Source organism: Mus caroli, unplaced genomic scaffold (assembly GCF_978045245.1).
Source record: "Mus caroli unplaced genomic scaffold, Mus_caroli_1 scaffold_10, whole genome shotgun sequence".
NCBI classification, from domain to species: domain Eukaryota; kingdom Metazoa; phylum Chordata; class Mammalia; order Rodentia; family Muridae; genus Mus; species Mus caroli.
Genome location: NW_028227265.1, coordinates 125,358,872 through 125,429,275, shown reverse-complemented (window position 1 = coordinate 125,429,275; position 70,404 = coordinate 125,358,872). Strand labels below are relative to the sequence as shown.

Genomic DNA, 70,404 nt, shown 5'->3' with positions numbered 1-70,404 from the left:
TGAACACAATTTTTTCTGTTTACAAGAGACAGGATACAGGGGGCAGGAGAATGAGCCTTTCTCCCACCCAGGAGGCAGGCAAAGGCTGAAAACAAATCCTTTGACGTGAAGAGCCCAGCGCCCGAGTCTCCGCTGCGCACCGGAATGCGGAATGCGGCGTAAACTTCTGGGAGTGGCAAACAAACGCTGGCAGGCAGAGGTGCCCCCTCCAATTTAACTATTTAACTACCTGATAGATTCCTGGTGCTCTCTGCACTGTCTTTGGGGAGGGAGCACGCAGCCGGCCGGCACAAGGGAGTGCGGGTAGACTCTGGGGGGGGGGGGACCAAAAGAGGGACGCTGTAGTCGGCCCCTCCCCAGCTGTGGCAAGCTTCACGGCCACTCCGGGACTGGCAGGCGGGGGCCGGCAGGCCGCTGCACTCACTATCAGCATTTTACAACTCAGGGCACAGACAGCCTCTGCTTCTGCCGTGCCTGCAGAAGCCAGAACCTCAGCGCCACTGCTGCTATCAAAGCCCTAACTGCGCCACCAAAGCCGGAAATCTTTAGCCCAGCTCTGCATTTCAGAGCTCTTTTGAGCAGCCTGGGACTCACCAGCACTGAGTTTTTTTCCCTTTTTTTTTTTTTTCTTTTTTAAAACTATTGCTGACAAATTTTGTCCTGACGCCAGTCCAAGTCTACAGTCGACAAAGGGTTAACACACACACACACACACAGTCTGTCATGTGGCCACAAACAAGCACACTCGTCCACGCCTGGACTTACACAACCAGCCAAACACTATTTTCTGACGGGGTCGGATTCCACATTGACTCCTTTTCCTGATAGGGGTGGGATTCCACATCCACTCCCGCCCTGGCAGAGAGTACACTCTCTCTCTCCTTCACTCTGCCAGGCAACAGCCAGGTCTTTTTAACTGTTCTGTACCCTGGGCACTCCTTCCAGGGTCTCCCTTGGAACATCCCTTTGGGGTGAGGCCATAGACAGTCGTCCTCTCACAGCCACTGCCAGAATAAACCCACAATCTCAGAATACACAAATGCAGCAGTTCCACACCTACACACCCAGCAGATTGTCCCATTTCTAGAATAATAGCAGACACGACAAAAGCAGACACGAGACTGAGATAAAAAGAAAAAAACCAAAGCACGAGGTGGGACTCGAACCCACGATCTCGCAACCAGAAGCACGAGGTGGGACTCGAACCCACGATCTCGCACCCTGAAGCACGAGGTGGGACTCGAACCCACGATCTCGCAACCAGAAGCACGAGGTGGGACTCGAACCCACGATCTCGCAACCAGAAGCACGAGGTGGGACTCGAACCCACGATCTCGCACAGAGGGGTCCACTAAGCGTCCTTAGTCCTCCCCTTGTCCTCCTGGGACGTCTCCCAGGGCGCACAGACGGTGGACACCTGGACACGTCTGTCTGTCCACACCCTACGCTCCTACCTGGAGCGCGGTCTCACTGTGCACATTGCACACTGAGCGTCTGCAAAACCGAAACTGCGATCGCACCAGATACAGAACAGCCTATCTGGCCTCTCAGAGACAAACAAAACACAGACACCAGACCAAAACAGAACAGCAGAATAGTAAATCTTACTTCTGAGTGGGTCCAGGACTTCTGGGTAAACGCGCTGATTCCCGGCCAATGCACCAAATGAAAGACTCCAAAACTCCCAAAGGGAGGCACTTACTCAAGCCTCGGGTCAGCCGCGCACCCAAGAAGACACTGAGACCGGTACTTAAGATGTATAGATAGCAAGATTTAATACAGCAACGACAAGAAAGCAGACAAAACAAACAAAAAGCACATATATACCAGATATCTGGGGCCGGACCTCATGCAGCCTACAAGGTGCAGAGGAGATCCGGCGATTAGCCCAAACTTTTCACAGGTTTTTATAAGAAAAGGGCAAGGGGGGAGGAGGGCAGGGAAAATACAGTTTTTACGTCACTAAGTGATTCAAACAAGGGTTTTTCCAAAGTGCTTTTGCAACTGCGTCCCACACTTTGGTCATGTACTTGATTCATTGGAACTGTGGTTTTTACTCACACCCTTTATCTCAAAAATGTCCCTGGCACAGTCCTTAGTTGGGAGGGGTAGGACTGGGTTCGTTCCAGGAAACCCTTATCTCAGAAATGTCCCTGGAACAGTTTTCATTTGAGAGGGGGTCTGACTCTGGTGTGAGAGTTCAGAATGTACTCTGGGGTGAGAAGTTCTGGTGGTCAGTAATTTTCCTCTTTCAGTTTAGTCCCTGGGAGCTCTGGAGGATCTGGCTGGTTGATATTATTGTTCTTCCTATGGGGTTGCTCTATCAGAGCCATACCAGATGCAGATGCTTGCAGACAACCTCAATCAGACAGAGCATGGTGTCCCTAATGGAGGAGTGAGGGTAAGGACTGGAGAAGCTAAAGGGGTTTGCAACCCAATAGGAAGAAAAAACAATAAAATCGCTTTTCGAAGTGTCCCTTTTTCTTCCTGTGACGTTAACTAGCAGGCTGGAAGTCAGAACTTCACAGTTCCTGCAGAGATAGATAGAGCAAAGACTACTTTACTCAAGCCTTCGCTGTTTTAATATGAGGTGCTAAACACAAGAGAATGCAGTTTTCTGGCCTCAGAGGAACTCAGAGAAACAGATCAGCTACTGTGGCCAAATAACTTAGACTTAAGACAGGTAAACATTTTATTATTAAACAGCAACCCTAAATTTATCTCACAAGACCAAGTCTTGCCCCCACTGATACTCTCCCCATCAGTGACCTTCAAGAGAGAACCAGAAAGAAGATCAGCTTGGGCTGGCCCCAGCAGGAGGAGGAGGAGGAAAAGGAAGAAGGACAAAAGGAAGAAGGGAGAGAGAGGGAGGGAGGGAGGGAGGGAGGGAGGGAGGGAGGGAGGGCGAGCTAGAGAGAGAGATTGTTTCTGAGCACTGGTGGATGGTAGAAAGGAACAGAGATAGGCTATGAGAAAAGTCTGAGAGGAGCTTAGGGAGAGAGGTAGGGGAGATCCAATCTACACCAAGTGGCAAGCTCCCTAGGGAGTTAAGGAGTTGGTAGGCTGCAGGAGGACTGGAGAGACAGGGATGAAAGGCTAGGAGGACCCTGGATCTGTATGAAAGAGTGGAGTCTCCTGTGGATGGAGTTGGGATGGTAGTGGTGGCAATTGTAAGCAGGGCTGGGCATGAAACAGGAGAACTCATAAATGGAGGATCCTCTCAGGATCCTCTCCCTGAGTTCTAGCCCTGTGTGGAGGGACCCTTAGAAAGTGTTTCTTTGTGGCTGACACAAAGCAATGGCGATGAGATAGAAGGAAAGGGTCCACAGGAGAGAGCTAAGATAGGTTGGCTGGATTCTATCTCAACATTGCAAGGCTTCATATGACAAACCTATGGCCAAATTATACTAGATGAGGGGAAATTGGAAACATAGTCCCTAAAACCAGGAGCAGCTTTCCACTCTTTTTACTCTTACTCAAAACAGTGCTTTAAATCTCAGCCAAAACAATAGGAGAAGAAAAGAAAAGGTTCACAAATAGGAAAGAAAGAACTCAAAAAATTCTTATTACATACTCCTAAAGGACTTCATAAGAAAACTCTTGGAATGATCATGCTCTTCAAAGTGACAGAATACAAACCTAACATACAAAAATCAGTTACCTTTCTTTATTGCCTATAAAAACCATGCTTAGAAATAAATCAGGAAAATAAACCCAATCACAATTGCCTCAAAAAATGAAGCCAAAAAACTTGGAATAAATCTAACCAAGGAAATGAAATGCCTCTATAATGAACTCTAAAACAGGGAAGAAAGAAACTGAAGCAGGCAGAAGGACCTTTTCATCTCATGGCTCTGTAGAACTACTCCTGTGAAAACAGCTGTACCAAAGCAATCTATAGATTCAGTGTTCGTCTCATTAAAACGTCAAAGGCATTCTTCGTGAAAATATTTTAAATAGTGCTAATATGAATATGAAAGCAAAACAGAGAGCAGATACCCAGGCATTTCTGAATGAAAAGAATAATGCTAGAGTTATCACCATTCCTGATTTCAAGCAATTAGTTATAGTAGCAAAATCATGGTGCTGGCACCAACATAAGACACATAGATCAATGGAATAGAAAAGAGGACTCGGTGGGCAGTAGGTAAAGGCCGTTACTGTCAAGCCTAATGACCCAAGTTTAATCTCTGGGACCTACATGGTGGTCCTATCCAGAGATCAGGAGAGAATCAATTTCTACAAGATGTTCTGTGGCCTCCACACATGTTTTAGTGCCTGCCCATACACATAAACACAAAATAAATCTAATAAAACAATTTTAAGAGGGCCTAAATTTAAATGTACACAGCTACAGGTACCTGGTTTTTTTATTTACCAAGATACCAAAATCATGTATTGAAGAAGAGACATTTTCAACAAACAATACTTGGAAAACTAGATGACTTCACATAGAAAACTGAAAAGTGAACCCTATCTCTTTTCCTTTCTGTACAAAAATCAACTTTACATGGTCGACAGATTTTTTAAATAATTATTCTATTTATTTTGTGAGTATGAGTATTCTGCCTATGGGTATGAATGTGCACCACATGCTTGTCTGGTGGCCACAGAGGTCAGAAGAAGGCATTGGATCCCCTGAAACTGGAGTTATAGTCATGAGCTACCATGTGGATGCTGGGAACTGAACCTGGGTCCTCTGCAGGTGTTCTCAGCTTCTGAACTATCTCTCCATCCTCAATACATCAAAGATTTTAACGTAAGATCATAAACTCTGAATTATTCAAGGGAAAGTAAGCAACACACTTCCAGATATGGGCACAGGAAAGACTTTATGAACAGAACTCCAGTTGCTCGGGAAAATTGACAAATAAGACATCATGCAATTGAAGAGTTCTTAAACAGAAAAAAAAAAGTGAAGACATAGTTATTTAGTAGGAGAAACCCTTTAATCATTGTCCATCTAACAAAGGATTAAGATCTTGAACATATAAAGAACTCAAAAAACTAGAGCCAGGCAGTAGCGCCATACATCTTTAATATCAGCACTCAGGAGGTTGAGGCAGGTGGATCTTTTGAGTTTGTGGCCAGCCTGGTCTACACAGAGAAACCCTTCCTCAAAAAAGAAACAAAGAAGAACAAATAAATGAACAAAACAAAACCTCTAGATAACAAGAAATTTAACAGCTCAGTCAAGAAACATGGGCTTTTGGTAGTATATGCCTTTAACCCTAGTACTTGGGAGGCAGCTCTCCATTCGTTTCAGGTCAGCCAGAGCTAGATGGTGAGGCCCTGTCTGAAAAGAAGCAGAGGAAGTGCTGACATGTCAGTCATCATCTCACAGCAGGTATAAGTCTGACTTGCCAATAGTCAGTCACTGATGGGAGAGGACCCTGAGAGGGTCCTGCCTATCCCTGTTGACCTTTGTGCTGTTCACAGATTCTGGGAGAACTGGTTCAGTTATACACTCATGGGGAGCTCATTCAGACTGCCCTGGATAAGCTCTACAGTCACACACACACACAAAGTGAACATGGGAAATGTATCTGTAGGGGTGGGGGATGGAGGTGGCAAGAGTTTAAACAGAGTGGGGGTGAGAATAATCAGAATGTATTGTGTACATACTTGAGATTGTCAAATGGCAAATTTAGTTACTTTTAAGTGAGCTAATAAAATGAGCAGATAATTCTCAAAAACAGAAATACAATGTTTAATTTTTTTAAAAATGAGGAGTGGAGATATGGTTCAGTAAGTAAGAACAATTCCTGTTCTCACAGAGGACAAGTTTGATTCCCAGAACCTACACTGTGGCTCACAACTGTCTAACTCTAGTTCCAGGGGATCTGACTCCCTCTTCTTGCCTCTATGAGCACTGCACGCATATGGGCACATGCACACATAAAATTAAAAAAAATAATAATAACTGAGTGGTGGTGGCACACACCATTAATCCCAGCACTCAGGAAGCAGAATCAAACAGATCTCCAAATTTGAGCCCAGCCTGGTCTACAGAGTGAGTTCCAGGCCAGTCAGGGCTAAATATAGGTATAGGTATAGGTACATAAAATTATGTATGGAATGTATTAGTCAGGGGTCTTTACAGAAACAGAACTGATAGAATGAATATATAGTAAAAGGGCTCTGGAGCTAGAGAAATGTCTCAAAAGTTAAGAGTGCTTGCTATTCTTACTGAGGACTCAAGTTTGTTTCCCAGCTCACAACCACCTATACCTCTAGCTCCAGGGGATCTGAACCTCTATGGGCACTAGGCGTGCACTTGCCTACAGTTACATAAACATATACACATGAGTAAAAAGTAAAAATATAAATAATTCAATGAGAAGGTCTTTTAGGTTAGCTTACATGAGATAGTCTGGGTAGCTCAATAATAACTATATTACACTGAAAAGACTCACTATGCCAGGCTGAGTGCTTCATCCATCTCAGCCTGGTGCTGAAGGCAGGAGGATTCCTGTAGAGCCTCTGTCTTCAGTTCATGTTGGAAGCCCAAAACTGGGTCTTAACATCAGTAAAATATTTTAAGAGGCAAAAACAGGATAAACGAACTTACCAACAAAAGTAAGGCATGAAGGGCAAGAAGAAGTGTGGCCTCCCTTCCCCCCAGCCTGGAACCTGCCTGCTCAAGGGTGGAGCTACCGGCTCATTCGTCCTGCCACGCCCACTGCTGGAACCTGCCCTTGCTGCCTGGAGTCACACACGTGTTCGTCCTGCTACTGGACCCTGAGTTACTTGGCGGGAAATTGGGTTCCCTCCCCCTTCCTTTATAAACTGAGTGTCTGGAATTAGTAAAATTGAGTCTTGATCAGAATGTTTGTTGTCTTGACTCCATTGTTTCTTCCGCCCCGTCTAGTTTCCTCTCTTTCAGCCTGAACTGCCATTTTCAGTTGAACCGTTAGTGTTGTGGACCGCGGGCGGGGCGCAACAAAGAAGCAAAAACTTTCTCCTTCTGGGACCTCTCTCTAGGCTACAACCAAACTTTCCCACCCACATTTACTGTGGATCTTCCCACTTAAAACAATCTGATCAATAAAAATCCTCACAAAAATTCTATTGGCTTCCCTTTAGTTGATTCCAGATCTAGTCATAGTGACCACCAAGACCAACTAGCATAGTCTATACAACATGAAAACAGAAGAAAAGCTGCTTAGGCTGCAAAGGGGCCTAACTGGAAGGGTATTGGGTATGCAAGGTGAGGGATAGGGTATGAGCTTTTCATAGAGGTTTGAGCATATGCCAGCATGAAAAATGTCCTTGTAAAACCTAGAACAGAATATACACCAGAAACAAACAAACAAACAAGCAAACAAACAAACTACAAAATACTAAAAGCAGGTGGGCAGGGTTGCTCACATCTAGAGGCTTTGGCAAGCAGATCTCTTTTGAATTTGAGGCCAGCCATGTCTAGATAGAGAATTCCAGCCCAGGCAGGGCTACACAGTAAGATCCTGTAAGGTTGGGCTGGAGAGATGGTTCAGTGGTTAAGAGCACTGATTGCTCTTCCAAAGATCCTGAGTTCAAATCCTAGCAACCACATGGTGGCTTACAACCATCCATAATGAGATCTGACACCATCTGAAGACAGCTACAGTGTACTTAGATATAATAATAATAATAAAAAGACCCTGTGAGGTGGAAACTTGAGGGTTCTTTGGAAAATAAGTTGGATGATGTTTTGCTGGGGCAAACATGTGAAGGACAGGTTAGCTGAAGTGGGTACAGTGAAAGACTAAGGCAGACTCATGAAGGAACGTTTCACTGAAGCAGACACAGAAGAGAGGATGTTCTGTTAAAGCAAGCTCGTGAAAGGACATGCGATGATGGATTCTTTGCTAATGATATGCATGTATTGGTACACCTTACATTGAAGAGTTCAGTTCCATAGAAAGAAACACCAAAAAACTTCTGGTGGTGTGCTACAGTCTCTTGCTGCTTCCACAGACTTGGGCTGATTGGCAGAGTGATGTCAGCTGAGGCAAGACATATGTTGAGACAAGACCTGTGGAGGACATGTGCTGTTTGGAGAGTATAAATAGGACTCTCCGGATAAGTGACAGAGGCTAAACTAGGCTTGCTTGTAGAATTTGCTGTGCAACACTTGTGGGTCTCTTCACACATCTTTGCTTCCCTGAGAGAGGCATAGCCAAGAATTTCTCCTGGCATCCCTCTGGTCCCACCTGCTGACTTGCAGCAAGGCTGAGGCCTGGCTGACTCTGCTAGGTCATGTCACTGCTGTTGCTAACTTGACTCTACTGAACTGGACTGCTGATGTATCTGTGAAGTGTTTTCAGACAACTCAGAGGTGCTCCAAACAACCTTTCTAAACAGGTACACTTTCTCCTTATCCTTTCTTTCCCACCACCTCTGCTGGGTGGTGGGCTAAAAAAGGAGGTTAAAGCATTTAAGAACCATCATTAAAAATAGACGTTAAAAATTTTTCAAGGGCTGGTGAGATGGCTCAGTGGGTAAGAGCACCCGACTGCTCTTCTGAAGGTCCAGAGTTCAAATCCCAGCAACCACATGGTGGCTCACAACCATCCGCAACGAGATCTGGCGCCCTCTTCTGGAGTGTCTGAAGACAGCTACAGTGTACTTACATATAATCAATAAATAAATCTTAAAAAAAAAAAAAATTTCAAAATTAAAGTTACAAACCTGTCACAAAAAAAATTTTTTTTTAACTAAAAAAAAATTTTTAGTAGGGTTCACCACAATGCCTTAGTGAGTAAAGGTGCTTACTACTAAGTCTGGGGACCTGAGTTCAATCCCACAATCCACATGCTAGAAATAGAAAACTACTAAAAGGTGTCCTACAACCTAAACACACACACACACACACACACACACACACACACACACACACTGCACACAGAGACATTCTGCTTTTCCAGAAGACCCAAATTTATTTCCCAACACTCACAGGTCAGCTCATCTGTACACCCAGTTCCAAAGAATCCAGTGCTTTCTTGTGGCCGCTCTGGGTACCAGGTACACACAAGGTGCATATACATGCAGACAAAACACCCATACACATGAAATAAAAATAAAAACCAAACAACAAAGAGCATGGGGATCTTAGTGAGTGAATGGTACGAAGATGGTACAGGGCCTGAGAGTATAGAAATAATCCCCTTGTTACACAGCCATTTCCACCCTCCAGGAAAGAGGAAGGAGGTTTTCGAGACTCAGGAAGTAAGAAAGTCTGGGAAAGGTGAAATCGAACAAGTTTCACCAGGGTCCCTCCTCCAAGGTCACTATAATACCTGCTGCTGCAGAGGGAGAATAGTGCTCTGACCCACTTATAGCACTGCCTACAAGTCCTGCAGAGAGCTCTCAGGTGGCAGCTTCCTAGAGTCCTCAGCCATACTGGGGTGTTGCTCTGGTGACACAGCTGCCTCTGAGTCGTCCTGGCTCCTGTAAGTAACCCCAATAAAACCTCAATGGTTCACCAAGCTGACTTGAGTCAAATTGTTACTTTGGTCTGTTGTGGATTCCCTATTTGGGGTGAGTCAAGTCAGGAAAGGCCTCAGTGTGGATGCAAAGATCTGCTAGGAGAAAACAGTGTTCCTGATACAAGTGACTATGTACATGGAGAGCACCATGACACATGCCTAAAGCTCCTGCTGTTTGGAAGGCTGAACCCAAAGGATTTCCTGAGCCCTGGAGTTTCAGGCCAGCCTGAGGAACATAGACACCCGCCCCCCCATCTCAAAACAATAAAAATTAATTGGGCTGGGGGTGTGGTTTAGTTGGTATAGTGCTTGCCTAGCATGCATGAAGCTGTGAGTTCAAGCCCAGCACCATATAAAACCTAACTGGTGGCACTGCCTGTATTTAAAGCTCTTAAGAGGTAGACGTGGGAGAATCAGAAGTTCAAAGGTATCCTTGGCTACTGAGTGTATGACCACCCTGAGCTAAATGAGGTCTTGTCCCAAAAGGGGGAAAAAAAACTTTTTTGTGGCACTGGGGATGAAAGTTTTGGTCTCATATATGCTTAGCAAGTTTTCAACTATTGAGCTACATCCTCAGATTTCCCAAAATTTCTTTTTAGCAATTAAAGAGGTGTCTCAGTGATTAAGAGTCCTTGCTGTTATTCCACAGACCCTGTTTGCTTCACAGCCTTCAGGTAGGGTAGCTCACAGCAGCTTGTCCAACTGCAGAGGAGCCAATTACTTCTTCTGGCCTCTTCAGGTGACATGAAGACAAACTGAACTCATTTTTAAATTTTTTTTTAAAAAGTAAAAGCTGGATTGTGGTGATGCATTTGTTTAATCACATCACTTGGGAGGCAGAGTCAGGCAGATCTCTGTGAGTTCAAGCCCAGCCTGGTATATAGAAAAAGCTTCAGGACAGCCTGGGCTACATAGTGAGACCCTGTCTCAAAAAAAAAAAAAAATAGATAGATAGATAGATAGATAGATAGATACAAACAGATAGATAAGAAATTTTTAAATTTTTTCAAAATAATTTCACTGTACTAAGAGGCCAAAAGAGGCATAAGACATCCTAGAACTGGAGTTACAGGTAGCTGTAAGCCACCAGATGTGGGTGCTGTAAAGTGAACTCAGGTCCTCTGTAAGAGCAATTATCAATCTTAACTCCTGACTGAACTGTTCAGGTGCCTATCCCTCCTCTTTTGAGACATGCTTCCATGTAACCTAGGCTGGCCTCAGAGTCACTGTGTAGCTGAGAACGGCCTCAAATTTGTCTTCCTGCCTTCACCTCCCTGAGTTGGGGACTACAGGTGTTTACTACTATATCTTTTTTTACCAAAGTGCTAGGATCAAACCTGGGGCTTCGTGCATGTTAGGTAGGCACTCTACCAACTGAGCTGCATCCTCCGCAGGAGGTGATTTCAACTTGATGCTGTTAAATAGCACAGCACACAAACGGGCTGTAGAAGAACTTTTTTTTTAGATGAGGGAAAGAAGTACAGAAATGTGGATGGAATGAGGTTTTCAATCACCTGAGTATTTAGTAATAGTCTAGTTTTTCTTAACAGCTTCAGAATTTTAATGGGGCAATATAGATAAAAGAGGGAGAGTGTATGAGATCAGCACCATAATACACATCCATGCACTCTGGAAACTAAGGTAGGAAAATTCTGAGTTTGACACCAGTCTAAAATGCGCTGCGAGTTGGAAGCCAGCTTGAGCTGTGGTGAGACCCTATCTCAAAAATAAAGAAATTTTTAAAAATTTAAAATCCATGTGAATGTCAACTGTTAGTATCAAATAGAAGCCCTGACTATACAAAAGGTTAAGATCTCAAACCTTAGAAATCCTGACAGTCCCTATTCTGAATAGACTCCTCTGTTTCCCCTCATGTCCCCCAATCGTCAGCCATCATGCTGAATTTTTTTGTAGCCTTTTGTGAATCAGGCTGTACTCCAGTACTCATCGTCTCCTCCAGAGGGGAACCACTACCCCTGCTGAACCTATGATCTCACTTTCCTTCTATGACACATCCTTCCCTGCCCCACCCTGTCCAAGGCCCATACCCACATCCTGGAGTAATCCACTTCTCAAGTCTTGCTAGCTGTCAATGATGGGTCATACATGCTCTCTGCCCTCACTTACTTATTAAAAGAATCTAGGATCCGGCCAAGGTGGTGAGTGGAAGGTGAAAAGTGGGAGGGTCTGGAGTTCAAAGTCACCCTCTGCTACACAGAAAATTTTGAGGCCATCGTAAGTCTACAAAAGACTCTGTCTCAAAAATTAAAATAAAAAATAAAAAATAAAAAAAGCACAAAGTGGAAGGAGAAAGGGGAGGAGAAAAACGAGGACGAGGGGGAGTCGGCAAAAGAGCCACGGTCCCATTCATTCATTCATTCATTCTTCAAGCATTTAAAGCAGCTCTCACGTGCGCGGCTCTGGACCCAAAGGAGACCTGACACCCCCTCCGCCACTCTATACCCCATCCCCGCCCCGCCCCGCCCCGCCCCAGGAGAGATGATGGTTGGGGCAGGTGAAGGATGCAATCGGCGTTTTGAAGCCAGATTCACCCAGCAAGGGTAGGACCTGACCTAACCACCGGGCCACCACAGAGATGCTGGCTCTGAAGAGAGGCCTTCTGCATACGCCGGTTCTAAAACCCAAGCCAGGAGCCCGGCCCTTGTCTGGTCCCGCCTATCCTTGCACCGAGACACGCCTCCTCATTAACTCCTCCATTTCATTCAGCCCATGGTCTTAAGTCCTACCGCCCAGGACGCCAACCTCATTCCCAGTCTCACGACTCCATTGGTCAAATACAAGAGCCCGCCTTCCATCAGTGTCGCTGACGGCTTAGAAGTCAATCTCTTTCACAGCACACCCCTCCCATCTCAACAGTTACCAGGGACGAGGTTTGAAGAGCAGATAGTAATGGACGGCTCAGAACCTCTCATGATTGGGTAGAATTCCAGCTCTGGGCGGGGCTTAGTGCCTCAGCTAAGGGTTGCTCAAGGCCTCAGCTTTCCTTCCGAGGCACACCTCTCGCCCATCACTATTAGTAGCTTAGGTGTCGATCAATATTATTATTTATTTTGATAGGTAAAATTAGACGTCCATCACAGATTCTCTCATTTCAATTCGCTCCTCTCCTCAGAGAACCGTAGCCAGGGTCCGCCTCACGGGGTGGCTATGGATTGGTCAGGTCTTATGTCATTCTTCTACAGTGGGCGGAGCCAAGGGCCTAAGGGGGCGGTGAATTGGTTGACTGGGCTGGGGGGCGGGGGGCGGGGCAGCGGCTCCTGTCAGCGGGTGAAATGGCAGTGGCGGAGCCAGCGACGGCCGCGGTCCCCGGGGGTGGCTGATTGAAAGGGGCCGGGCCGCGGGGTTTGCGGGACCCTCGAGCAGACGTGACCGTGGGTCGGGGCATCGGACGACGCAGCGCAGGGACAGCGAGGCTCGGCGCGGCGATGGCGGCGCTCTCGGCGCAGGTAGGGCGGCCCGAATCGGGCCTCTTCTCCTGGGGGCGTCAGTGCTGCGGGGCCCCGCGGTGAAGCCAAACCAGGAGCGTGACCTGGGGTCGCCTCGCCTCCAGAATCCACGCTGGGAGCCTTGGCATTCCCAGCCTCGGACCCTGGAACTCCGGCCTCCGCCCACCCTCCTTCCCGATCCCCTCAGGATCCCTCCCAGGGCTCCTAAGAGCCAGTGTGTCTTCGCGACGTCCCCCACAGGCTCAGGACCTCTGTACATCTTTCCCAAGACTCCTCTGTAAGAATTTGTCCAGGGCTTTCCCATCCCCCAGAGTGCAGACCTGCCCCCCCCACACACACACACCGTGAGCGTCCCCCTTCCAGTCCACAACACCCCCCCCCGAGTCCCAGGACCCCTCCCATCTGCACATCTCTTGCCTTTACATCCCCCTAAACATCCCACTTGGCTTCCTGTCTTCTGTGTCTGGCCTACACCCTCATCCTCTCCAAGGAGACCAAGATCAGAGCCCTATACTCTTTCTTTCTGACTCCACAGAAACCCATGCCTCACCTCTTAAATGGAAAGATTCCCAACTTAATCCAGAGACATCAGCTCAGCCTGCTCACTTGGCACCCCTCCTGTTCAAGGGCTCCAATAAAAAAAAATCACTTCTAGTCTTCTGAGAAGACTATACACTGTTGCTGATCTTGAGCCATCTAGATGGCATCTTCCTGAAGAAATGAACACTCAGGACTTCCCAAAAGACCAAAAGATCGTGCTGAATCCCATCCCCCATTGACACACCCTCCCCATCCATCTTTCTGATACAGAGTGGGGTCATTTAGATACCCCTAAATATACAGGAACCTAGGGGCCCAACCCAGACCCAGGCCCATGAGTGCGCTCTCTCTCTCTCTCTCTCACACACACACACACACAAGAACTTCTATACACCTTCTTGAGCCCAGTATCCTCAACAGACCTCCTAACTCCGACAAAAGACAGAAGATTGTGAGGTGGCAAGCTCTGTCCCCAGCACCTAGCCTATCCCTTCCACCCCATTCTCTTTGAGATGGGACTACATTGGGACTCCAGGGCGTGTCAGGGCCTAGGATCTACCTACCACAAATCTTTCCCCCTCTCTGTCTCTCTCTTTCTTATCCTTTTTAATAGGAAGGACATTCTTTCCTACACCAGTGTCTCAAAAGGAACCAGTGCCCATCTCCAAATCAATGGCACCCCCCTATACATACCATGGGGAGTGAGATCTTCCAGCCGCTCCTGGCCCCAATCCTAAAGTCTGACCAGACTGGTAGGACCAGCATCCCTGAGCCTATGGCATCTGTTGGCCTCAGATGATATAGACAGTGCTACCATCTAAGGTGCTCATCAAGGCCAGTTTCTGAGAGCCCTGTGAGTTCTTTTACCCACCACCAATGTTTGGTCAAAATAAAACAGCTTCCTCCTAGCATGTGGGATCTGCTCAGACTGGGTCAGACCTGCCAAAAGCAAGCACCTCTTTAAGGAATATTTTCAGAAGGGGTAAAATGTGAAGAAGACTCGGGGGGGGGGGGGCGGGGGGGGGGTTGAAAGGATGAGTGCTTTGATTGACAACCCCCTCTGCTTGACACTCCCACTCCCACATACACCACTCCCAGCCAGTCTGTCATTGAGCCAGACTCCCCACATCCCTCACTCTTCATGGTTGTATTATATTGGTTCTCCCCACCAATTCTGCCCCACAGCTCCCATCCTAGGGTCCCACCTGTGGGTTCCCTCTGGATTCCTGCGGTTGGCTGTGGTGGTTTGGAAGGGATCACAGGTAGCTTGGCTCCAGCACAAGAACTAAGGCATAAGACAGAGAGGAAAGAAGAGATTGCAGAACTGGCTGTAGTTTGTAGAACTAGGGAGTGTAAAGGAGAATCCAGAACAAACCAGCTCCTAACAAGCATTTGGTTATGCCTGGAAAGACCCAGATAAAAAGCCTAGGTTTCCTTGTAGAATATTTACAAACAAATTCTGGACAGATTTGAATTAAAAAAAAAAAAACTCATCTTGGCTTAGAACTTCAACTTCTCCATCTGGAAAATGGGGGTTGGGGGAAAAAAAACCCTTAGAATAGTAGTATTCTGCTGCAGTCAAGCCAGTTAGATTAGGGTGTGGCCTAACGTGTTTCCTGGGAGCAGTGAGGTTTAGCAGAACAGTGGGGTTTAGCAGAATAGACCCCACACACACCTAGCAAAGTTGGTATTGTCACTGGCCCTGATGATCCCTGTCTTCAGTGCATAGTAGCCATATCTGAAGGACTTAGCCATCTTGCAGGAAGCTGGCTTAAATCAGGGCTGAAAGAATGAAGAAAAAAGATGATCTGTTGTGGGACTTGTAGTCATGCAGGCATCTTCTGGAAGGACTGAGGACTTGGGGAACTAACTACTGGCAGCCCTCCTGATGGACATGAGATAGAAGTTTATCATGTCCATTTGAAAGCAAGAGTGCATGAAAAGACTTGAAGGTCATGTGGCACATGAGAAGCTGCAAGACCTCCCCCCACTCTCCAGGGGACTTTGCACAGATGGACACAGCGGGTTAGAAAGGGCCCCTGGGATAGACTGTGAACTCTGTAGAAAGTACAAAAAGGCTTTAAGTCTTTGAGTAGAGCCAACACAGCTTTGCTGTAGCCTGGGGATATAGATACATTGTCTTTTGTGTCTATGCTTTGATAGGTACTAGTAGATCAGAAACAAGTCTTGTAGAATGTCAAGTCAGTGTTTATGGGTGATAACCCCACTGTGCCCAAGGAATTGACTCAGATGGCCTGTATCTAAAGCCTGCACAGCCAGCTTGAGGAAGAGTTAGACCCAGAAGCACACATTGATTGAGCTCTTGTCTTGTGTTCACTGTGCCAAACATCATTTGCATATCATCTCATTTAATCCTCTGAGCGACAGACTGAAAGGAGCCAGTGTTCCAGTGTGTGCCTTTGCTATCACATGCTGCTGCTGCTGCTGCTGCTGCAGTAGGAATGCAGGAGACAGAGTTACTTACACTGCGCTGCTGTAAGAGCTCTGAGAAAGGACGTCCAGGAAGGTGTGACAGGGATGACTTATGGATGCAGTCACCAGGCAGGCGTGGCAGGTTAGGGTGTCCCAGAAGTACTTGGACAGGGGCTGGGCACCAGCATAGTTCTTTCATGGGATGCATGAGTGACTTCTGGGGATGGACAGATGGATAGATGAGCTTTACCCTTCAGGCCAGAGTATACCAAATGTGATCCATATGACAGTACACACCATCAGGCACTCATGGTCAAAAAGGGATCTGAGATTGGGAAAATTGGGAGAAGGTACAAACCATACCATCTCCAGGAAAGCCAAAGTCAAGCTCTAGAAAGAAGGAAGTTGTTGAGAGCTAACATGCTCCCTGTGTCCACACCCCAGTTGGAGAAGATACCCATCCCTTAGAGGAACGTTTCCAATGCCCCTTTGGCGTATTTTGCCTGCACTTTAATGTCTGTTCTTAACATGTATCCATATGCTTGTGAAACATTTTGTTTGTAGGTGACATGGTGGGTGTACGTGTAAATGTTTCACATATGAGTGAACGGAAGTGTGTGCGTGTACATTGGAGTCCAGGGGTCAGCCGTGAATGTGTTTTAAGCTGTCATGTAGATATTGGGAATCGAGCCCTGGTTCTCTGCAAGAGCTGCCAGTGCTTTTAACTACTGAGCCATCTCTCCAGACACTGTCCACTTGTTTTTTGAAAGAGGTCTCTCAGCTGGGTGGTGGTTGGTGCATGCTGGTTTGTCCCAGAACTCAGGAAGCAGAGGCAGGAGTTCAACGCCAGCCTGTTCTACAGAGCCAGTTTAAGGACACCCAGGGCTACATAGAGAAACCCTCTCTTGGCTGGGGCAAGGGGGGGTTTAAAAAAAGAAATGAGTCTCTCACTAGGCCCCAGGGACCCTCTTGCCCCTGCTTCCCTGGCACTGGTATTACAAGCATATACCACTGTGCATGACTTTTTACATGGATGCTAGGCCTCGAACTCAAGTCCTCATGCTTTCATGGAAAGTACTGGCCTACCTCCCTGGCCCTATGAAATAATATTAAGTAGTTGGTTTTTGCCTGTGTGTATGTATGATGTACTTGTATGTTCTGTACATGTGCACAAGTGTCTGTGAAGATGCACTTCCCTGTGGAGGGCAGAGTGTCTTCTTCTATTGATCTCCACTTTTATCTACTAGCACAGGATCTCTTGCTGATCCTGCAGCTCTCCAGTTTGTCTAGTTAGCCAGCTTGCCTAGAGATCTCCAGTCTCTGTCTCCCCAATATTGAATTACAGATGACTACCATCCCTTCTCTGCTTTTTTATTTTTAATAATTTTTATGTGTATCCCTGTTTGACCTACATGTATGTCTATGCATTTTGTGCAATGCCCACAGCTAAAAGAGGACATTAGACCCTCTGAAATTAGAGTTACAGACAGTTGTGAGTCTCAGTGTGGCTGCTGGGAATTGAACCTGAGATCTGTGCAAGAGCACCTGTGATCTTAACTACTGAACCATTTCTGCAGCCCCTCCTGCTCATCTTTGACGTGGCTTCTGTGAGTCCAAACACTACTTTTACAACAAACACTTTATCTATGGAGCATCTCCACAGATCCCCTCCCAATGAAATCTTTTCACTGGTACCTGTCTCCCACACAACCTGTAAGCAAGTCTCATGAAAGGAGGGTGCCTATCTATTCTCAAGTATCTGTATCTATTCACAGGTGAATCCCAGATTCACATAGCAGTTTCTCAGTAAAATGTGTTTGATTTTACAAGCTAATGGGCTTCCCTCCCTCAGCCATTTCTGAAACAGAAAGAGGTCAGATCTGTCTGCCTTAGACAGAGGTAATGCTTTGTAAGGCCAATCTGCCTCACTTGTGTCCACTGTCCAATCCAGCTCAACAAGCCCAGAAAGCTGGCGCAGATGACAGAGAAACATCTCCACTTGTGCACCTGCCACAGGAAGCCCTTGTAAAAGGGCTTTGATGTTCTTCCTCTGTCATTTTCAAGGACATTTAATAGAGAAAATGAAGAAATTTGCCCCCAAGTGAACCTGTTACAGTGGCAGAAAATAAGCTGGTAAGGACACACAGCATAAGCTTATTTTTGGGTCAGATGAGAATTTGTAGGTCATAATGGTCCACCCTTAGGTTTTCACCTGAAGGTGTGGTGCTGTTACTGCTCCTGCTACTACCAATAAGGGTGATTATAGTTTTATAGTGTTTAGTCCTTAAAGATCATCACCATTAAGGGGCAATTTGCACTGGACTGTAGGGTCTACACAGTGGCCTTGACAGCCCTTACCTTCAGGGAACTGTCCATCCAGCAGGGAATAAATACAGCCTACTGCTGATTCTAAACACAGGACAAAAGTCTGAGTGGTAATAATACAGAGTGGGGATGAGGGAGGGGGGGTTGGGGGGGGAGAAAGAGTGTTGGTCGGGTATTATCATTAGCCCTGTTTACAGATTGAAATGTCATGATACCCTGGATCACAAGAGGAGAGTATAGAGGAGGTCTCAACTTTAAACCAAAAGATTTAGAATAACTGTCCACACTGCAAGAATATGGAAAATTCCAGAACATCTTGAAGAAATGGGTAAAACTGACAGCGTATGTATGTAGCACCATTGGTAGAATGTTTGCTTGGCATGCACAAAGCCCTGGGTTCAATCCCCATCACTATAAAAACCAGACTTAGTAGCTGTTCTAGCTCCATTTTCTATTGCTGGGATAAAGTACCCTGGCCAGAAGTTTGAAAGATAGTTCAGCAATTACACTACCTTCTGCTCTGCACAGGAACAGAGTTCACTTCCCAGCATCCATGTTGGGGGACTCACAACTCATCAACTCTGGGATCTGACGCCCTCTTCTGGTACCCTCCAGGAGTCACATACATACACCCACACAGAGACACAAGTACATGTAATTAAAAATAAAATGTCACTGGGCATGGTAGCACACGCCTTTAATCTGAACACCTTAAGACCCAAAAATAAATTTTAAAAGTTTTTTGGTTTTTTTTTTTTTTTAAGAAAGGATTTCTCTGTGTAGCTCTGGTCATTCTGCAACTCTGTAGACCAGACTGGTCTTGAACTCAGAGATACTTCTGCCTCTCAAGGACTGGGATTAAAGGCTGTACCACCACCACCTGGCAATAAAATGAAACTTTGAAAAATATCCCAATCAAAAATATCCTGAGGGAGGAAGGGTTTATTGGCTTACCATTCCAGGCTACAGCCCATCATTTTGGGGACATTGAAGCAGGAACTTAGATGACTATCAAGAGCAAAGAGTATCCATTGCTGCCTACTTGCTTAATTAACTTTTGCTCAGCAAGATTTCTTTACTCTCATACATTCCAGAACCTAGCATAGAGAATGGTGTCACCCACAATGGGCTCTGTCATTTAACAGTAAAGACAGTCCCCAACAGATATGCCCACAGGCTGACTTGATTTAGACAGTTTTGCAATTGAGACCCTCCTCCCTGATGATTCTAGGTTACAGCAAACTGACATTTAAAACTAACCTGCTTGGTAGTCTATATCTGTCTTCTCAGCACTCAGTAAATGGAAGCAGGAGGATCAGGAGTTCAAGGTCATCCTCATTTACCTATCAGGTTTGAAACCAGCCAGGGCTACATATGATTTCTATCTCAAAAAGAAGAGGAGGAGAAGGAAGAGGGAGATGAGAAGAAGAAATTTAAAATAAATAAAAATGCAAGGGAGAAGAAAGCAATCCTCAGTGTTTTCCTTGTTAGCCCAGGAACTATATACCCTTTGCCAAACAAAAGAACCTAGAACCCAGCCATACTATTGCCCCAGGACTTGGGGACAGCCACAGCAATGATGGTCTGCTGACCAGTTTGGGGACATTGGGGACAAGTAGCACCATTCCAACCTTCAGATCCTGAACTGAATCTATGTTTGTGGTAATCATAGGAAGGAGGAGATCTGAAATGTGACTCTTTTCAATTTTCAATTCAATTCAATTCAATTCAATTCAAATTTTTCAAAAAGAATTTGGAGTCTTTATTCCTCTTCATAATGTCATGCCCTCCATAGAAGTTGCCCATATAGGCTGGCTGGTTCACTGTGCTGGAAAACGATGAATGTGAATTATCAAGTGCTCACTAAGATTTACCAGCTGCACTCAGTGTTTTACATATATCATTTCTGGCTGGATTGTTTTGTTTTGTTTTTTGGGTTTTGAGACAGTTTCTTTGTGTAGCCCTGGCCATTCTAGACCATGCTTGTGGGACAGTGGGCCGTGCCAGGAAACTTGGTAGGTTGAGCAGGTTCAGAGTCCCTGGCTCCCAGGCACCCACCTGAGACAGTAGGCGGCTGTTCCCTGCCAGATTCCTGTCCTGGAACACCTGTCCATACTTGCCACAGTAGTCACACAGCCCAGAACAGAGCTCTCCATGCTAATGAGGTATCTAGAGACCCTGAGGGTTTAACCAGTAAGCTTCCCTTCTCAGACATTCCTCCCTGTAAAATGTATTTAATCTCTGGTCCACCCTGAGGAATTGGTATGCATCCATTTTCCACAATGAAGAGTCAATAAAGCCTACTCCTACAGAGCTGCAGCCTAAGTCTCCTGTAGAAGGCCTCTCTGCACTTCCAGAAAACCACCACCAAGCTAAGCCTAAATTCCCATTATCCCCCCAGCCCCAGGCTAGTCCTCAGCCTGTGGGCCCCTGACTCTGCTCTCAATTCCTCAAAACTCAGAGGACCTGGATGTCCAAATGTTTGGAGCACCCAGTCCCAACCTCATCATGGGTCCATGGACTCCAATCCTTCATTCCCAACTCTTCTGTGTAGCACCCCAGTGGCAACTAGATGCTCAGGAGTCAGGGAACCCCAGCTTCAGCCTCCCCCATTTTAGACTGTATTTTCTCACCCCCTGAGCCATATCTCAGCGCTTTGCTAAAGCCTGGTACCCTATGGCATCAGCCATACCCCAGCTGCCAGGTAGAACATGGACCCACACGTGCTGGCCTCAAACTCAGAGATTCTCCTGGCACTGCCTCCTGAGTGCTGGGATTAAAGGTGTGCATCACCATGCCCAACTTTGTTTTTGGATTGAGTTTGGTTGGGTTTTTGTTTGGGTTTTTTGTTTTGTTTTGTATTTTGTTTTTGGGGGTTTTTTTGTTTTTGTTTTGTTGTTTTTGTTTTTGTTTTTGTTTTGCTTTTTGCTGTTTTTGAGATAGGAGAGGGTCTTATGTTACCATCAGTCTCCCTATATAGCTGAAACTGGCCTTGAACTCCTGGTCTTCCTGTCTCTAATTCCTGAGTATTGAAATGACAGACATAAACCACTATGTCTGATTTTGTGGAAGGGGGACATTTATGCAAGTTCACACACCTATACATGTTTACAGAGGCCAGAGAAAGGAATCTTCCTCTATCACTCTCTGACTTATTCCTTTGAGGCAGGGTCTGTCCCTGAACTTGGATCTCATAATTTTAGACTAGACTAACAACTAGCAAACCCAGCAATAATCTTATTTCTGGCCCTTACAACACTGGGGTTACTGCAGCACCACTCTGGTTTATTATATGGGTGCTAGGATCAGAATGCAGGTCCTCATGGTTAAGCAGCAAGTACTCTTAACCACCAAGCCATCTTTCTAGCCCACTCACCTGGTTTTATATGGTGTTGGGGATGGAACCCAGGGCTTCATATATGCTAAGCAAGCATGTTGCCAACTGAGCCCATCCCTGGCCCATACACATATATAATAACATGTTATATATTAAGTATAATATATATTTTTAACTACATGTTGTTTTTAAATAAAAGTGTAGAAAAGGCAGAAGCATCATGGGTAAACTTAGGACAGGGTGGAGAGAGGAAACCAAGTTCGATTCCTCTTCTGATGTCAGAATTGCGGTACCAACCAGTGACCCTCTCCCTACCAGTGTGGTGCTTCTTTATTTTCTAATATTCTTTATTCTGTTCTTTATTTTCCTAACTACCCTTGTACACAATATTTTTGAACAATATTCTGTGAGGGTTGGGGATGTAGTTCAGTAGTAGATAACTTGTTTAGCATGAAGTCCTTGATTTGATCATGAGTACCACAAATAAAAGTATATTACCGCATGTGCACGCGCACACACACACATATATATATGTGTATGTATTATGTGTATAATTTATTTTTATAATATGGGGTAGGGGTCTTTTTTGAGATAGGAACTCTTATAGTCCAGGATAGATTTGGATTCATTATGTGACCAAAGATGGCCTTATTACATTTTTATTTTTTTTTACAGTTTTATTTTTTGTGTGCAAGTGTTGAATATGAATGTAAGAGCAGTACATGTTATTAACTACTGAACCATCTCTCCAGTCCCTAAAGATTTTTATTTTTTATTCATGTGTATGTGAGTCTGTTTAAATTGTGTGCATGAGCATGTTCATATGGATACTAAAGAGGCCAAAAGAGGACATCAGGTCCCATAGAGCTGGAGTTGTAAGCTGTTGAGAGGTGACTGACCTGGGTTCTAGGAACCTAACTCATGTCCTCTGCAAGAGTAGCAAGGGTTCTTAACTGCTGAGCAAACTCCCCAGTTCAACACCCTAAATTTTTAATACACATTTTTATTGGATCAATGTATGTATATGTCTGTATTACATTTGTGTCTAAGCATACAGGTGCATATCACTTTGTGCATGTGGAAGTCAAAAGACAGCCTGCAGCATCTGACCACACCGTCCATGTTGTTTGAGACATGGTCTCTTGTTAGGCTGGCTGAGCCTGAGAGCTCCCATGGATTCTCATCTTTCCACCTCCTGTCTTGCCACTGGAATGCTGGGATTACAGACATGCACTACTTCTCCAGCTTTATAAGGGTTCAGGGGACTCAAACCCAGGTCCTCAAATATATACAGTAAGGACTTTACCCATTGATCCATCTCCCCAACCTCTAGTGTCTATTTTTGCCCCTATGATATTTAGTTATTACATGTCCTCCAGCTCCCATGGACTATGGCACTTCCTTGTAATGCTCTTTTTTCTGATGACCTTCACAGACAAGATATTTCATGCAGTACCCCTTCATCAGAACCTCTCTGGCATTCTTCTCATAGAGTAAGACAATGACTTCAATGGAGAAAAACCACAGAATTAAAGCACCCTTCCCCATCACCTCCTGTCAAGGGCATATGATACCCTTATGAGGTTACTGTTGCTGCTGACCCTGATTACCTCTTTGAATCGCATGGGAATTTTTGTCTTGATTCACTCAACAAATGTTTATTGAGCACCTGCCAAATTTTAATAGTGCATTAAGGGATTAGAGCATAAAATTAAGATACTGCTTTGTCCTCAAATCATAATGAAGCAAGCAAGGACAGAAGCCATTGGTACAAAATTTATGTAGGGGGCTGGGGAAACAGCTTGGTGGTTAAGACATGTGCCATGTGTGAGGACTGGAGGTCAGATCCTTGGTACCCGCTTAGTGTCTGATGGATGTTAGGGCCCACCTTCTGCCTAGGTATGCTAGCAATGTAAATGAACTCTGAGTCCAAATGAGAGTTCCTGCCTCCATCTATAATGTCAGCAATTGAAGAAGATGCTGGATATCAACCTCTGCTCTCTGAATGAATCCTAGTACATATATGTTTATCCTCCTCCCCATGTGCAAACACACACAAATATGTAGGGGGAAGCATGTATATTGGGCTAAGGTATGGATTTTCAGGGGGAAAATTCAGGATAGAAGAACAAGATTGAAAGAAAGACTTCATGGTAATCATGCTTGCAGTGGGGCTAGAGAGATGTTTCAGTGACTAAGAGCATTTATCACTCTTTCCAAGTTCAGTTTCCAGCACTCATGTGATGGCTTACAATCATCCTTAACACCAGCTCCAGAGAATACAACACCCTCTTCTAAGATCTGAGGACACCAGGTACACATACATACATTCAGACCAAGCACTCATACACATAAAATGAATCTAAGAAATGAAAAAAGAACGTTCAAAGCTGGAGGATGACTCAGGAGGTAAAAGCACTTACCAGCAAATGTGACAGACAGCCTTAGTTCAATCCTAGGAGTGTACATGATGGAGCACAGAACTGATCTCATGAATGGTTCTCATACCTTCACATGCATGCTGTGGGGCACACACATCCAAACCACTACTAATTAATTAATTAATTAATTATACTTTCATTGAAAAAAAAAAGGGATTCTCAGCTAGACCAGGACTGCAGCTTGACTGGCAGAATGCTCACCCAGAATGCTCCAAGCCCTGAGTTCTATCCTCAGTACCATACAAAATTGAACATGGTGATGATACCTGTAAACAAAGCACAAAGAATAGAAACGGAAGGAGGAAGAAAGCGTGTGTTGGATTCAACTGCATACATTAGGCCAAAGGGGCCTTTCCAAAATCTCACCATCGTTCACAAGCCCTCAAAGAGAAGGCTTTGATTACTGCAGTATTGTTTTGACTTCCTTTGGGGTTCCGTCCCTCTCCCAACTTTGTTTGGTTTGGTTTGGTTTTTTTCTCAGTACTGGGAATTTTACTTTTGAGTATAGAACACTTGCATCATTTGTACTTTGTATACACTGTGAGTTATGAACACTAACATGTACATTTACGTGGGTGAATACTTCAGTTGTCTCGGGTAAACCTCTAGTGAGAAACTGCTAGATCCTACTGTAACTTATTACTTCCAGAAACTCTCTGACTGTTCCATTCTGAGCATTCATCTGGATCTATCATATACATTCTGGGTGATTGTTTCTTACCAGGAAGATCAAGAGTGATTCCTGCCTTAAAGTGAGAGGTCATCAAGTCTTGTGAAGGAGCTGGGGAATGAAGGAGCTGCTAAGGGCCAGCTGGCAATCTTGGCTAACCACTGGTAGAAAGAAAAGGCAAGAGATGAAAGTTTCATCTACATTAGCTTGTTTAGACTGATAATAGGGCTGAAGGAATGCTCCTTTGGATCCTCTTGCAGAGGACTCAGGTTCTATTCCCAGCACCCACATGGTAGCTTACAGCCATCCTTAACTCCAGTTCTAAAGATCCAGTAGCTTCTTTTGGCCCTCATGGGCACCAGGCACACATATGGTATACTTACGTACAAGCAGTGAGCATTCATATACAGAAAAAAAATTTTAAAATAAAATTAAACTAAACCCTAAAAATGCACTGAGGATTTATCAGTCTGGCATGCACACAATCTTGGATTCTGCCTCTGTATAAACTGGGCAAGATTACAGAGGCCTGTTATCACAGCATTTAGAAAATGGAGGCAGAGGGATCAGGAGTTCAAAGGCATTCTTGGCTACTTAGTGAGTCTGAGGCCAGCCCAGGCTACAAGACACCCGTGCAAGGTTTTAGAGGGAGAGATGACACACAGGTGACTAAGATGCCCTGCCCAAAGAGGTAGGAAGAGAAGCAGGAGGCTCTCCTTATTAACTATATAGGAGAGGGCTTCAAGAAAAAGAAACAATGGCCAGCAGTGCCCAAATCCCAGAGAGGGAAAAGGAAGAGAATTCAGAGACGCTTAACGTTGGCTTTTCTATCCCTCACAATCGTTGGACACCAGCACCATCTTTGCTCAGCCGTGAGCCAGACAGATTCATAATTGTGAATCCCAGCTCTCAGGATGCTGAAGGAGGATCACAAGCTTGAGACTAACCTAGGTGACTGTCTTAGTTTCTTTTCTGCTGTTGTGTACAGTATCCTGACAAAAGCACCTTCAGGGAAAAGGGTTTATTTTGGCTCACAATTTTGTGTCATTCCATCATGTCAGGGTGCTCACAGCAGCAGAAATTGTGGGGACACATTGAGTTCACAATCTGGAAGCAGAGAGCAATAGACTTCATTTTTCTTTTAGTCCCACAGTGAGTCTTCCCACCTCTATTAAACTAGTCAAGAGAATCCTACCAGCCATGCCACAGGCCCACAATGCTGATGAGTTAGAATGTGAATATCGATGAACCTCAAGAGAATATGTGTGGGTGACTAGTAGCCTGTATGGATGTGGTATGTCTGAATGTGAAGGAGTACATATGTACCCCCAAGAGCATAAATCTGACAATGTGTGTATGTGTTGTATATGTGTTTCAGAATATATGAATATATGCCCAAGTAGGTGTAGGTGAAACTGTATGTGCATGAATGTGTGTGAATGTGTATATATCAGAGTATGTATGCGTATGAAAGTGTATGAATAAGGAGAGGTAGGTGGAGCCCATCCTTAGGCTGGGTTCTCTCTGCTTATCAGGTACTAGGTAGTCCCAGGCTACCTCATTATCCATAAGTGCCTTTGCCCTGAGCTCTCAATGCTCTCCAAATTCAGCAGTAGTTCTGGAGCCCTCATCCTGCCTCTACTATCTTTTCTTTCCATGTTCTCCCAGTTCTGGAGACTAGCTTTGCCTAGAAAGATCATTCTGCTTTAGCACTTTGTGACCACAGCCCTGTCTAGCCACAGATTGACACTGCAGGAGATCCTGTAGCAGCCCCACTCTCTGTCTCTCTCTGTCTCTCTGACTCTCCCTCCCTCCCTTCCCACCCCTTCCCCCCCCCCCATGATTACCTCCTAGTTCAGCAGTTTATAACTGCTGAGAAACCTTTGGAGCTGGTCATCTTCAGCCAGTCTGGCACTCACCAAAATCTATAACCCTGGGCTGGGGTGGGATTATAGGACTAGTGCTCTAATCCTTAGAACCCACATAAATATCAGGTGGTGGCAGTCTGCCTGGACTTCTAGCTCACAAGCTCTGGGTCTTGCTTTGACAGACCCCACTTCAATGAATAAGGTGGAAGGGTAGTCAAGAATGATTCCTGACAAGGCTAATTCAACCTCAGGACTCCACATGCAAGTAAACACACACACACACACGCACATGCACATGAAAACCAAAATCCAGAGTTTTCTGCTCCCAAATAGAGTTGGGGGAGCCCTCAGAGCTGTCCTTGTCCTAAAAGGATAGAGGTTCCTGAGGAGCAAGAATTCTGAGATTCTCAAAAGCTGAAATGAGAGCTGTGAAGCCCAAGATCCACCTGCAATAAGGCATCAGTGGAGAGAGGCCCAGAACTAAGCTCAGGACTAAGGTGAAATCCAGTTTACCTGGGAATCCTGGAATTGATTGGACACTATAAAAAGGTGCTTACTGCAGACAGGTAAACAGTGTTCTCTCATATTGTGTCTGTTCCCCACTACCTAAGGAATCAGTTGTTCCCTTTGCAGGAGCCATGTGAGGCCCTTTCTGTGGCCATGAGTCAGAACTGGGTCAAGTTGGGTTCAGGCACACAGAACAGACTTCTGGAATAGAGCACAGAAGGAGGTGGGCAAGTGTGAAGGTACCATGCTATGTAATCAGAAATCAGGAGCAGAGATTTCTTTCTGCCTCTACAGCCTTAGGTCCTCAAACCCTGCATATGGCCTAGATTCACCAAGAGGAAATATAGCTAGACAAAAGGAACATGCTCCCCAGTCGCCACCTTCCCCTCCAGAGCCTTTTCCTTTTTCTATTTTTAATGTGTTTCTGTGGGTATGTGCATGTTCATGTGTGTGAGTACAAGTATGTGTGTACCATGCTGTGCATATGGAGGTCTTAAGAATAACCTTGGGGGGCTGGTGAGATGGCTCAGTGGGTAAGAGCACCCGACTGCTCTTCCAAAGGTTGAGAGTTCAAATCCCAGCAACCACATGGTGGCTCACAACCATCCGCAACGAGATCTGGCGCCCTCTTCTGGAGTGTCCGAGGACAGCTACAGTGTACTTACATATAATAAATAAATAAATCTTTAAAAAAAAAAAAAAAGAATAACCTTGGGTGTCAGAGTCTCCTGTTGGTAGCCACTCTGTACACCAAGCTAATTGGCCTACAAGTTTCTAGGGATTCTCCTGTGTCTATCTCCCATCTCACTGAAGGAGGGGTGAGATTACAAAAGTGTGTGTGCTACTTTGTCCAGCTTAGGTAGACTGTCAGAATCCAAGCTCATACCTTCATTGACATGTGTTTTATCCACTAAGCCATTTTTTTCAGCCCATTCCAAAGCATTTTATGATCCTAGAAATGCTCCCTACCAGGAAAATGCCAATTCTGCCTCCAATCCCCTACATGCCTTGACAGACCCTAAGAACCTCAACTCTCAGCAAGACCTACAGCTCTAGCCCCAGGATAGATCAAAATGGCCTACATTGGTGGACAAACATGTCATATGCTATATGTAATATGCTTGGTTCACAACCTTCCCTTTGAAGGACCCTAGTCTCTAGAGACCAGAGAAGTTCAGTGACTACCCTAAAATTCACACAACTCATTGACAGAGAGCCAGGCTTTAAACACATCATTCTACATCAACACACACCTTTTTTTTCCCACACCACCCCCCCTTGGTTTTTCGAGACAGGGTTTCTCTATATAGCCCTGGCTATCCTGGAACTCACTCTGTAGACCAGGCTGGCCTCGAACTCAGAAATCCACCTGCCTCTGCCTCTCAAGTGCTGGAATTAAAGGCGTGTGCCACCACCGTCCGGCTAACACACACCTTTTGATTTGCTTTATTTCTGTATGTGTGCAGAGTTGCACATATGTGAGTAAGTGTTCTTGTGGAGATGGGAGGATAGCCACAGCTGCTGTTCTTCAGTTGCTGTTCACTTTGCTTTGTATCTGTTTTATATCTTTATTTTATATGTGTGTCTGTGTGAATGTATGGCATGTGCTTGCCTGAAAGAGGAGTCTAATCCCCTGGAGCTGAAGTTACAGGCTGTTGTGAGCCACCTAATGTGGATGCTGGAAACCAAACTTGGAAAGGAGCACTAAGTGCTCTTAACCACTGAGCCATAGCTGAGGTTATCACCTTGGTTTTTAATTGTTTTGGTTTTTTTATGTTATTGTTGTTGGGGGGTATTATTGTTGTTGTCTATTTAAGACAGGGCCTCTCAATGGTCTGAAATTTACCAATTTAGCTAGGCTGATTGGTCAGTACACTCAAGGACCCTTCTGTCTTTACCTCCCCAGCATTGAGATAAAGCACACACTACCACACCAGCATTTTTACATGAGTTTTCGAGATTGAACTTGGGTCCTCATGCTTATATGGCAAATACTTTACAGACTGAGCCATCTCCCAGCCTTCAGCCTTTGTTTTTGTCACCAGACAGGCAAAAATCAAGAGGTCAGTGTCTTCAAAAGTCCCTAGAAGGCTAGGCAGATGACCCCAGGAAAAGTAGTAAAGAAGGTTTGGCATGTGAATATTGGGACCAGGATGCCCCCTCTGAACCCTCAGCCCACCCCCACCCCCCATGCATTCCCTAGGGTACCAATTTCTGGCACTTTGATGTGGCCTTGGCTTTACAGCCCAAGGAGACATTACTGCTCCAGCCTTTGACAGCACCAGACAACTGGAGAATAACTGCTTGGTCTGTGCCAGCAACATACTGTTCTTGACACAGGGCAAGTCAAATGCTACCATGAGGCACCTAGGGCAAGCCACAGCAGAGGACAGAACACTGTCCAAAAGAGGTGACCAGAACAGGGGTTTCTGTGCCCCCCTGAAGTTTCACATTAGATTCTTAGGACCTCCAGTGACAGGAAACCTCTGGCACAGGCCTTGCTGCTGGATTTGAGCCTTGGTTGTTGGTTGTAGCACATAGAATTTATAGTACAAGTAGGGGTGGACCAGGAGTGGAAAATCTGGAATGATGGAGTATTCTCAGGGTAAGCAGACAGACTTTGCTGGCTCAGAGCTGACAGTTCAAGGTAGACATCTACCTAGTGCTAACAATATGTATCTCCCTAGACAGAGCTGTAACCTGGCATCCCCCTGGCTGATGAGCCTGCCCACCATGGCAAGCCCCACTCTGAGCCCGGACTCCTCATCTCAAGAGGCCCTATCAGCACCCACCTGCTCCCCAACCTCTGACTCTGAGAATCTCAGCCCAGATGAGCTAGAACTACTGGCCAAGCTCGAGGAGCAGAACCGGTGAGTGGGGGTGGGGGAAGGGCTGATTCCTGGCTTCCTGGGACCATTAACACTCAAAGCTAGACCTGGGCTACACAGAATAACAGCTACCACAAGATGTTTAAAGAATGGTTTCTTGCCGGGCAGTGGTGGTGCATGCCTTTAATCCCAGCACTTAGGAGGCAGAAGCAGGTGGATTTCTGTGTTCGAGGCCAGCCTGGTCTACATAGTGAGTTCCAGGACAACCAGGGCTATACAGAGAAATCCTGTCTTGAAAAACCAAAAAAAAAAAAAAAAAAAAGAATGGTTTCTCTTTGATCCTCCCCATGTGGGCTGGATAAGTTGATTTCTTCATTCAGAAGAGGAAATCTTCATTTCAAAAGGTCAAATAAATCTAGCTTTCCTTTACAAGGCCATTTTTTGAAGGAAGTTATTAAAGCTCCCACCTGCCCCTATCTTATAGGTATTGGATTTTGGAGGGTGGGGAGGTCTTTGAGTTTTCTACCTGTAGAATCTCCTTACTGGAAATTCTAGGCAGAACCTCTACTGCCAAACCACACTTCCAGCCCCTCACTGTGGGATTCTAGGGGATGCTATACCACAGAGTCATGCTCTCAGCCCCTCAATGAGGTACTCGAGGCAGGGTCTCTACTAATCCAACAGATCAGGAGACACTGGCCACTAAGAAAAAAGGTACTTTATTACTTACCATTCCCAAAAGGAGAAGAGGCAGACCTGTCAGTCAAGAGGCAGACAAGAGCCTGAGGGAAAAACGCTGGCAAGAACCTTTATATTGGTTTCCATGGGCAGCAGTGGATGAAACAGGGCAAGCAAGCATTCAAGTCACTGACTTGAAGCATTTCAGTCTGGCCGCAGATGCTGGGTACTCAGCCCTGAGGTGATATGAGCAGAAGGATAGTAAGCATCGCGTAAAAGCTTGATGGAGGAAGTGGTCAGGGTGTGGGCTCTGGATTGGTTGATTTGCATATGGGAAAGTTCACTCACAGGCAGACAGCCCATTCCTATCTTTAATAACTGCCTAGCCCTAGGAAGAACCATCCCAGTCCCTCCATCTCTCCAGAGGATATAAAGCTGTCAGAAGTATCTGAAAGCATCTCAGCATGTGGAAGGCTACAGCAGGAGGATAAAGAGGGTGAGGCCAGCCTGAGCTTTGTAGCAAGATCCTGTTTTAGAATAAAGAACTGGAGTTATCAGCGGTAGAACACTCACCAAGAATGTACTGGTCCCTAAATTCAATCCCCATTTCAAAAAATAATTAAAGGGAAGGATGCTGGAAAGATGTCTTAGTGGTTAAAAGCCCTAGCTAATTGCTCTTCCAGAAGACCTGGATTCAATTCCCAATACTCACATGGTGTCTCATGGCCATTTGTAACTCCAGTGCCAGGGGATTTGATGCCCTGTTCTGTCTTTGGGGCACCAGGCACATACTGGTACTCAGACATTAATACAGACAACAATTAGAATACAAACAAAATAAAATATTCAAAAATATAAATGTCAGGCAATGGTGGTACATGTCTTTAATCTCAGCTCTTAGGAAGCAGAGGCAGGCAGATCTCTGAGTTTGAAGCTAGCCTGGTCTACAGAGTGAGTTCCAGAACAGCCAGGGCTACATAGTGAGATGATGTCTAAAACAAAAACAAACAAACCCCCTCCCAAAAAACAACAACAACAAAATAAAACACTAGTCAAGTAATTCCAGCAACAGAGAGGTAGGGACAGGCAGATCCCCAAGACTCACTGACCAGCCATCCTTGCTTAATTGGGGAGATGCAAGTTCATGAGATGCCCTGTCTCAAAAATAAAATGGAGTCCTTAACAGTATCCAAGGTTGACCACTAACCTCCACATGCATGTACAAACACATACATATGCATACAAAGAAAGAGAAGGAAAAATGGAAGGAAGAAGAGAGGAGGGAGGAAGATAAAGGAAGGACATGGTTAATATGACCCCACAGTGTCCTTGGTACTCTGTAAGTGCCCTCAGCCAGAACTTGCATTCTGAGCCCCTCTGTATAGACCATCCCTAAATGTGTTGTGCAGAGTTGGTCTGAGAATAAGCTGGTACACTCACTACTCTTCTTGCCTAGGCTCCTGGAAGCCGACTCCAAGTCCATGCGCTCCATGAATGGCTCCCGAAGGAACAGCGGCTCCTCACTGGTATCCAGCTCCTCCGCCTCCTCCAACCTGAGCCACCTGGAGGAGGACACGTGGATTCTCTGGGGCCGAATTGCCAACGAGTGGGAGGAGTGGCGGCGCAGGAAGGAAAAACTACTCAAGGTGACCTGAGGCAAATGTGGGATGGCCATGAATCTGGCCAGCCTGGTCATTCATCCACCAGCCAGGGCCAGGTAGCCCACTCTAGGCAGAAGGGCCAAAGTGAAAAAGTACAGATAGGACATGGGAATGGAGGGCAGGGGGATGAGAGGTCTTTGTGCCTGTTTGCTTTGAGCTCTGATGTAACGGTGTGTATACCTATGACCCCTATAATCAGGACATGAGGCAAGAGACTTGCAAGATAAGGACCAGTTTGGACTGCATAATGAAACTTTGTGTCAAAAAGCTTGCTTACAAAGAATGTGGGGGCTGGGAAAACACCTCCCTGTGCAGTGCTTACTGCACAAACTTGAAGACCTAAGGTCCATCCCCAGTACCTATATATATAAAGCTGAGCATGCTGGCACATGCTTATAATCCCAGCACTATGGAGGCAGAGACGGACAAATCCCTGGAGCACCTAGCCAGTCAGCTTAGCCCTGTGGGTAAGCCACAGCCTAGTAAAGAGATCCTGTCTCAAAATACAAGTGGATAGGCCAGCAAGATAGCTCAGCAAATAAAGGCACTCGCTGTAAAGACTAACAACCTGACTTTTGTCCTCAAGTCCCACATAGTAGGAGAGATTCAACTCTTTCAAATGCAGGTGCAAGTTATCATCTGGTACATACATACATACACACACACAAACACAAATACACACACAATAAATAATTTAACTGCAATTTAAAATATAACAGCAAAACAAAAACAAGCAACAACAAAATCCAAGGTGGAACCCTCTGAGGAATAACAACCAAGGCTGACCTCTGACCTCCATATATACACACATATCTGTGCATATATGTGCATATGTGTGCACACATGGATATGTACACAAACACAGAGCATGAGAATTGGGATTATAGCTTAGTGGTAGAGGAGTCACTGCAGAATAGGGGACACAGATGTCCTCTGTACCATGTGTAACCATGTGGACTGTGTGTTACCATGTGTAAGCCATATCTGAAGTGCTGAACTGGATTGGCCTTGGGATGGCTGCAGTGCCTGGGGCAGACTCCAGCCCTAGCTTCCCTTCCCCAACCTCACCCCTCCCCATGCAGGAGCTGATCCGAAAGGGCATCCCACACCACTTTCGGGCCATCGTCTGGCAGCTCCTGTGCAGTGCCACAGATATGCCCGTCAAAAACCAGTACTCTGAGCTCCTCAAGATGTCCTCCCCGTGTGAGAAACTCATCAGGAGGGATATTGCCCGCACCTACCCAGAGCATGAATTCTTCAAAGGCCAGGACAGCCTGGGCCAGGAAGTCCTCTTCAATGTCATGAAGGTAAGGCCCTCCAGTATTGGCTCCAGCCACCTTAGCAACAATCCCCATTGGAGATAGCTCCATAGGGGCTGGTGGGAATCCTGTGTTCACCCAGCCTCCTTCCTTTCTAGGCATACTCCCTGGTTGATCGGGAGGTAGGCTACTGCCAGGGCAGTGCCTTCATTGTGGGCTTACTCCTCATGCAGGTAAGTGGCTACCCTGGGCTCCATCCCCAAGAGGTGAACATGGGAACATTCCCTGAATCTAGTGACCCCCTAGGGCCAGAGCCTTACTCAGCAGCCAGCTCACTGCATCCTCTGACAGAGGCCAGACTAAGCTCTCAATGGATGGATACGGAAGAGCTAGGTTGGCATTTATGCTGCCTAGGTCCAGATATTATACCATGCAGGACAGGAACAGGGCTTAAGGAGCAGTGGGACAGTGAAGAACCACAGGTCAACAATTTAGGTGTTTACAGGGGTTTACTGGGATGTTCCTCCAGAGAAACCAGAAGGCTTAGAACAGGGAGAAAGGAGATAGCTGGGTGTCAACAGGGATGTCTTAACCAGGTAGATGAGATTGGGGTGCTATCAAGGTTTAAGTACAGCTCCATTGTTTCCTGTTAGTGGCTCTTAGCAAATAACTTCAGCCACAGATCTTCCATTAATAAATAGTACTGACCATATTTATAGTTTGTTGGATGAGTCACAGTAGCCAAGTACAGTTACAATAAATAAAAAGGGGACAGAAACATGCCCCTGTGTACCATGACATTGCCCAGAGCCCACACATGGCCTTCCCACTCTTTCTGTCACACATACACACACACACATTGCTGGTCCCTCCAGATGCCTGAGGAAGAGGCCTTCTGTGTATTCGTGCGGCTGATGCAGGAGTACCGGCTACGGGAGCTCTTCAAGCCCAGCATGGCCGAGCTGGGACTCTGTATCTACCAATTTGAATACATGCTACAGGTAAGAAGACTAGGGGTGACCTCCCTGAGGTTATCTCCAGAAAGCCCCTGAACTGGAAATTCTAGGCCTGAGAAATGACCCTTGGGAGCTGAGGATGTGGCTCAGTTAGGAGGATCCTTGCCCATCATGCACAAAGCCCTGAATACCATCCCTAGACCTTCATAAACTGGCTTGGCAGTACACATCTGTCATCGTACGACTTAGGAGGTAGATGTAGAAGGGTCAGAAATTCAAGGTCAGTCTCAGCTACATAGGAAGTCTGAGTTACATGAAACCCTCTCTGGAAAAAAGTAGTGGTATAACATGCCTGGAGCCTGGCAAGGTGGTACACATTCATGATCACAATGCATGAGACAGGAAGATAACAAGTTCAAGCCCACCCTAGGGCTACTTAGTAAGGCCTGTCTCAATATCTAAGAACTGGGGGGCAGGAAGGTTACAGTATAGGTCAGTGGTAGAGGGCTTACTTGGCAAATAAGAGTCCTGGGTTCAATGTGAAGTTCTATGGAGAAGGAAGAGTAGGAAGTGAGGGGAAATGGAAGGAGAAAGGATGAAGAGCAGAAGAAAGAGAAGGAAGAAAGGAGTGAGAGAGGGACAAAGGGAAGGAGAAAGGGAGAGAGGAAGGATAGAAGGAGTCCTAGAAAGGGCCCATTCCTGTCCTTTCCTGTGAGATGAAAGCACACAACTGTGGAGCATGCTGGGAGGGACAAGGCTAGCCAGGACAGGGGCCTCTCAGCTCCCAAGGGGGCTCTCAGAGCCACTAAGGCAGAAAGGGAGGAGGAGGGCTGGCTCCAAGTGCTAAGGGTGTGGTGGGAGGAGGAGACAGTGTTGTCTGCCTGCCTCTGCTGATTACCGAGGAGCTACAGACATCGCCATTTATAATAGCAACCCCCACAGTGCTCACTCCTGGCTGGCAGGCTGGCAGGCAGAACATAAGTGTTTATGCTGTGTATGTGTGTGTGTGTGTGTGTGTGTGTCTACACCTTTAATCCCAGCACTTGGGAGGCAGAGGCAGGTGGATTTCTGAGTTCGAGGCCAGCCTGGTCTACAGAGCGAGTTCCAGGACAGCCAGAGCTATACAGAGAAACCCTGTCTCAAAAAAAGAAAAAAAAAGAAAAGAAATTTCACAGCTGGACATAATGATGAGCACCTTTAATTCTGACAGACTACAGAGTAAGACCTTATTTTAAAAGAAAGAATAGGGTGGGAACATAGCTCAGTCATTTGAGTGCCTGCCAAGCATGAACAAAGGCCTGCTTCAATTCCCTCCTGTGGTAGTTGGCACTTTACAAGTAGAGGCAGGAGGAGGATCAGGAGTTCAAGGTCAGCTCAGCTCCATAACAAGTTGAATGCTACCTTATGATATATGAGACCCTCTTCCAAAAAATAAACTATGGTTTGAGAAGATGGCTCAGTCAGTAAAGTGCTTGCTGCACAAATGTAAGGAATTCCATTTGAACCCTCTGTATCCATGTAAAAGCCTCATAGGCTCATAGGACGATATTCCTGCTACCCTCACACGGGGAGGCAGGGGCAGTAAGAGGGCAGAGTTAAGTAAATTCCTGGAGTTTCCGGGCCAGCCAAATCAATGAACTACAGGTTCCATGAGAGGCATTGTTTTAACAAATAGGTAAAAGACAACACTTTTAATCCCAGCACTTGGGAGGCAGAGGCAGCCAGATCACTGTGAGTTCATAAGCCAGCCTGATCTCCATAACAAGTTCCAAGCCATCCAGTGCCACAGAGTGAGATGCTGCCTCATAAACAAAGGTTGAGATTGAAGGAGACAGCAGCATCAACCTCCGCACAGCCCCCTTACATATGCATACATATATGAACACATACAGACCTCCTATACATACCTACAGATAAAAAATAAGTTGATCCCTAGCATTTGCCCCCTCAAAGTTAAAAGGAATTACAAGGCTAAGCCAGAAGACCGAAGACTTTCACGGGCTATGATTTACACACCCAAGCAGATGTGTAACCAAAAGCACAGAGATGCTGGCTAAAGGAGGAAGCCCAGAGTTCTGATGCCTTCTCCAGCCTCACCTTCCCCAGTGGTCTGCTGCTATCTAATAGCCTGAAGTTGAGGTCATCGCATTTTGACATGTATTTTCCCAGGCCCTCCTTGTAGCCCCCAGTATGCCTCAGCTTATCCCCAAACACAGTAGCTAAAAGAGGACCTAGGAGGGACCTGGGCTGCCCAGGGTAGGTCAGCAAATACTCCTTGGAGGTGAGGGGCACTGAGGCCCAATGCTTCCCTCTCCGTGCCCACCAGCCTCCCCCTCCCCACACAGGAGCAGCTTCCGGACCTGAATACCCACTTCCGCTCACAGAGCTTCCACACATCCATGTATGCATCGTCCTGGTTCCTTACGCTTTTCCTTACCACCTTCCCCCTGCCTGTTGCCACCCGGGTCTTTGATATCTTTATGTATGAGGTGAGTGCCCCACAGAACACCCTTGCCCATTCCACTCTGCACGTGGAGAGAATCACATCCCACTCCCAAAAGGAATCCTGGCTAACAGGACAAAGGAGGGGCTAGAATGCAAGGAGGGTCTGAGCCTCCTGGTGGGAGACAGGAAGCTCATTGGTGAGGACTTATTAATGGGAGGACAGCAAGCTCATGGGACTATGGTTGCTTTTGCAGGGACTGGAGATTGTGTTCCGAGTAGGCCTTGCCCTGCTGCAAGTGAACCAGACAGAGTTGATGCAACTGGACATGGAGGGCATGTCCCAGGTGGGTCAGGATGGCTGGGAAGATGAAACTGTCTCTACTGGAGGTGACAGGCACTGGAAATCCCATGGCTAGTTGGTAGAGTGCTTGCCTAGCATGCACAAAGCCCTGGGTTCCATTTTACAGCACTATATAAGCAGGCATAATGATGTATGTCTTTAGCCCCAACACTCAGAAGGTGAAGGCAGGTAAATCAGAAGTTTAAGGCTAACCTGAGCTATACAAGATTCTAAGCAATAGGTCTAGCAGTGATGATGCATACCTTTAATTCCAGCACCTGAGAAGCAAAGGTACACAGATCTCAGAGTTTGTTTCAATCTTGAAAAAAAAGCAAACAAAAACAAAAAACAAAGATTCTAAGTGACAAGGGAGGAGCTGGCTTCCCAATAGAAGTCACTCCTGAGCATCTGGGATCCTTTCTGCTGTCCCTTGAGGCCTACCTGAGGAACCCCAGGCTCTGTCTGATACAACCTAGAGCCAGCAACCTAGTACTGGGGAGAACAGAAGGCCAACACTCAACTGATTTGGGGAAGTCCTACTCACTCTTTCCTACCCACTTGTTGCAGGTCCCCAAAGCTTGCCTGCAAAGTAACCCCTGAGAGTAAAAATTTGGGAGGTTTTCAGTATGTTTTCATCCCAGCTCTCAGCCTGGGGGACACGTGAAGGAGCCAGGCATCTTGAGGTAGCCTCCTACCCTGCTCCTCCCTGCCTGCGCCTTCCCCTGGCACAGTCTGCTAGATCCAAAGCCAGCTTTCCCCTCACCATGGTTTCCCCATCACCCAGGCCCCTATTCCCTCCCAGCATCTTCCAGCTGGTGCTTCAGAAAAGAATGAACAAAGACCACAGTTGTGTCTGCGAACACGGCCATACATTGTCCAAGACTGCCTGACTGGAGCAGCTGGGCAGAGGAATAGGACCTGTGTCCCCTGAGCTTGTCTACCCACTTCCTAAGGAGGGTTCCCCCATGCTCAGACCCCATTCACCCAGTCCTGCCTTCAGGAGGTCCTCTGGCCGGATTGTCTTAATTTTATTTATTATTAGTGTTAATGTGGGGTGGGGAGAGGGAGAAAGGAGGAGGGCTCATGGCACACAGTATCTCACAATTCAATTCTCTACTTCCACTCTCTTATTCTTTCCACTGTTGGTTCCAGGGATGGGACTCAGGCCAGGCTTTGCAGGCCAAGCTGATCCCCACTCTCAACCTCAGGATTCCCCTACAAGCCTGCTAGGAAAGCAGGCCTCCCTTCTTGTCTAGCTGATCTCTCTCCTGCAGTCAATTCATTTGCACTACAAATGCTGGCTGAATAACCAAAAACAAACAGCCGGGGTGCTGAGACAAAGAGAAGCCTCAGGCAAATCAGGATACAGTTAGAGCTCTGGCAGACCTGGTGGTCAGGGCCCAAGTGACCATGACTCCCCGTGTCTCCACAGTACTTCCAGAGAGTCATCCCCCACCAGTTTGACAGCTGCCCAGACAAGCTGGTCCTCAAGGCTTATCAGGTCAAGTACAACCCTAAAAAGATGAAGAGGTCAGTGCCCGGGAGTGGAGAACTCAAATGGGAAGCCCACCTCAACACCAGGGAGGCGGGACTTTGACCGTGTGCCCCGTCCTCACAGGCTGGAGAAGGAGTACGCAGCTATGAAGAGTAAAGAGATGGAGGAGCAGATCGAGATCAAAGTGAGTTCCAGAGGCGTGGGAGAGGGGCAGAGATGGGCTCCCCTGAGGCTTTCCCTTACAAATCCAGAGCTGGCCGCTAGAGGGCGGTCCTATCTAGCGCACGGGTAGAACAGGCTGGCCTGGGCAGACAATCTCTGGCTTCGGATGACCCTCGCTCACTTGACCTTTCCTTCACCTGCCAGCCCCGCGTGGGAGCGCATTCCCCAATTGGCATGTCCTCAAAGCTGGCCACACAACAGTAAACAAGACAGTCAAAGATCCTTGCCTTCATGTCCCCCAAGTCACCCCCAAGTCATGGGGTGACCTCCAATAAATCACTGAAATAGTGTGGATTCTAGAGTGCTCCGGATATAGTCATCCAAGAAAGAGACAGTCGCGCCTGGGAAGACACTCTAGGTCCAAGAGTCCAGTGTAAAGGGCCTAGGATAGAAATATGTACCTGGTGGGTAGGAAGACACCTGGAAGGCTGGGGGCACAGAGGATCTTCCCGGAAGGTTGAGAGCTAAGGAGTAGGGTTCAGGCAAGCCGGATGGATATGTAGGCTAAGGTTACAGTATGGGCATCCACTGAGGGCTCTGTTTGTGCTGGTAGCCAGCTTGCCAGCCCATCAGAGTCAGTGCCTTGAGTGCACAAAACGTCTAAAACTAAACTTACTTCTCAATGGCCTCTTCACCTCTCTTCATGTGATTTTAGCTGTTCACCCAACAACATCGATTGAAACAAAGATGAGACCTGGTCTTAAGTGACAAGGACCTGGCTTTCCAGATAAAGGCACTCTTGAGCATCTAGAGTCCTTCAATATCTTTCCAAGCAGGCCCAGGTACTTCCAGGTACAACCCAGGGCCAGGATGTAGAAGAGAGGAGAAAGAAAAGCTCATACCCACCTACCTCAGCCAGACAGCCAGCTATACAGTCCCAAAGTCTGCTGGCCAAGAGTAAGGGCCCTGCCGCCCGAAATGGAGGACAGTCAGGGTTACAAACCTGCACATTGGCCTGGTTTTCTCCTCTCCGGTGGATGAGTCAAAGTGGTTAGCACTGGTGTCCCACAGTGTGACCCGGGCAGGTGGATTCACCTCTCTGAGCCTTGTAGCTTTGCTGTGCTGGTCCTATTACTGCCAACCGCATGCTCATTGTTCCTACCTCCTGTGGGAGTCAGGGGCAGGGGTATGTGCCTGCAGGCTGAAGCACTTGGCCTGCTTGAAGTTTCCTGAAAGTTTTCTGTCCTGGGTTTGTGAGCCATCTCACAAGGAAGGTAGCTGGAGGGTTGCACTAGACCAAATGTGGTCCTTGCTGTGTGCAGATGAGCAGCCTGCTCTCATCTGGTGACTGTGGGGACCCAGGAATAGAAAAGAATGTCACAGACCTTGAGACCACAGGCCAGTTTGAAAATTTCCCCAGAGAAGAGATTTCCCCAGAGTCCTTGAAGAGTCAAACAGATGTCTCCTCATAGGGCATCTTACAAGTGTCCTGCAGTTCAGTCTTTTACTTTTAGACTGTTTCAAAACATCCTGATTTGATGCTGGGAGGTCACAGTGATGCACGACTTTAATTCCAGCACTCAGAGGCAGAGGCAGGTGAATCTCTAGTTTTGAGGTCACCCTGGTATACAGAACAAGTTCTGGGATAGCCAGGGCTACACAGAGAAACCCTGTCTCAAAAAAAAAAAAAAAACCCAAATAAACAAAAACGAATCCCTTATTTGTTTGCATCAGGAAAGGCAAGATGACAGGTGCATAGACAACTGCCTTTGAGAGAAGTGTTTGTTGAGGCTGGGGCAGTAGCTTAGTGGTGAGCATTTGCCCAGCATGCACAAGGCCATGGGCTCCATCCTCAGTATAGAACAATAGAAAAAAGGAAAGAAGAGGCAAAGGATATGGCTCAGTGGGTGAAGTATTTGCTGTGCAAGCATGAGGGCCTGAGTTCCCTAGAACACACATAAAGAGCAGTAGTGCACTTTTCATCCCATCCATGGATACACAGAGACAGGGCGATAGATCCCTGGGGGTCACTGGCAAGACAGCCTAGCCAAATTAGCAAATTCCAGGTTAAAAAAGGAGGGGTAAGGGTGAGGAGATGCCTCTGTAAAGTGCTTGTGTCTCGATCATGGAAACTTAAGTTCAGAGCTCCCAGAACCCAACAGTAAAAGCCCAGCACAAATAGTGTGCATTTATGACCCTAGCACTTGGGACTGGGAGAGGTAGCAGGCAGATCCCTGGAACTCATTAGCCAGCCAGCCTAGCTCAGTCCATACAGAACAAGCCGGGCATGGTGGCGCACGCCTTTGATCCTAGCACTTGGGAGGCAGAGGCAGGCGGATTTCTGAGTTCGAGGCCAGCCTGGTCTACAAAGTGAGTTCCAGGACAGCCAGGGCTACAGAGAAACCCTATCTTGAAAAAAAAAAAAAAAAAGAAAAGAAAAAAAAAAAAAAACCATACAGAACAGGCCTGAGCTTCAGCCTTATCAAGAAACTGCATTTCAAAAACTAACATGGAACAGGGGTAGTGGCACATGCCTTTAATCCCAGCTGTGAGGTGGTTGCAGCAGGCAGATCTCTGTTCAAAGCCAACCTTGACTACATTACAAGTTCCAGCCAATCATGGCTACATAATGAGATCCTGTCTCAACATAAACCAACAAACCTAGGCATTGTGGCACAAGTCTGTCATCCTAGGCTGGGAGGTGGACTTTGGAGGGTCAGGAGTACATGGTCTCCCTCAGCTCTATGGCAAATTCGAGGTCAACCTGGGCTACCAAATGAGACCCTGTCTCAATAACAGAACAGAACAGGCTGGAGCCAGGCACAGTGGCACACACCTTTAATCCTGACTCATGGTAGGCAAAGGCAGGACAATTTCTGTGAGTTCCAGGCCAACCAGGACTCAAAGTGAGACACTGTCTCAAAATATAAATAACAAATAATTTTGAAGTTACTAAGTATTTTAAAATAAATAAAGACTGACCTCTGGCCTCCATGTGCATGTGTGCACTGGAGCATGAGCTTATACACACACGCCTGCATATATACACACAAATAAGCACACAGGTGTATACAAAAGAAAGGGAAGAAAAGGAGCTAACTATTCTGTTTCAAGAGGAAAATGCAGGTCATGTCAGTCAGAGAGCATAGAGGGGGCATGGTCCAGAATGTCTGACATGGTTTCTACACAAAGAATTAAATCAGAGCAGGTGTATGTGAGCAGGCTCAGGACCCAGGCATGATGGGCTAGTAGAACGGGCAATTTGAGTGATATCCTCTGCTCTGGCTTCAAGGAGATTCTCCATAGTGTCTGTATTAGCCCTGGGCCTTTAGAATGAAAGTGGTGTTCAGTTAGTAAACCTCAGATAAAGGAAAGGTTAAGGATTCTGGAGTTGTTGATTTTGTACTGAAAAGACAGCAACACACCTGTTGTCTATGAGTTAGCTAGTTCTGGGAAGGACCATCTCTCCTAAGCTAGCAAGGCCTCAGGTTGCTAAAGCATCATAAAATACAGAAACTTTCAGAGTCAGCAAGCTGGCTCAGTGAGGGAAGGTACTTGCCATCAGCCTGATGACTTAAGCTTAATCCCTAGTGATAGAAAGACAGAACTGAACCTTGAACAACTGATCCTCTTACCTGGGAATATTGAGAGAGAGGCATTTGCCATCATACCCAGTTTATGTGATACTGAGGATTGTAACCAGGGCTGAAAGCATGCTAGGCAAGCACTCTATGAACTAAGCTACATCCCCCAGACCACTACCCTCAATCTTTTGTAAACCATGACTAGTGTGTACCCCCACATACCCCTCATTCACTCTGCCTCCATTTTTTCCATTTGGGATAATCAGAAAAGATAGGACTCATTAGCTAGGCCCAAGTTCCTCTGTGAGTGGTGGTGCTGGATGAGTTCAGATTGGATAGAGCCATCTAGGGGTTACAGTCCAGGGTCAAGAGACCTAGTACTCCTTGTCCTTAAACAGATTTGATCCAACTAGGAAGCTCAGCTGAGGGCTGCTCCTCTTTGACTCTGTTTCCTTACACATGATGTGAGTCAATGACCTGATGATCCATGGTTTGCTCCAGTTGCTTTCTATCACCGCATCCCCAAGAAGCAACCCAGGAGCTGGGTAACCCATAGGACGTGTTCTTGTTTCACGTCTGCTGCTGTGATAAAATACTGACAAGCTGAGGAAGTCTGGAGAAATGGCCTAGCAATTAAAAGCTCTGGCTGCTCTTCCAGAGGACCTGTGTTCACAACTGTTGTTCACAGCTGTCTCAGGAAATCTCAGGCCCTCTTTTGGCCTCTAGAGTCACTCCAATCACATAAAATTAAAATTTTTTTAAAAGTTTTTTAAACTTAAGACAAGAAATTATTTACTTATTGTAGCTAACAATTCCAGATTACAGTTCATTGCTACCAGGGAAGTCCCAGCAGAAAGAGCTTGAGATCACTGGTCACATCACACCCAGCAGAAAGAGCTTGAGATCACTGGTCACATCACACCCAGCAGAAAGAGCTTGAGATCACTGGTCACATCACACCCAGTCAGGAAGAAAGAGATGCTTACATACTGGAATACTCCCTTGTTTGTGCTCAGTTCTATTTATCAACTCATGCAGTTTAGAATTCCCTGCCTCGGAAATGGTGGGCTGTCTTCTCTCACATCAATTAAGCCAATGGAAAAAAAAAAAGAAAAAGAAAAAAAAAAGTTCCCTCAGAGTTCCTGAAGCAGAGGTAGGTATATATCTGTGAGCTCAAGTCTAGCCTGGTCTAGGAAGTAAGGAAGGAAGGAAGGAAGGAAGGGAGGGAGGGAGGGAGGGAGGGAGGAAGGGAGGGAGGGTGGAAGGGAGGAAGGAGAGAGAAAAAGAAAATCCCTATAGACAAATCTATGAGCCAACCCAATGTAGACAATCCTTCATTAAGATTCTCTTCCTAGACTCTAGATTGTGTCAAGTTGACAACTAAAACCAACCCTCACAGCCTTGTAGGCCTTTTGGTCATCTACAACTACAAACGATTTCTTCATAACCAAGAACCCTGAGAAGGCTACCTACAGCACCTTTGCATATATCATCAGAGGGTCCTGAGGGAAATTAAAACCACAGATACTTACCCCAATTTCCTCATCACAGAGCAGAAGGCAGAGCAAAGCATGGGGTGGTATACCTCTGCAGTCCCTACTCAGGAGGCAATAGGATCAAAGTTCAAAGCTGCCTATACTATATAACAAGACTATAGGGAGAAGGAAAATAAAAATAAATGCAGTGTGTCTGGAAGGTTAGAAATGTGGTAGAGATGTTGCCTAGTGTGAAGGCAGTCCTGGGTTCCATCCGTCCCTGCCATCACACTGCATAATCATAGCATCATGGCACACACCTGCCATCTCAGTTCTCAGGACATAAGAACAGCAACATCACGGAGTGAAAAGCATCCTTGGCTGCACAGCAAGTTCTAAGCTAGTCTGGGATGCATGAAATCCTGTCTCAGAGAGAAACTGTGATTAAAGCAAAGGCCACCTACATGTTCAACACAAGAGACCTGAATTCTGAGATGGGGGCTGTTCCAGAGAGTCTTAGTGGCTGCTGGAAGCAAAGGAAAAGGGGGTCAGGACTCTCTTGAAACACAGGGGAAAGACCCTTGAAAGGCTAGGCAGAAACAGACTTCTGAGGGTAGTAGAGATGCTGACTGCTCCTTACACTTACTTACACATGCGCATGCATACACACAGGCACACATGCACACCCCACAGGAAGGGGGAGCTGAAGGGTTTTTTTATTTTTATACTTTTAGACAGGGTTTCTTTGTGTATCCCTGACTGTCCTGGGCCTTGCTTTGTAGACCAGGCTGGCCTCAGACTCACAGAGATTCCCCCTGCCTTTGCCTCCTGAGTGCTGGAATTAAAGGCATTCAACAACACACCCAGCTCAGGTTTTCTTGTGGGTTGTTCGTTTGTTTGTTTTTAATAATTTTGAGTCAGGCAGTGGTGGCACAAGCCTTTAATCCTAGGACTCAGGAGGCAGAGTATTTTGTGTAGCTTTTGCTACCCCACCTAAGCTCTGGCACCAGAGAATATTGAATCTGTGGATGAAAAACACACTCATTGCTCAATTTCAACTTGCCTTATCAGCTCAATTGCTGGGCATTATTAATCTCCCGAGGCTAGTATGCCCTCCCCAATACTCTTAGCTCAGCACCCTCAATCTATCCTCAACCTTAGCTGTTCAGTTTTTTTGACCCCGCTCAACATCTCATCCTCCCACCTAGAGAGAGCAACCACAGGCCATTCCTCCCAAGATCTCACATGGCTGGTTGGTTTGTTTTGTGTTTTTTGTTTTTTTTCTCTCCGAAGCAGGACAAACTCCTGCGTCTGCCAGCTTGCCTGCTTCCCCAGAAGTCCTGACTATCCTTCTGCCCAGCATTGCCCCATGGCATCTTTACTGATAGATCAAGAACCAATTGGTGAACAAGACCTTAGCATCAGAACCACCCCTACAGCAGAGCCAGGATGACCTCTGAGTTTAAGGCCACCCTGGTCTACAGAGCGAGTTCCAGGACAGCCAGGGCTACACAGAGAAACCCTATAATTCAAATGAAAATAAAATAAAAGCATTTGAGACAGAATCTCATATAGACCAGGCTGACCTCCAATCCAATAGCTAAGGATGACCTTGAACTTATGATCCTCCTGCCTCTGCCTCCCAAGTACTAGGATTACAGGCATGTGCCCCCAAGCCAGGTTTTTGCAAAGTAAGGGCTTTTTTATGTGTGCTACAAAAGCACTCTGCCAACTGAGCAATATTCCTAGCACCAAAACAGTTTTATTTTAACTTTTAAAATGTATTTTATTTTGTGTATGTGGGTGGGTGTGGAATGACATGCATATGGAATGTCAGAGGACAACTGGTAGGAGTTAGTTCTCTTGTACCACATGAATCTTGGGCATCTAAGGTAGGAAGTCAAGCTTGGCAGCAGGCACCTTTATCCAGTGAGCCATCTTATAGGGCCTCAGTATTTTTAATAAACCATTTAGACAGTCATGTGCCTCATTTTCTGAAATTTCTGGCCCAGAACATTAGCACCCTCTGGGAACCTTCCTTGACCTCTGTGGTTGGTGAGTGGAGATTAAGGGCCTATAAGTGCTTGTGGGGGAGGGGGGCTCTGAAGTGCTCTTCTTCTTCCTCTATAGAGGCTTCGAACAGAGAACCGGCTGCTCAAACAGCGGATTGAGACCCTAGAGAAGGTGAGGAGTGTGGGTACCAGCTGTTGGGTTCCAAATCTGTCTGCCTCAAAACACCAGCAGCTATTAAGGCATTGCTCTGTCCCGATCTAGCCGAGTTAAAGAGCATAGGTAGAGCAGGCATAGTGGTTGTACTCTTGTAATATCAGCATATAGGAAGAGGAGACAGGAGGATTAAGAATTCCAGGCCAGCTAACCTCAGCCATATGAGACCCCGTCTCAAAAAAATAAAAATCTGAGTGGCCTTTCCCTCAGCCTCCCCTAACTCCATGGAGATCTAGGCTGCCCTGTTATTAGGGGTTCTCAGAAGACTTCATCCCACTCTGGATCTCAACTCAGCCCTAGGGTTACAGCTAAATTACAACTCAGTGGATGGCAATCACAAACTGCATGGGTGGGAGAACAAGCTCCATCACTGGGCCACAAGGAATCCCAACCTGTAATTTGTAAGTTTCATCCTAGGAAGGAAGGAAGACAGACGGGGAAGTGGCGGGGGTGGGGGTGGGGGTGGGGGACTCATCCCTTGAGGTAGAGAGGCATGGACTTGGCCCGAGACCCTACTAGGTTATGGATGGGGTGGTTTGGGTAACTTAGCATGACTCTGGGCCCTACTTCCTGTTCCTTAGTGTTCCTCATTTGACTATTTGCTGACCACAAGGAAGCAGTAGGTCATGGACGGGATGTTATTACCACACCAAAACCTCAATTCTTGTTTTCTCTCAAGATTAAAATGCATCCCCTGTCCCAGTCCTCTCTGGGATCTCCTCCTCACACACAGTGATGAGACATTCCTGCTGCTGGTTTTTCTCAGCCTCGTGCACCCCAACCTCCCCACTCACATGAACCTCCCTCCAGGACAGAGTTGGCTCTGGCTTTGGTCTTTCTCTGGGCCCTCTTCCACTGGTTTTCTGGTCTTCACTTTTCTATCCCCTGCTTCTAGAGATAGCCCACTGCGTTTAGTGACAAGTGGTTCTTGTCTGTCTCTCCCCCTCTCCTGTCCCCTGCCTTCTGCTCTGCCTCCTTCCCCCCGTTGCTGGGAACCCCCTTCGCCTGGTAGGAGAGCGCGGCCTTGGCTGATAGGTTAATCCAGGTACTGTAGCTTTTCCATATACCTCTGCACTCTCCATCCCAGGCCCTTCCCGCGTCCCTGCACAAGACAGCCAGTAACCACCTCTTTCCTGGCCACTGCCATTCTGGGGGCAAGAGCAACTTGCATGGAGGGGCAGCTTCCAGGAAGAACAATGCCTTGAGGGAGGGGGCATGTGAGCTGGAGACAAACACAGATGGGAGGCCTTTGTGGGAGTGAGTTTAGAAGAAGGCTTACCCTCAGCATAGACAGCAGGTTTCCTCCACCGAGGAGCAAGGGACGCTACCCCAGTAGGACTCAGGACCCTTAGAGCATTCCATTTCAGGTCCTGACACATTTGTTGGCTAAGCTTACACTAATGTGCTCACACACAGGCATGCATGCATGCAGACACACACACAATTGTTCTGACTCCTCTCTGCTTCTGCTGTCACCCATCGCCATCTCTCACCTGCCTGCTTGTGCTGCTGCTTCACTCTTGGATGGCTTTTCTAGAAGCTTCTGCACAGTGCCCAGTGGCTCCGAGCCTGGAATGGGGAGCAGGGACTATCAAGCCGGGTGGGAAGGAGGACGTGGGTGGAGGGAAGGCCCCAGGGAGAGTTGTAGAGGTGTATCACCTCACACAAGCCTTTTGCTTTGTACAACAATCTTTTTCTTCACTTGGGACAGAGGCAAACAATCCGGATTGGGGATGGAGCCCCAGCATGGGAGTTGGGGGCATTTGTCACTGAAGCCTGGTAGCACATCCAGAATGTCCATTACTCCCTGGATCCTTTAGGTGGCCTGTTCTTGCCTGTCTCCACCCATTCTAAGGCCTGCTTGGGCACCCCATCCCAGGCTCTGAGCACTAAAGGCCATGCCTGTCTCACTTTAACCCTCTCTCATCCTCTCTGAGCTTCCTAGGGGCCAGGCCTGGGACCAAAGCAGGTGGTCATGGTATCCTTTCCACCCCATCCTCACTGTGCTCAGGGGCAGGTGACACGGGCACAGGAGGCTGAGGAGAACTATGTCATCAAACGGGAGTTGGCAGTAGTGAGACAACAGTGTAGCTCGACTGCAGAGGACCTTCAGAAAGCACAGAGTACCATTCGGCAGTTGCAAGAACAGCAGGTACCCGGCGGTTGAATGGGATTGACTGGCAGGACCACACCTTCTACAGGCCTACGTGCCACCCTTGCCTGCTAGCCCTCAGGGCTTAGATCTGTAAGGTGGGTGAGGGTGCCCCTCACAGCCAGCTCCACACCAATCTGGCCATACTGCCGGAGCACACCCCACCCCAGCCCATGGTCCTAGGACTGAGTCTTGAAGACTTTCAGAAGGCACCCTGAAGTCATGGAAAGTCCCATTCCCAACATTCCCTCTGTGCAGCTTTCCCTGGAAAGAAGCCAAGCCAGTTTCACGGCCTTCGAGTGCCATGAACTTAGCATGGGTTCAACCCAGGATGCCTAACAACTGGGACCCTCTTCCAGCCCAGGCCCACTAGCTTGAAAGCTATCCACCAAGTAACCGTCACCACCAGGAACCAATGCAGTTCTTTGCCTCCAGGAAAACCCTCGCCTCACAGAGGACTTTGTGGCCCACCTGGAGACAGAACTGGAGCAGTCACGGTTACGAGAAACAGAGACTCTGGGGGCCCTTCGAGAAATGCAGGACAAAGTTCTGGACATGGAAAAGGTATGGCTGGGGAAGGAGACAAAGGCCTCGCGTTTTAGAAGGTGGAGAAAGCAAGCATGGCCACACGCACATGGAATCCCAGTACCATGGCGGAGATGGGATGATCTCTGGCTTGGTGGTCTTTAGCCTAGCTCCAGGTTCACTGAGAGACCCTACCTAAAGGTCAGGTGATGGGGTAGGACACACACATACAGAGAGGGGAAAGAAGGAGAGGGAGAAGACAAGGAACAAAGAGGTAGCCAGGGCAGTTGCTCCACCTGCATGTATGTCAGATCCCATAGAAGAGGAGACCTCTTTGTGCGGCTTTAGAGCCCACTGCCACCTAGGCATTGTCTCCTCCAGCACCACAGTCTCCACACAGGGATCTAGGGATATTGAAGTTGGAGCCTCACCCACAAAGCTCCCCACACCCTTGAACTGTGTGGGCTCATATACACAGCAGCACAGCCCTACCCTGAGCACGCTGCCTGGTTGGTATGCCACTGCACTGTGCATGTCTCCCCAGGGGCTGAGGTTCCAGGATATAGGGAAAGAAAGTTGACAGGGGAACACCCAGGCCAATTAATTCAGACTGTTTTCCTCCTCTTCTCTCCCATGAAGATACCCTCCAGAGGCAAACTAAGGACTACACTTTCCGACCTATAGCCCTGGAGGGGGGACCCAGACTTCCTGGGTGCCTCTTCAGCTGCCTTGTGCATTGACTCACCTCAGGCTGAGGACGTACCTGAATTGGTAGAATGCTTACCTAGCATACATGGAGTCCCAGAGTCCATCTAATGCATACATGTAATCCCAGTGCAGGTGGGAATCCCAGGAAGGGAGAACAGTCATTCAAGACCATCCTTGGCTATATCACAAGTCTAATTTCAGTCTGAGTTACCTGAGATCATCTCCTAAAACCAACCAACCAACCAACAAACAGATCTCTCAGGGAGCTGGCACAAAGCCCTTGAAGTCGAGAACCATCCCTCCACTAATACCTGCTACAGCTGTGTAAGAGCTGCAAACCTTTAAGCCCCATCAACACACATCCTTCCACAGGAAGGAAATGTGCGCAGTCTAGACCCTGCCTTGCCTCCTATACCCAGACCTAAACAAGGGTCAGTAAGGGCCAGGCCTACAAGTTATATACCAAGAACCTAGTGCATGAGCACCCTCCACCCAGGACAGAATACAGGTTGGTTCCAGTACTGTCTGTTTCTAGAAAGAGGGGCTTCCAGGCCAGGCCTGGGGAGAGTGCAGGGTGCTTGCCACTGGTCTTCCAGCAGTTCTCAGGACTGGTCATGAGTCCTGAAAGGCTTGGATCTCGGAATTGTGAGAATTTCAGTGATATTTATTTACAGGAGGTCTCAGTTCAAAGGAGTTTCCCAAAGACAGACCTGAGACCCATTTTGCAGATAATAAACCCTGGCTACATACGAGGGTCTTCTTCCCCTGGGCCTAGTCTCTGTTCCCTTGGGTATGCTGTAGTCTAGGGTGTCTTCCTCCCTTTGCTCAGTTGCCAAAGCAGAGAGATCAGAGGGAAGGCCAGAGGTGTGGGTCGGACAGTTTAGGCTTGGAGATTCAGTGCTTTCCCATTTCCTCACTTACTGTCTCTCTGCAGAGAAACAGCTCACTGCCAGATGAGAACAATGTAGCCAGGCTGCAGGAGGAACTCAAGGCACTCAAGGTGCGGGAGGGCGAGGCCGTAGCCTCTGCTCGGGAGCTAAAGCTGCAGCTGCAGGAGCTCTCAGACACCTGGCAGGTGAGGGTGCCTCCTGCAGGGCATGCCTGAAACAGCTGGTGGACCGTACTTAGGGATTCATCGCAGACCAACCCTGACCGCTAGAACCCTTCCACCCTGCTTTCTAGGCCCATCTTTCCCGCGGTGGCCGCTGGAAGGAGTCCCCGCGGAAGTTGGTCCTGGGCGAGTTACAGGACGAGCTCATGACTGTGCGTTTGCGCGAGGCACAGGCCCTGGCAGATGGCCGCGAATGGCGGCAGCGCGTGGTGGAACTGGAGACGCAGGTAGGCCAGGCCTACACAAGGACCCCACGGTGGACACCTAGGCCATACCATGACCACCCTCGTCTTGCTGCTGCACCCTCTGATCCTCCTTTCCAGGACAACATTCACCGCAACCTGCTGAACCGTGTGGAAGCAGAACGCGCGGCCCTGCAGGAGAAGTTGCAGTACCTGGCAGCACAGAACAAGGGACTCCAGACTCAGCTCAGCGAAAGCCGCCGCAAGCAGGCAGAGGCTGAGTGCAAGGTGCAGCCCCTGCCCGGACCCCACGACCCTACCTGAGACCTTGCCACCTCCTTGACCCGCCCCTTCTGTATCCCCTTCCCTTCAGAGTAAGGAGGAGGTGATGGCTGTTCGCCTTCGGGAGGCAGACAGCATGGCTGCAGTGGCAGAGATGAGGCAGCGCATCGCAGAGCTGGAGATCCAGGTGAGCCCCAGGAACTGGGAGGAGGGTGAACCCCGGGGCTGGCCATGCTCTGACCGACAGTACTCCGGCCCTCCCGGCAGAGGGAGGAGGGCCGCATCCAGGGCCAGCTGAACCACTCGGATTCATCGCAGTACATCCGTGAGCTGAAGGACCAGATCGAGGAACTCAAGACTGAGGTGAGAGCAAAGGATATCGGGCACAGGCCAAACGCTGGTGCGGGGACCCAGATAAAGCATGAAGCTAGGAGGGTGAGGGAGGAAGGCTCCCGATGGCTGGGGTTCTCTGGGTATGTCGATCTACGTCTCCAACGCGCGGGCGCCTCCACCCTCCCCCGCGCACACCAGGTGCGGTTGCTGAAAGGCCCACCGACATTCGAGGACCCGCTGGCTTTCGATGGGCTGAGCCTAACGCGGCACCTGGATGAGGATTCGCTACCATCTTCTGATGAGGAGCTGCTGGGCGTGGGTGTGGGCGTGGGCGCAGCCCTGCAGGACCCACTCTACCCTCTCTCTCCGCGGGACGCGCGCTTCTTCAGAAGCCTAGATCGGCCAGCCAAGGACAGCGAAGGTAGCTCAGACAGCGATGCAGATGAACTAGCCACTCCTTATAGCAACCAGGGCCTGGACAACTGAAGCTGGGGGCCCACTCACGGGGAGCCTGGAGGCCCGCATTGCTGGCAGGGAGAGATCAGCAGTCCGCGACCTTGCTGCTCCACAGTACTAGGAATTCTGTGCCTCTGTAACTCCTGCCAACTGAGGGCCAGGTGGAGGAGGCAGCACAGAGGGCAGGGCCTACTGGCAGGCCTGTCCTACATAGCAGTGTTTATCCGTGTTAGACCATATTGTCCAAGCCCTCCTGAGTTCAAGGGGTGCGTGGGCCAGTTACCTGGAGGGTGTTGCTCTCCTAACATGGACAAGGGCCGAAAGTGGGGAGGCCCCAGGACTTGTTAATAAGCAGGAACCTTCCTCCTCCTAGTCAGCTTCCCTTTGGGACAAGGGTGGCCCTGCTGGGTGGGGCCCAGGAACTACAGGTCTGAGGAAGGAGGGGCAACTTGGACTGGATATTAGCATCCCAGGACAGGTTCTCTGGACACAGTGATATTGAGCAGCCAGCCCCTTGCCACTGGGGACAGATGGCCAGGCTGGACTTTTCTGCCTGGTGCAGGCATCATGGCCCCTGCAGCAGAAACCAAAGCCCCCCTGCCCATCCTGTCTGCAGGACATACCACCTGGGGTGTGAGCGGTCAGGGGGAACCAGCTCAGACCTGGGCAGTCTCTCCCCACTCTCTAGGGCTATAGAAGCTGCAAAGAAGAAACCCTTTCCCTAGAGCACCCATCTTCCTCTGGGGAGTACTTAATATCACACGTGTTGGCTGGCTGTAGAAGAGAGAACCCCGCTACTTGGGAGTTCTCAGCCTCAGTCCATTTATTCCTGTGGATTTATTCCACTTATTCTGGCTAGAGTTTCCCAGTCCGTTCCCTCCCCTTATCTCCTCAAAGTATTCCCATGGTCTCTGCCCAGTCAGAGTTGAGAATGGTGCCAAAGTCCATCAATGCTCCCCAGGCTCCTTTATCCTTCACCCCACCCCACCCCCCGCATCTTGGACCCCTGGGGGCTGACCCCTTCTCAGTGCTCCTAGAGCCTCAAGTAGAATGGTGCCCACAGCATTCCCTGGGTGCTTCCTGGGTGGGTCCCCCAGCTCAGTTTCCATTCCTGGTGGCCTGCTCTTCAAGTGTTAAAAAAGCCTGGGGGCTGGAGCAGGGTACCCCTGAGGAGGCCCTCTCGTGTGCTCCTCGTGTGCCCCTCCACACTGCCCACCACCATTTTGCACACTGCCTGTTCACACTCCATGTCTCCAAGGCAGAAAAGATGGAAAATAAAGTGTATTTACACAGTCCTAAGGGATGCCGAATACAGCCAAACGGCTGGGGAATCACAGCCAGAAGGTGCCAAACCTCCATCCGTGTGTTCTAGAAGTTCAAAGATGGATCCAGTGGCTAGGTGGTGTGAGAAATGCCAAAGGGATGAAGAGAGGGCTTGAGCCTGGCCTAATCCAAAAATGCCAGCCTCAGAAAGAGCTGGGCCCAGTGGTATCTGTTCTGTGAAACCTGTAGGAGGCCATTGGGGTGTTCTGCCCTACACCTGCCTCTGTGGAGTCTCTGATGTCATGGGAATGGGTACTGAGGGTTAGGGGAGTGAATTGCATTAATATAATGCCAAAGTAGACAACCAGAGCAGAAAAATCAAAGAAGCCTTCATGGAGGAGGCAGGTGAGAGGTTTTCCTGAAGGCAACAGCACAAAGGCCAGGTGCCAGAGAATGGTAGGATGAAGGGATCGGAGGGGAGGGGAGGGGAGGGGTCAAGTCATTGCCTTTGGAGGAGACAGCACGTCCAGGAAGAAGGAACAGAATTTAGGTGTATGGTGAGATCAGGAAGATGGTGTGTGACTGCTCCAGTCTGGATCAGAGTTTGGGCTTTGAACTAAGGTGGTATGAAGCTCTTGGAGAAGGCTGAGGATAGAGCCCATTGAATGGGAAAAGCCTTAGGGATCAGTAGCCAGTCCAGTACATCAAATGCCAAACCGAGCCAGGCAATGGCATTGGATGGAGAGTCATCTGGGAAAGTGTGCCCAGCTTAGCTCCAGCTCATGTCAGTAAGGGGAAATATAGCCTAGGGCACTTAAAAAAAAAAAAAAAAACTACTGCCCAATGGCACAGAGCAACTGGGTACAACAGATACAGGGTGAATTCCTGGACAGTCAGGGCCATAAAAAAAAAAATAGTTTTTTTTTTTTTTCTCTTGGACTTGAAGTCTGGGAACAAGGATGTCTGAGGTTTCCTCCAGGGCTCAGCTAGAGAAGAAATCTCTGGCTTGTCGCAAATCTCAGAACTAGAGTCCTGGGTGTACTCCCTCTCCCAACAATGGAGGTAGCAGTGCTCCTCAGAGAGGAGAGTAAAAAAATCAAGCAATCAAGCAGAGCACTGAGAGTGGGGTGGGGAGAAGGAGAATGTGTGTCAGCTTGCAAGGATGCCCCTGAGAGTGCAATACATAGATTAGCATGGTGTCAACCCCTGGTTCCTCTGCCCACCCTACCCCCGACCCCTGCAAGTTACAGCCAGGTCATTCCACTTATCCCCTACATTTGTGGAAATTCTTTCTTCAAGCCTGGGCAAGTTTCTGCTTTAGCACTGTAGCCTCCTTGATAAAAGGAAAGGGAAATTGCCTCAGTTTATTTTCAACTGTGATAAAATACCTTGACAAAAGTAACTTAGAGGAGAAAGGTTTTATTCTGGCTCACAGTTCAGGGTATCATCTACCACTGGGGAAGTCAATGCAATAGGAGCTGGAAGCAGCTGGTCTCTGAGCATCCACAATGGGGGGCCGGGGGGACTGAAGGCATGCTGCTGCCCACCTCTCTGCTGCCCACCTCTCTGCTGACACAATCCAGTACTCCAGCCAGGGAATGGTGGGTGTTTCCGCCTTAGTCCAAGCAAGTTAGTTCCCATAGGCATGTCAAAAGGCCCTTCTTTTGGACGTTTTCTACATTTTGTCAACTTGACACTACTTATCATGGAGAAGTAACAGATGAAGTCAAGGACTCACCATTCTTCTACTCGAGTTCATCTTTCAGGCCCAACTCTCAAGCATGGAAGAGAAGGGGTTACACACAGGACAACGGTGCTGTAGCAAGGGGTACCCAGGAAAGCAAACTACCCCATGTTCGAGTAAGAGCTTCGGTAGCTCTCCAGTTCATCCACCCAGGCCTTTGTGAACCTAACGTTTTCATTAGAAGTGAGACCGGAAAAATCACAAGTCCGTTGTAGCCACTGTCTTACCAGCCCCTTTTCTGTAGAAAAGTCACGCAGTTCAGCCAGAACTCCGATTTGGTCAGGCATAACCACTGGTAAGGTGTAGCCTGGCCCTTCGAACTACCTCTGTGGTCCTCTTTCAGCTCGCAAGGTGGCAGAGCGCATAGGTGCCAGCATGTAAACCATTCAGCATGTAAACTGTCGTCCACTGAACATAAGGTGTAGTATTGCTCCTTGAAGAAGGGGTGTGGCTTAGGCAAAACAGGAGAAGCTCAAATGTAAGGCCAGGTAGGTTACAGCCTGGGCCCCAACACAGGACTCTAGAGGTAAAACCCGATCCAGCCAAGTGTCACAGGAAGTGGGAGTGGAGACTAAGACAAAAGAGGTGTAACCAGAAGGGTGGATTCTAAAGTGATATGCGTGAGGTGGACAGGACTGGGATCTGGCTCAATGAAAAGTCTCCACTTCCACCACAGTCCAGTCACCCTGTGGGGAGGCCACATCATCTGGGGAGAAGCTGGTGACCGAAGTGATGCTGGCACGAGACTCGTCCAAGGGAGACAGCAGTTCGGCCCAGCGGCCCAATTCAGCATCGCTGAGCGGAGCCCGGGATCCTCCCGAGACACCACCCACCCCTGAGCCTCCTGAACTGCCTTCACAGCCCACAGCTGCACCTTCTGCGGCCGCTAGCAGCAGTGTCCGGCTTAGCAGGTGCTGCACGACGCTCGCCTGAAGCGCCCCCAGGGGCAGCTCGCCAAGGCGAGCCGACTTTGGGCTTCTTGAGGATGCTCCTGCACAGTCTGCAGCAGTCACCTTCGCACTGCCAGAGCCAGGCATCGGTTCTGGCTCCACATCTAGGGATCCAGGGGTGGGGGCCACCGACTCTGGTCCTTCAGCTTCGTAGATGGTGCACAGGCCATCAGAGGAACCTGGGCCAGCAGTGGGAGGCCATGGCAGGGGAACTCCTGTAAGAGCAAATGTGGGGACTAGCAAGATTGCTCCCTGGTTAAGAGGAGCACTTGTCACCAGACCTGAACCTCACCACCACTGTTTGATCTCTTGAACCTACATAGTGAAGGAGGGAACCAACTCCCACAAGTCTGACTTCCACAGCAGTGCTGTGACACTCGAGCCCGCACAAATATTCAAAGAAGCAAGTGAATAAATAAAACTCATTGATATGAAAAAAACTAAAGGACCACCAGGGGGCCAGAGAGATGGTTCAGTGGTTAAGAATACCAGCAGCTCTTTAAGAAGAACTGAGTTTGATTCTCGGTACCCACGTGGCTGTTCACAGTGGTCTTCAAGTCCAGTTCCAGGTATTTTGACAAACTCTTCCAGCCTCCATGGCACCACATACGTGGTGCACAAACATACATACAGGCAAATCACCCTTTACATAGAATAGAATAAAATAGGGTTGTAAAGATGGCTCAGTGGATAAGACATTTGCCATTAAGCCTGAAGGTCTGAGTTCAATCCACAGGTAAGGTGAGAACTGAATTCCATAAGTTGGCTGACTTCCACAAGTGCACCAAAGGAGTGCATGCTCACAGAGTGATACAAACATACTCAAAAAATTAAATTAATTAAATTAAGGAGGCAGGACTGGAAAGGTGACTTGGAGGTAAAGAACGAGTATAGCTCTTGCAAGGACCTGAGTTTGGTTCTCAGCACCTATTTCAGGTGGCTTGAAACCAATTGTGACACACATGGCACATACATTCACACAAACACACATACACAAAAATAAAAAATAGCTTTTTAAAAGAAGAGATTGCGCTGGGCAGTGGTGGCCCACGCCTTTAATCCCAGCACCTGGGAGGCAGAGGCAGGCAGATTTCTGAGTTTGAGGCCAGCCTGGTCTACAGGACAGCCAGGGCTACACAGGAAAACCCTGTCTGAAAGAGACAGAGACAGAGACAGAGATCCCTCCCTATAACATGTTGGAAAGAGAAATCACACACACACGCATGCACACACACACGCACGCACGCGCGCACACACACACACACACACACACACACACACACACACACACACACTATGGACCAGGAGCAGGGCTTGACAACTTCTTGGGAAGCTCCACCCCCGAGTCTGGAATCTCTCTGTTCAGCATCCTTACCTGGAGTGCCGCGTACTGCTAACTGTGGAGCAGAACTTCGACTCCAGGAAGCCGGGTGGCAGGCAGCTAGGTCCGCGTCCGGGGCCGGGGAGATTGTAGCACAGCCCTCGGGCCCGCTATCGTAGCCGCGGAGCTCCTCTGGTGTGCTCGTGGCACTACTGCTGTGACCTGCCAGGTCCGGGCCACTCAGCGTACTGGACGGGCTTCGCGAGGGGGGCGGGGGCGGGGCAGGGGCCAGCGCCAGGGTCAGCCGTGGACCTGTGATAGGGACATCTGGACCCGGGGTCGGGGGTCGACGAGGGGCTTGTAGTGGTGGTGAGGCAGGAGGAGAAGGAGGCTGAACAACGGGCGAGGTCAGGCCAGGCGGGGCCCCCGGAGGGAAAGTGGTCAGGGGAGAAGGAGGGGTCTGTAAAGTAGGTAAAACCACAAGGGGAATCTGTAGGGGGTGTGTGGCTGTGACCAATGGGGAGGAGGGAGACTGCAGTGAGGGCAAGGCCAGAGAAGGTGGGGTCTGCGGACAGGGTATTGTCAGAGGAGAAGGAGAGGTTTGTAGAGGAGGCAAAGCCAAGAGAGGACCCTGTGGAAAACATGTGGCTGTGTCCAGGGAAGAGGTGGAAGCTGGCAGAGGGGGCAAAGCCAGAGGTGGGGCTTGCGGAGGGGGCGTGGCCAGGGGTGAAAGAGTGGGTGAGCCCAGTGAAGGTGGGGCTTCTGGAGGGGGAGTTGCTAAGGGAGACGAAGGTGAGGCTGAGGGAGAAAGAGGGCCCTCCAGAGGAGGTGAGGCAGGAGGGGAGAGAAGAGCGGGCAGAGGGGGTGAGGCAGAGGGTGAGGAAAGAGGCAAGGGGTATGTAACAGGAGGTGCCTGCAAAGGAGGCGAGGGTAGAGCGCGTGGCTGCATAGGGGGGGTAGGCAAGAAAGAAGGAGAGGCCTGCAAAGAGGGTGAGCCCATAGAGAGTTGGGTGGATAGAGGGGACAAGGCCAAAGGAGGAGGCGTGGCTGGCTGGGGCGAGGAGGCCAGTGAGGGCGGCAAGGTCAACAAAGAGGCCTGTGAAGTGGGCGAAGTCTGAGAAGGTGGGAGCCTCAGAGAAGGCGTGACCACGGAAGAGGCAAGCAGAGGTGGTGAGATGGAGGTAGACGAAGAAACTGGAGGAGAAATGGCCAGAAACAGAGGGTCTTGCAAAGACGGCGTGGTTCGATTAGCGAGCGTGGCCTGGGGAAGGGGAGGAGACTCAGAAAAGTTGGCCCGGAAAGGAGTGGAGAGAGGCAACTGAGAAGATGTGACAAGGGGAGTGGGCAAATTCTGCGGGGAAATTGGCGGAGAAGGAAGGAGTTGTGGAGGAGGTGTGGCTAGAGATATAGGAGCAGGTGAGAAAGGCGTGGCCGAGAGAGTCTCCTGAGGGAGCGTTGCTGAAGAAGAAGCCTGGTTAGGGGGCATATTCTGTATAAGGGGAGGGGGCGATGAAGAGATTACAGCTTTCGGTGGGGGTGAGTCAGAGGCCTCGTCAGTATCCAGAGATGTGGGTGGAGCTAGCAATGGGGGTGTGGCTGATGTAGAGGGGAGGTTCTGCAGAGAAAGAGGCGGCGGTGATGGTGAGCCTTGTCCAGACTGTGAATGGGGCATTGCCTGTGAAGAGGCTTGTGCTTGGAGTAGTTGAAGAGAAGCAGGTAGAGGCGGGGTGGCGGGAGGAGAGGGAGGAAGTGTGGTTTGCGAGGGATCATCTGGGCCCTGGACAGAGGAAGCACCAGGTGGAGCGGGCGTGACTGAAGATGAAGCAGGAATCAGGCTCTGTACAGAGGGCTTGTTCTTCCTTGGGACTGTGGTCTGGGTTGGGTGCAGAGCTTGCTGCCCTTTCGACTTGAGCTGCGAGGTATGCGCAGGAGCCCGTGGGGTTACACGTGGTGAGACCCCGGAACGGGATGGGGAGAGCTGAGGAGTAGCACTGGGGATCAGGGAACGTGAGACCGGCTTTTGCAGGCTGCCACCAGCAACAGAGCGTCTCCTAATGGCTGGGCTCAGCTCCGTGGCACTGGGTTCAGAAGCACTGCTCCCAGGTTTTCTGGCTGCCTCGGTGGTCAGAGGACGCTGTCTGGCACTGGGAGCTGGTTGAGGAAGTCCCACCTCTGTAGCTGGGGCCCTGGACCGACGGGTGATGGCAGGGGAGGGGGCTCCTGAGGTGGGCCCTAAAGAATCTGCAGACAAAACTAAAGTCCAAAAGAAACATAAGTCTCTCGGGGCTGGTTGCCTTCAAAGACTGATAGAAAGCTACTTGTCTCCAGGTCACATACCTCTTCGTGTTCCAGAGTTCAGAGTATTCCTTTTGGGCATCTCTGGTGTTTTACCTCTGACCGAGGGTTCCTTAGTCGGAGGTTGGAGTCTCTTCTGGACAACAGGGCCTGGTCTGGGCACAGGAAGACCAGTTGTTAGCATTCCCAATTTCACATTTCCCCATCTGTGAAATAGAGTTGCTTGAATTTCTGTGACCCAACCAATAATGGTTTTTGCCCAATTTGTGTCCATTATCTGCAAGTGTTCCTGAGCTATCTCATATGTAATATTTTTGTGTATGTGTGTGCACATGTGTATATAGTTGTACTCACCCCTCGCCCCCCATTGCATGCACATGTGGAGGCCAGAAATAAACACCAACATTTAGCTGGACCCATTTTTCTGCCTTGTTTTATTTTCTGTTTTGCTTATTATTACTATGTAGACTGTGTAGGCTGGCCTTGAACTCACAGAGATCCACATGCCTCTGGCTTCTAAGAGCTGGGATTAACAGCAAGTGCTACTACACTTGGCTATTTTTTGGGGACAGGATCTCTCACAGAATCTGATTGACACTTCCTCTGCCGAGCACCAGAAACCCATCTCTTTTCTTCCCACCTCCCATTCCACCCAGAGCTGAGGTTACAGTGATACATCAAGACCAGCTTTTACATAGGTGCTGAAGTTTCAAACTCAGGACCTCATATTTGTGCAGCAAGCACTTTAGCACACCAAGCTACCTTTCCAGCCCATTCATGTCTAAGATCAAAAAGTTCCAAATTGCTAACCCTTGCTTGGGGAATTAGGGAGTTAGGGGAATTAACTTATTACCTGGCAATCCCACTGCTGGCACGCCCGGGGCTAGAAATAGAGCCCTGGCCAGAGGTCTTCATAGGGGCCCTCTCTCCTTTCCCAGAAGCTGGGGGCCTGTTGGCTTCAGGGAGAAGACAAAAATCAGTGGTACTTCTGAAAAAGAGGAGTATCTAAGAAGGAAGAGAGATGGTAAGCAGAGTGCAGATGGAAGTCACAAATAAAGCTCAGTACCTGGGCTACGAAGACCTGCCCCAGCACTGCGCGCTGGTGCCCCGTGAATAGTGGTCTGGGGAAGAGCAGCTTTGCTGGTCTGTGGAAGAGCGGCTTTGCAGACGCCTGGGGCTCGCTCCACCAGGGGCCTTCGCCCCATAGCTCCGTTTGCTTCCAAGACTCGAAGGGCAGCAGTGGTCACAGGGGGAGGAGGTCGAGCGGACCCAGAAGGAGGCCTAGGGGTCAGAAGGCCAGGGGGTCGTGAAGCCGGCATTCGCGGGGCAGTTCCTGATTTGACGCTATCCCTCTTGTCCATACCGCACCTACTGAGGAAGACAGGGGGAGGCTTGGTATCCCAGGTCCTGAACCAATCACTACAAACCATCCTGAAGCCTCCCTGTGCTTCCTTCTAGCATCGCCACCCATGGGTGCCTAAACCTCAGCCTAAAGAGCCTCGATTTGTTTTTCTTCTAACCACCCACACCCGCTCACCAACCTGGCCGCTTTCAAGTCCTACGGCTACCTCCATCCCCCAAAGCTAAGACGCCCTGTTCGTCTCCACCCTCCGACCCCCGACCCCGCCTCTGCCCTATTACAAGAACAACCAACATCCACTCCCCTACCCCCTCGCCTCTTGAAAACCTAAATGACCAATCCGGCAAACAGGGAAATGCCTCTGGCTTCCAGATTCAGGGGCCTCAGTGTGCACGCCGATGGGGCTTCGCCAGCGTCCTTCCTCAGGTTCCACAGGCACCTGCACAGAGAAAGAGTGGCCTTGTAGCCCGCGAACGGGCTCTGGGAGACAAAGAGCTGACCCCTCCCCCAGCCTGGTCCCCTATGCCAACGATCCGCCCGATCCACCTGCTCACAACACGCGTTCACCTCCGCCTCTGGGCACCAGCCGCTCCACGCAGGGTCGCTTGGGGTGGGGCTGGGCCGGAGAGCAGTAGCGGGGAGCAGCGAAAAGGCAAGGGGAGGGGGCTTCAGGCGACAGAGCCTAGGGAGCTTGGCCACGGCCCCGCCCCCCAGCTTCGGGTGGGGAGAGTCGAGGATGCGCGCACTCGCTCTCGGTCCAGAGCCGAGAGCGTGCGGAGAGGGCTGAGAAAAGAGGCGCGCCTCCGAGGGAGGTGCGGGTGCTGCCTCCCTGTAATACCCCAGAAGAGGCCTATTTCAATGGTCGTGTCTAGCAACCACAGAACTCGAGAGGCTCAGTGGGGAAATCCTTGAAGACCCTCACAGTCCTCTACTCAAGCTCTTGCACCTGCTCCGACACCCCCCTTCTCTAGCACTTGGAAACCGACACTCTCCGAGACAAGGGATAGGCTGGGCCTTGGCAACCAGTAGGGCGGGATCATTGTGCCTCTGGCCCACCAACCAATCCAGCCATTTTGTGTGCCCTGGTCCTCTTTTCCTGCACTTGATGACTATGGAGGCTAGATAGTCCTGCGACACCTGTACCAGGTCACCTATTTTGTAACTTCGACTTTTCTCACAGCCTTTACCTGATACGGTTGGTGGGACAATGAGAACCCTGGGAGTTACTTTGTATTACATTTTATTTGGTCTCTCTCTCTCTCTCTCTCTCTCTCTCTCTCTCTCTCTCTCTCTGTGTGTGTGTGTGTGTGTGTGTATGTGTGTGTGTGTGTGTGTCCTTGTGCACATGTCACTGCATGCTGGTAGAAGTCAAAGAACAACTTGTAGGGCTCAGTTCACTCCTACAACCAGTGGGTCCTGGAGATAGAATCCAGGTGATCAGGCTTGGCGGTAAGTGTCTTTACCCACTGAGCTATCTCACCAGACCCCAAACTCTTGGACTTAGAGGATGCACAGCAGATCCCAGAGTTGAGAGAAGAGAGAAAGAATAGCGGGATGAAAGAAAGGGAGAGAAATAGGAAACATGATAGTGGCTCTGCCTTCTGTGGGGCAGAGCATCTCAATTTTGCTGGCCCACAGGCAGTCAAGTCCTCAGAAACTTCCTGGCAGAGCTGAATTTGTGGAGTATCGAAAAACACGATTACGGAGGGAAAGAGAACTCTCTAAAACGTGTATGAAGAAACAGAGAGCACTCTGAGTATCTCAACCCAGTTGAACAACTAAAAGCTGTCACTTTAGTTTGCCAGTTCACGGATCCAGTGGGGCAGGTGTGCCTTATAAGGCATCTTACCCATAGAGGATGTTAAACCAAAACCCTGGTCTGTAAGGGATCTCTGAAGTATATGGGCTCATTGAGTTGGCATTTTGGGCTGTACAGCCAATACTCTAGAGATACAGGCAGAAGGCTCCTGAGTTCCAGGTCAGCCTGGGCTACTTAACAAGGTTTATTGAGTCATCACAGTGCTAGCTAGATAAAAGAAATGAGTCCAAAAACAGCTTCAAAAGTTCCAGAAGGAGGGCTAGCAAGCAGCTAGAATGGAGGTCTGCTGGACCCAGAATTAAGCACATTTTTAGGGCTGGCCATGTAGCTCAGCTGGCAGAGTATTTCTGTGGCATACAAAAAGTCCTGGTCTCTATCCCCAGCAACACATAAACTTGGAATGGTGGTGTGCAGCTATCATTCCAGCACTAGGTGGGTGGAGACCAATTGAAAATCAATTTCAACATCATCTTTGGCTGAGAGATAATTGGAGACCAGCCTGGGCCTGTCTCAGAAAAAAAAAATAATAAAAAAGAAAGAAAACAAAGAGCAACAGCCGGAGTAGTGGCTACACACCTTTAATCTTAGCATTCAGGAGGCAGAGGTAGGCAGATCTCTGTGAGTTTGAGTCCAGCCTGGTCTACACAGTGAATTACAGGACAGTCAGAACTATATAGTGAGGTCCTGTCTTGAAAAACAAAACAAAACAAATAAAAACAGAAAAGAGTTGTTGGTTTTATTTTAAACTAGTTCTCATGATATAGCCCCTGGCTGTCCTGTAACTTGCTATGTTTACCAGGCTGACCACCTCAAGCTCACAGAGACCCACTGCCTCTGCTTTCAAAGTAAGTGCTTGGATTTAAGCTGTGCACACCACACCTGGAAAAAACTAAAATTATTTTAAAATGCAAAGCCCTAATTTTAGAATCCAGTATAGTTCCAAAGAGACCCTGTCTCAAAAAACCAAACAAATGCTGGGTGGACATTTTTATAAGAAAACTTAAGGGAAAGCAGGCATGAATTTCTTCCATTGAATCTCCATGGATGCGGATAGAATGGCAGAATAGTAAGGGATAATAAAAGTAGGTAAGGGCTTGGGAGATGGCTCAGCATATAAGGACTCCTGTAACCAAGCCCAAGATCCTAAGTTTGATCCCTGAGGGCCCATATGGTAGAAGAACAACTTCTACAAGTTGTTCTCTGATTACACACACACACACACACACACACACACACACACACACTAGGCAAATAGTCTTGGCATTTTCTAACTCAGTTGGCTGAGACATGAGGATCACAAGTTTGAGGCCATCTTACCAAGAAAAGCAGGAGAAGGAGGAGGAGGATGGGAAAGAAAACAGAAGAATAAAGCAGACAGCGTTTGGGGATAAGGGTGTAGTTAAATAAGGAGCAGTACTTGATGCATCTGGAATGGCAGGGGTGGTAATCAGAAATGTTGTGCTTGGGGTGGGGGTGAGCATCTAGAGCGTTCTATGAAGTTTTTGTTTTTGAAACTAAGTCTCATGTAGCCCAGTGTAGTTTTAGACTCCAGTTGCAGCCAAAAATGACATTGAACATATGCCCCTCCTACACCCACCACCCACGTGCTCAGATGAGAGGTGTGTACCATCACACCTGGTTTATCAGATGGCTGGGATCAAACCCAGAGTTTCATACATGCTAAGCAATCATGGTCCAATTGAGTTATAGTCTCAGCCCTTAAGTCTAAGGGTTTTTAAATATTTATTTATTTATTTATTGGGAGGTGGGGTGGGTAGCACATACCACAAATAGAAGCCAGGCCCAGAGGCCACCTTTGTGGAGTGGTTCTCTTCTTCTACCTTTGTATGGGTCTCAGGGATCAAACTCTGATATCCAGGCTTGCCATGCAGCACCTTTGCCCACTGAGCCATTTCCCAGGCCTTAAATCAAGGCTTTAACATTCAGGAAGACTGTCTTTTATTGGTTTGGCTCAAAAAACTTAACTATTTGTCTTCCTCATTTCTCTTTCCCTTCATCAGACTTCCATTACATTGAGTACTTTTCATGGGGTGGTAGCTTCTTTACACGGCGTTCTGATGAGCTTCCTTTTTGTGTCAGGGTTCAGTATTATCACATCTGTTGGCTGAGTATCATCTGCCCCGTGGTACTTTCTGCCTTGATGATCCAGAGCCACTCCCCACCATCATAGCCCAGAACTAGCACCCTGCGGCCTGTCACTCCAGCTTATACACATACACACACATGGCAAACTTGTGCGCACACGGGTGAGTAATTCCTCCCTGCCTGGAATTCAGAGGGTTGCCTGAGTAAGGTGTGGCTGGAAACAGGGGGCTGAGCTTTCTCCATTCAGGAGTTGTAACCAGCTAGGTGAGGTGATACATACTTGCAATTCCAACACTCCCAGCCTAGCCTAATGGATCACCACTAACTTGAAGTTAGCTTAGGACATACAGTGAGTTCTAGGCCGACCTGGACTACAAAGTAACACCCTGTCTCAAAAAAACACAAACAATGGGCCAGTGAGATTGCTTAGCAGTTAAAGGGACTTGCAGCAACTCCAATGACCTGAGTTTGTTACCTAAAACGCACGCTCTAACATGTGTCATGGTGCATGTATATGTTCACATATGTGAAAGTAAATAAATTAACAAAAGTTGTTTTTAAGCAAATGCATGCTTTAGAAGTGGCTGGTTCTGTAAGAGCTCTTGCCTCACAGGAGAAAGCTCAGTGCAGAGGCCGGCACCTTTATCCTAGTAACTGTATGGTTTGAGGGGAGACAGGTGGATCCCTGGAAGATTGCTAACTGGCTACCTTAGCCTACTGGGCAAAATCACAGACCAATAAAACACTCTGCCTGAACAAAAGCTGATACTGTGGCAGGAAACTTGAGTACCTGGAGAAAGCTACAAGATTAACCCTTAACCCTAAAGAAGCCCTGTGTCACCTGGGCTTCATAGACAGCCCAAGGAATGTCTGGATTACCTAAGATGATTGAAGCAGGTGCCATAGCTCTAGAGTTATGTGGTTCAGGACTCTGAGTTTTGGGCTTTCCTCACCTCACTAAACCACTTCCATGCTCAGGAGTATTCTCTCCTTCTCAATAAGCTGTCTCACCCTCTGTTTTTAACCATATGTCCCTATTCTATGCTATGCCTTTGCTATGGGACACAAGAACCAGACGAATCTTGTTGAGTTTGAAGTCAGTCTGGTCTTCAAAGTGAGTTTCCAGGACAGACAGCCAGGGCTGTTACACAGAGAAACCCTCTCTAGAAAACAAAAACAACCCTTTCCAAATGACCGTCAACCAGAAGATGAAGCCAGGCAAGTCAGTGTTCACATGTAACAGCAGCTACTTGGGAAGAGGTAGCAGGAAGTTCATTTGAACTCAGGAGTTTCATTTAGGCATCCTGGGAAACACAGCAAGATCTTACACTTGAAGGAAAGGTGGCAAATGACTCAGCTGGTCAAGGTATTTGCTAGCAAGCCTGATGACCCAATGGCTTGAGTTTCATCTCTGGGACTCACACCATGGAAAGAGAAAGCTGACGGTGGCATGGGACAGCCACTCACACACATAGAAAATAAGTAAATAAAAATGTATTTTAAAAGGGACTGTCAAGGTAGTTGGGAGGGGAAAGGTACTTGCTGCCAAGCCTGACAAACTTGTCTCTGAATGATTAAACGATACACACACACACACACACACACACACACACACACACAGAGATTTGAACAAAGATAAATAAATACAAAGCACACATGCTGGGTTACTTCTTTCTCCTCTCCAGCTTGCTTCAACTAGAATTCATTTTGTGCTACATTCAATTTTTCATTTCAGAATTTAACTAATGAGGGTCTTAAACCAAGACAGCTAGCTAGGTCATCCATCCACTGTTCATTGGATGCTCCCCTGCTGTGCTAGATACCATTACTAGTGTTAAACATACAGAAGAGAGTAAAAGAGAGGTGGCTGACTGAGCATGCTTGTGGGGCTTGTGTTCCAGTGAGATTGGGTTATTGTTGGTGGTAATGACCGTTTGTTCCTTTTTGTGACAGTTTCCTGAAATTCATGATTATCTCTATCTCACTAGGCAGCAAAAAATAACCTTGAAGTTTGTTGTTGTTGTTGTTGTTTGAGAGTTAGGGTTTCCCTATATAACCCTGACTCTCCTGAAATTTGATATGTAGATCAGGCTAGCTTGAACTCACAGAAATCTGCTTGCTTTGAACTTCTGATTCTCTAACCTTAAACCTCTACTTGGCTTGCTTGTTGGTTACTTGGTTGGTTGGGGGTTTTTGTTTGTTTGTTTTGTTTTGTTTAAAGGTTTATTTATTTATTTATTTATTTAATGCATGTGAGCACACTATCACTGTTTTCAGATGCACCAGAAAAGGGCATTGAACCCCATTACAATGGCTGTGAACCACCATGTGGTTGCTGGAAGTTGAACTCAGGACCTCAGGAAGAGCAGCCAGTGCTCTTAACCACTGATCCATCTCTCCAGCCCCAGTTGGTTGGTTTTTGTTTTGTTTTTCTGAGACAGGGTTTCTCTGAGTAGCCCTTCCTGGCTGTCCTGGAACTCACTCTGTAGACCTGACTGGCCTGGAACTCAAAGATTCACCAGCTTCTGCCTCCCAAGTGCTGGGGTTAAAGATGTGCATCACCACTGGTTTATTTTTAAGCAGGCAGGGTCTGCTACATACCAGATTAGCCTCAAACTTGCTATGTAGCTGAGAATGACTTTAAACTTCTGGTTTTCATGAAATTCTCTCTCTCTCTCTCTCTCTCTCTCTCTCTCTCTCTCTCTCTCACACACACACACACACACACACACACACACACACACACCCCATCTCTACCTTCCCAGGGTTAGCCTGTGTCCTGTCTGTGGAGTACTAGAAATGAAACCCAGAGCTCCCTGCGTGTAAGGCAAGCTTTCTAAGCTCCAGCTTCATCCCTGAAGGCAGACTTGTGAAGAAGTGACAGATCTAAGTCTATCCGGATGCTTATTCAGCAGATCAGTGCACACAACCCTCCACCCTCACCCTAGGACAAAGGGTCCAGGGAACCTGTCAGGGAGAAGGGAGAGGCAACCATTCTCAGATGCTTCCAACTCCATGAAGACCTCAGAAAACCCTTTCACTGGATCCTGCTTTGCCGTGATTTATTATATCTTTAGAACATATCTCATATTAACTTGTTCTCTTTTTTGCTCATGTGCTTTTATTTTTCTTAAGTAAAAATTTCTAGTAAGTGTTCTGATTTTGTTTGTTTTAAGAGAGTGTCTGACTGGGTTGGCTTCAAACTCATACAGATCCACCAACCTCAGCCTCCTGGGTGCTGGGATTTACAAGCGGGTGCCACCATGCCTAGCTATGTGTTCAGAGTTTTGTTGTTGCTGTTTTGGTTTTTTTTTTTTTTTTTTTTTTTTTTGGTGCATGTGTGTGCCAGAGGCTAACATCAACTGTCATTCTTCATCTTTATTTTTACATTTGGATGTTTGTCTGTGTGTATGTGTACCACATGTGTACAGTGGCATGGAGATCAGAAGAGGGCACCAGATTCCCTGAGACTCTAGTTCCATATAGTTGTAAGCCACCACTTGGGTACAAGGAATTGAACCCTTATTCTTTGGAAAGGTAACCAGTGCTCTAAAACACTGGGATATCTCTTCAGTCCCTTAGTTTTGTTTTGTTTTGTTTTTTAATTTTGTGTGTGTGTGTGTGTGTGTGTGTGTGTGTGTGTGTAGTGCAGTACCTGCAAAGGCAAGAAGAGGATATCCATGATCCTCTGGTACTGAAGTTACAAGAGGTCATAAGCTGTTTGGTGTGGGTGCCAAGAATCAAACTCAGGGCCTGTCTTAGTCAGGGTTTCTATTCCTGCACAAACATCACAACCAAGAAGCAAGTTGGGGAGGAAAGGGTTTATTTGGCTTACACTTCCATACTGCTGTTCATCACCAAAGGAAGTCAGGACTGGAACTCAAGCAGGTCAGGGAGCAGGAGCTGATGCAGAGGCCATGGAGGCATGTTACTTACTGGCTTGCTTCCCCTGGCTTGCTCAGCCTGCTCTCTTATAGAACCAAGACTACCAGCCCAGCGATGGCACCACCCACAAGGGGCCTTTCCCCCTTGATCACTAATTGAGAAAATGCCTTACAGTTGGAGCTCATGGAGGCATTTTCTCAACTGAAGCTCCTTTCTCTGTGATAACTCCAGCTGTGTCAAGTTGACACAAAATTAACCAGTACAGGGCCTCTGCAAGAACAGTGTGTGTTTTAACTTCTGAGCCATTTTTTCAGCCTCCTTTGCCTTATCGTTTTAGGTAGAGTCTGCCACTGAACCTGGAGCACATCCATTTAGGTAGGGTGGGCGACTGGCCAGCGAGCTGCAAGGATTCATCTCTTTCTGTCTCCGTGGCCTGTACAGGGGTGCTGGGATCCAAACCCAGGCTTTGGTGCTAGAGGAGCAGGTGCTTTGTCAGCTGAGCTGCCTTTGCAGTATTGTTTTGTATTTTCTGAGAATCTTAGTACATTGCCCAGGCTGGCCTCAAATGTATGCACCTTAGCCTCTTTCATATTAGGATTTCAAGCTATGCAACCATTCCTGTCTTGTTTGTATGCTTAATGTCTATCTATAAATCAAAGGGTAGAGCAGGGGACATAGGTAAGTTGAAGAGTGCTTGTCTGCCACAAACCTTAGGTTTAATCCTCACATCAAATATGCTGGGTGGGGACACATACACACACATACAAACACATACATACACACACATACATACACACACATACACGCTTACAGCCCTGGAGAGTTGAAGCCAAAGGGATCACGAATTTGTGCTCATTCTTGGCTACACAGAGAGAGTTTGAAACCAGCTTATGCTTGTAGCCTGAATTCCATCCCCACTACTAGCCACATGGAGAGTTTCAGGCCATCCAGGGCTATGTAGTGATACCCTGTCTCAAAAAAGAGGAGGGTCAAGAATAGTAGCATGTTCTTGCAATCCCAGGACCAGGGAAGCTGAGGCAAATGAATGCCAGCAGATGTTCCATAGATAGAAAGATTCTGTCTCAGAAACAAAATTCACACAGCACACACACACGTTTGAAGCCATCCTAGGCTTTATATGGTGGCACCCTGTTTTAAACAAAGATCAATAAAACAGGTTACTAGAGGGCATAGCTCTGTGGTAGTAAACTTTCCTAGTTTAAGGAAGACTTTAAGTTTGCTATCTAGTGCCAGAAGAAATGAAGGAGAGGAGGAGGGAAAAAAGACTGCTAAACACAGAAAGGTTTGTCCTTCAGCTGCCTGAAGAGTCACTCCAGGCTTAGCACATTCCGACTCACTTCCAGTCTCTGGAGGATGAAAAAAAAAAAAAAATGGGTCTCACTATGTTGACCTGGTTGGCCTGGAACTCTTTATTTGTGTAACAGATAAACTAGTCAGCACAACTGACTCCATGATGGAAGTACCATTCAAGCCATAAAATTCATCATGTAGACAGCCCCACCAGCTAAAACAAAAACAAAATCTAATCTATCAAAGTTCATAGTTCTGGGAAAGTCTCTAAGTGTGCTAACTTTGCTTTTTAGCTTCTGTAGTCTTCTCCAGTGGGTGCCCAACAGCAATGTAGACCTGTGCCTTCTTCCCAAGTGCTAGATTTTTCTTTTTAAAAAAAGAGAGATTTCTTTCATTTTTAATTATGTGTGTGTACAAGAGAACAGGAGCACACA

General features: G+C 47.8%; 2 protein-coding genes and 1 long non-coding RNA gene across 9 annotated transcripts; 2 read left to right on the top strand and 1 right to left on the bottom strand.

The window, feature by feature from the left end:
* Positions 1-12,733: 12,733 nt before the first annotated feature.
* Evi5l (ecotropic viral integration site 5 like) lies at positions 12,734-53,210 on the top strand. Of its 4 annotated transcripts, none has more exons than XM_029480735.1 (20): positions 12,734-12,937; positions 29,750-29,928; positions 32,021-32,210; positions 33,308-33,532; positions 33,643-33,717; positions 34,360-34,485; positions 36,786-36,929; positions 37,140-37,229; positions 38,658-38,755; positions 38,844-38,904; positions 46,072-46,125; positions 47,180-47,212; positions 48,179-48,319; positions 48,755-48,883; positions 50,487-50,627; positions 50,735-50,890; positions 50,987-51,133; positions 51,219-51,314; positions 51,395-51,490; positions 51,659-53,210. In XM_029480735.1, exons 1-20 carry the CDS (start codon positions 12,917-12,919, stop codon positions 51,944-51,946), a joined length of 2,490 nt encoding a protein of 829 aa, XP_029336595.1. In that variant the 5' UTR covers positions 12,734-12,916; the 3' UTR covers positions 51,947-53,210. The 4 variants fall into 4 exon arrangements, with proteins under 4 accessions (XP_029336595.1, XP_029336596.1, XP_021025713.1 ...); XM_029480736.1 differs by having other exon boundaries at positions 29,746-29,928; XM_021170054.2 differs by lacking the exon at positions 47,180-47,212.
* Positions 53,211-54,517: 1,307 nt separating this feature from the next.
* On the bottom strand, positions 54,518-61,781 carry Prr36 (proline rich 36). Of its 4 annotated transcripts, none has more exons than XM_029480739.2 (7): positions 61,396-61,781; positions 61,158-61,288; positions 60,556-60,860; positions 60,343-60,445; positions 59,532-59,644; positions 57,249-59,447; positions 54,518-56,088 (listed from the first exon to the last, which is right to left on the bottom strand). In XM_029480739.2, exons 3-7 carry the CDS (start codon positions 60,848-60,850, stop codon positions 55,571-55,573), a joined length of 3,228 nt encoding a protein of 1,075 aa, XP_029336599.1. In that variant the 5' UTR covers positions 60,851-60,860; positions 61,158-61,288; positions 61,396-61,781; the 3' UTR covers positions 54,518-55,570. The 4 variants fall into 4 exon arrangements, with proteins under 4 accessions (XP_029336599.1, XP_029336600.1, XP_029336601.1 ...); XM_029480740.2 differs by having other exon boundaries at positions 60,556-60,857; XM_029480741.2 differs by having other exon boundaries at positions 61,177-61,288.
* LOC147002550 (uncharacterized) lies at positions 58,842-59,904 on the top strand. Its single transcript, XR_015048701.1, has 2 exons — positions 58,842-58,910; positions 59,523-59,904. It is a non-coding gene; the product is annotated as an uncharacterized LOC147002550 (long non-coding RNA).
* Positions 61,782-70,404: the final 8,623 nt, after the last annotated feature.

Excerpts from the sequence above, each read along its gene's own strand:
- Evi5l (XM_029480735.1), top strand. The coding sequence starts at position 12,917 with ATGGCGGCGCTCTCGGCGCAG. Across the intron at positions 33,718-34,359 it reads TGGGCTTACTCCTCATGCAG|ATGCCTGAGGAAGAGGCCTT; the intron begins GTAAGTGGCTAC and ends TGGTCCCTCCAG. Across the intron at positions 51,134-51,218 it reads AGGCAGAGGCTGAGTGCAAG|AGTAAGGAGGAGGTGATGGC; the intron begins GTGCAGCCCCTG and ends CCTTCCCTTCAG.
- Prr36 (XM_029480738.2), bottom strand. The coding sequence starts at position 60,919 with ATGGTTTGTAGTGATTGGTTCAGGACCTGGGATACCAAGCCTCCCCCT. Across the intron at positions 59,448-59,531 it reads GAACTCTGGAACACGAAGAG|TTTTGTCTGCAGATTCTTTA; the intron begins GTATGTGACCTG and ends TTTGGACTTTAG. Across the intron at positions 56,089-57,248 it reads AGCAGTACGCGGCACTCCAG|GAGTTCCCCTGCCATGGCCT; the intron begins GTAAGGATGCTG and ends TTGCTCTTACAG.